Consider the following 72,089-nt stretch of genomic DNA (forward strand, 5'->3'; position numbering starts at 1 on the left):
ATTGTAAATTCAGAAAAACTATAAGGAAAAAATTGAAAAGAATGAATATTTTGTTCATATTTGACTTTGAATGATGATATGGACAAGTGGCATGGTAATTGGCAATTATCATGATTTTTAAAGGGTAAAATGATCTTTTAGCATAAAATGAATTTTTAATTCATTTTAATTAGTTTTAAGATACGTGTATCATGATATTTTGATGGAAAAAAAAATCAAGAAATGTACTCTTCTTCCTCCTCCAAACCGTGGCCTCCATAGCTAAGGTAAGAAAAAATTTATTTTTCATTTTTATGCCATTTTGTTAGGTTTTTGGACTAAGGTGTGAAATAGAGAATTAATCTACATCAAATTCTCTATCATTTGGTATAAATATTTCATGGTTTTCTTGATTGGATTATTAGTTTGGTTTATTAGGGTGGATGAAGAACAAGTTGAATTTTAACGATTTAAGGATTGATTTTTGATTTAGTAGACGTTGAATTGTTTCCAAGCATGTGTGATGAATATAATTAATTGAAAATACATGTACAAGGATTTGGGTAAGGCTAGGGTTTGAAGGAAAGAATGATTTTCTATGGAATATGATATGGAAATATTTGAGATTGCATGGGAATGATGTTTAGAACATGAATTCATGTCTGAATCAAGTTGAAAATCAAGCTAGATACACTTTATTTTATTTGACCATGAAGAAAAAGAATTAGGGAACAATATTGAAAACAATTTCCCTAAGCTTAGAAATAGTATTAGAATGATTCTACATGCTTTGAAATGTGATTTGGGACCAATTTGGATGTTTGTGAAAGTGTAGGGACATATTTGCATATTTTTAGAAATTTAGGGATTAAAGTATAATTGTTCAATAATTGACGTACTATGTTGGAATTTAATGTTAGAATGTTGAATTTGAAATTAGAAGGTGAAATTGGACCGTTTTGAGAAGTTGGTAAAGTTTGAGGACCAAATCACAAATATGGGAAATTGGGAATTTAAGTGAAAATTGTGTAATTGTTGAGATATTATGTTAGAATTAAATGATGGAGTTTTTAATTAAGTTAATTAAAGAAAAATGGAAAGGGACCATTTCGAATAAATTGGAAAAGGTAGGGTAAATTCTAAAAGAATTCATTTCATTGGTCAATAATGTGAAATTGAGATGAATATGGGGATTAGTGGACGAATGTGGATAGTAAGAGGATTGAAGTTGTATTTTTAAAGTGTTAAAGTTAGTATAAAAATGTGAAATGAAGTTTATATCGAATATGCATTAATTGCATAATCAATAATTGTTATGTTAATATACGCCTATTATGTTAGTGTAGATACTAACACATGCTTTGAATTTTATATGTTGATAAATTATACTCATGTAGAATGTACTCGAGATCGTGAGATGAGTAAGCTTAATGCTAAGGAAAAGTACAAAAATAAAGGCTTAAGTTGAAAATAGAGGTTCACTAGGGAGGCATTACCAAGTGAGTGCATCTTATTTATTTACTTATTTTGATCGATAAAGACTTACGATAAGTCAACCTTGTATTATTTTTAAAGAATAATTTTATGTTAATTATGAGATATTTCCATAATGCTTAAATAAAGGCTTTATAAATGGTTTAGGGTATGAAATATCCAAGTTATGATTTTTACAATTATAAATTAAAAATGATTTTGACTTGAAAATGTTTAATTGTTAAATGATTATGAAATGATCTGAAAGCTCATTACATGTTGCATAGAGAGTCATAGGTATACTTGGCATGCCATTAAGTTGAGTAATTATGACGATGATCTGGTACATTTATGTACATTAAAGGAAGCACTGTTGGTGCAAATGATATGATTACATTTGGAGTGAATATTCTCATGATGATGATGGCACCGTTGGTGCTTAGTGCGCACATTATGTCCGACTCACGTACCTTGCATTCTCTTACACATACATTGGGTTATGAAAATAAATGTGAAAGTTCTGAAAAGTATTCAAAAGAAAAATGAAATGTGAAAGTTTTGAAATGTGTTCAGAATGGAAAAAGAATGCAATGATTATTGTGTAATATCCCAAAAACCAAGTTAGTGACAAAAATGAAAGTTTTTGAAATTTGGTGATCAATTTGGGAAAAAGTGAAAAGTTTAGGGACTTAATTGGAGAATCTTGATGTTGAATTTGATAGTAAATTTTGGAAATATAAAGGGCATAATGGTCATTTGATAAGAAAATAATTAAAAATGTATGAGGAGAGTTTATAAACACGTGGAAATGGGATGATAAGTAATAAGGAGTCTGGAATTTTGTATCTTCTTCTTTCTTCCTCCTCTTCACCGTGAAGCTCTTGCATAATGTGAGTATGCTTTTTATGGATTAATTCTTTTATTTTAAGGTCGATTTTGATTCTTGGAGTGTTAAGAAAGCTTAAGGAAAGGTTATAGTGGTATAAAACTAAGAGATGAACAAGTTATGAGGGATTAAGTAAAATGAGTTTTTGAGTGAATTATTGAAAAATAAGGAGTAAATGGATTTTCAAGATGAATTTGACTTGTCATGAACTGAAATAAGAAATTCAAAATGTTAGAACTGAATTTGGAATATGTTGATTAATTGGCATGATTAGTGAATTCAAGTGTGTATGTGGGATATTGGATATTATAATGAATAGGTGCAGTTAAGCCTAAAGGGTTAAAAGGAGATTATAGTAGAAGATTTAAGTAAGTTTGGTAAATTTTTGGATAAAATAAATAAATTTTGGCCAAGGGGTATTGTTCATTTAGTACCGATACTTCAAAGAAAAAAATGAGTGATATTTGGGCTATGGGTATCGATACTGGTTGAATAAGTATCGATACCATAAGGCAAAAGTTGATAAATTGTTCAAGGAGTATCGATACCAAAGGAGTAGTATTGATACCATTGAGCAAGTATCGGTACCATTTTGAAGATGAATTCCATAATCAAAATTGGGTATCGATACTAAAGTATAGTATCGATACCATAGGGTAGAAGTATTGGTATTGTACCTTAGGGTACCGATACTACTTATATGGAAATTGTTAATTTAATACTTTGTATAGCTTAAGTTATATTGATTGGTTATAAGAAATTGAACTCCGATATTTATATAAGTTGTATATTCGTGTTGATATCGATCAAAGACAAGCTCAAGAAGATTTGAATCTATAAGAATGTACAAGAGTCATAAGTGTTCGAATTGGCTAGTGAGGTCCAAGTGAGTGTATACTAGTTGGTATATGATGTTTAATAGAAATAATGCTTGCGACGAGTCTATTTCCTATATTAGAATGCATTAACTCATGAATATAAACATGTGTTTTATATGAGTATATGTGTTATATGTTATTCTATATGTTATATGATCTGTGTGAATACATGTTATGTGACTATGATATAAACTATGTGAATATATGAAAAGTAAAATAAGCTAAATAATGTTGACCTATGTGACTATGTGCGGAATGGTATAAGCTATGCGATTATAAAGTATGTGAATACATGCTTACGAGATAAGCCATGTGACTATGAGCTATGTGATAATAATATGTGTGATTACATGAAAGTATAATATAAGCTATGTGAAAATGATCTATGAGATTATATGCCTATGCAATATGAATGTGTGACCAACATAATGATAATGCCCATGTTATGTGAAATGAGAGCTAGGGGCATAGTTGGCATGCCAAGAGTCGAGGGTTCTATATGGTCATTCGGGAAATATATGTAATCCTTTGGAACATATATGTGGTACTTCGGTACACCTATTTGGTCCTTCGGGACATCTATGTGGTCCTTCGGGACATCTATGTGGTCCTTCGGGACATCTATGTGGTCCTTCGGGACATCTATGTGGTCCTTCGGGACAAATTCTATGTGCCCCTAGTGGGAATTTACACGAGATGTGGTGACAGCATATGTGCACAACCTCAATGTACTCACATATCTTTAGTTCTCATAAGTATACATGGGACATTAAGAGATAATAATAATACATTGTATGTGATGTATATGCTTTGTGATGTGAAATGTATTACAGGAATTATATGATGTTGTGTGTATTGGTTAGTTAAATGAGTCATATGATGGTTAAGAACGTTAGGTGCAAGAGTATATGACTAAAAGATATGAATGATAATAATATTAATAATGAAATGAGGTTAATGATGGAAATGACGAGTTATGTGTATGTTTACATTTGATTATATGAAATGTTCATGCATTGTTAAGTATTTAGAATTTCTATTATAAGTTTAAATGCCTCACTAAGTCATAGACTTAGTGTGTGAGTGTTTCACACGTAGGTTCCGTGAAGCAAGAAGAGGAACATGGATATGCATGTCAGGTCAGCTTCTCATTTCCAAAGATCAGATCAGAAAAGTATTTGAATAATATGTATTTTGTTATATGGAATGTATTTGGCATGTAAATAAAATATTTGAATTGTATAGCTCTGATCAGTTTTGTAACTATTTGGTTGAAATTGTTTCAATTATGCAGTTTTGTTTAATAAAAATTGGAAATTTTCATTATTTTGTAAAAGTAAATGTTTTGAAAAGTTATTGTGACACCTCAGATTCGTATCCGGGTCTGATACGAGTTGGGGGTGTTACATATTGTGACATATATTGAATACCATGATTTTTATAAAATTGTGAGATGATGATTTTTACATGATATGCCTTTTATGTAATAAAGTGTTTATATATGTGATATGAGTCAAAAGAAAACTATTGTTTACCGAGTATTCATATTTGACACTATATGCTTATACATGTGCTAAGGAATGATTTTTCAGGTTCAATTTCATTAAAGGAAAAATGTTTGAATTTTCAATTTTATATATTTTTATATGATGGTAGTAGCACTCTCGCTATTTATGATATTTTCATAATTTAAAATGTCTTACCTTAGTTTATACGCCTCATTAAGTGGAACTTAGCGTGTGATTGTTTCACGCGTAGGTAAAAGGAAATGGATCAGAATAAGGAGTGTGGTTGGACATCACTTTTGAAGATCGTATAAGCTCTCCAATATCAATATGTTATTTTCTAATGATTTGACTTTTCTAGTCAGCATGTATATTGTATGAGTATTATGCTACTATGATATGATAGTATAAATCGGACCGTAAACTATTAATTATACAGACTAAAAATGGACACTACTAAGTATAATAAAGGGTAGATGCATGAATAGTAGTCTACCAAGTTATGTTTTAAATGTTATCAATATGGATTTTATAGTATGCAAATTTTAGACAGTTTTAAACGTTATATGAAACAGTATCAAATGACTACATTACTGCCTAAAAATCAGGTTTGAGATGAATGATAAAATATTTCTTTTTAATTTTTACTTGATTAAATATTTTAGTGATTAAAATAAATTTGATGTTTTTGAAAAAAAAACATAATTTTACGAGTTATTTTAGTAGGAAATGTTATAAAAGGTCAGTGTGACATCTTTAACTCGTATTTGAGTAGGTATACGGGTTAAGTGTGTTACATTTTTAACAAAAGATAATGTGACATCTTTAACAGGGAATTGTTGGTCGCTATTAAAAGAAATAGAGACGCTCATTGACAATGGAGTCTTGACACAAGAAATGATCAAGAAATGGGGGGCAAATAAAGATGAAAATCCTGGGCCAAGTACACACCCAACATTCGAGGAATGATAGAGCAAGCTAAACAAAACAAGTGGAAGTTGTTATATACCACTGTAGTACATTTCTATTTTCAGCATCTTGTTTTAACATATTTTTTATTCCTTTCTCCGCCTTTTGTGCAATAAATACATTTGTGTTGCTTGTAAGGTTATGAACATTAAATCAATTTTGCAATCTTGCAGTTCTTTGAATATCAATTGGATAAAAAAAAACTCTTCATGATTAGAGTTATAATCTTTGACAAAATATCAAGATTGAAAACCAGAAAAACAAGGACCCTTGACCTTACTTCAGAAGAAATATACCCAAACACTATCCTATTACAAATATGAGATAAACCTTCTCCTATTGAAAGGAATTACAAAAAGGCTTGGTATTTATATATAGGAGCGTACAATATGGGGCATCGTTGGTTTATTACATTACAAAACCGACTAAAGTATTTTTCTATTGATGAAGTTCGATGATGAACGTAATATTCACAAAAGTAAATCTAGTTTAAGTCAGTTGCTGGGGAATTGAACTCTAACGAAGAGATTTTTTCTGATTTCCACCAAAACACCTAGACTATAACAGGTTCTCCTTAACAAGCTGATGCCTTATATATATACAATAAAGTTTGAGTTATCCCCCTAAAGCAATTGGTTAATTGCCTCGGCTTTATGGATAATATTAAGCTAGTCTGTTATACTATTATATGCAATAAAACTGTCCCTCTAGAGCAATTGGTTAATCGCCTCAGCTTTATGGATAAGTTTCAACTAGCCTGATAAAGGTGGTTATATTATTATATACAATAAAGCTGAATTCAACAAGCCAAAATGGCAAAAAGTTACTACATAAGGATGGACAAAGGTGGTTAAGGAACACCTGTTATAGTTAACCTCACACGAGCACTCAGAAATTTCACTTTTTAGACTGATATTTTCTCACTGCTTTTGCTAGAGTTTACAAAGCTTACACAAATGGAAAATTTTAGAGAATTGAAATAGAATTATTCTAGTAATTGGTTATACAAGTTGCTTCATTTTGTACGCATCTGGTTAAAATACCAAGTCCTTAAAGTGAGGCATGTGGAAAATTTCACAAAGAGCGAGAGAGGAGTGACATCTTAAATAGATGTAACCATAGAAAATAGGAAAACCATCCTGAAACCAAACCAAATTTTGATACTTGTCAAAGAGCTATACTTCTCAAACATTAAAGAGCTATTAATGTATTTGATATTCTTTGAACTCATGCTTATGATTTGATTCTATTGTGAAACTTTTATGGGCAATACTTTACAAAATTCTTTCATTCTTTGATAAAGAAATGAGAAAAACTTTTTCAAATAGGACAATCTCAAATGAGGAAGGTCCTTGAAGCAAATTGTTGCCTATTCTACCACTATTGTAGAAAAAGAATAAGCAAGGCCAGAATGATTAAGCACTTCACATTTCTTGAAAGCAAGTGGTTTGAGAATCCAAAAAGTTTAGAGAATTGAACTTGTAACGATCTCCTGTGACATTATTAGCCACTCATCAAGAAAGATTACCCTATTTAAAAGGGATACTTATCTCATGCTGATGGAAATAAGCATCACTAGACAAATTACTTCCCCCATCCACCAATCCATGTCCCCTAGAAGATCCTCCAATCACAGAGCTATAAGTCCCATTAGGTGTATTATAGGAATGAACAAGTCCACCACCTGCACTCTGGTTAGACTGTGATACTGGCTCAAGTCTTGATACATCATTGCTGACTCTTCCATACCGATCATTTTCTTTATGGGGATTATATCCATTATGTCCTTCAGAAGATTGTTGAACTTGAATTTGAGAACTTTTAGGCACATAATAAGATATTGGAACAGATTCTACACTTATAGATCTTTCATATTGGGTAACATTGGTTACAGGATTCCAAAAGTAGAGATAACCAGTTTTATCATCAACTAAACATTTCCACGTTTCGGGAATAATGGGATATAGCAGTACGTATCTTGGAGAAATAGACAAGGTAGTCGCTGTAGCAGCTATTGCAAGAAAAGGCACCAACAAAAATCTTCTAGTTCATCCCGATGATGTTTATTTCTTCCAGTATGGTTGTTACACAGGGATGCCACCGATAACAAAGTCGAATCCGCCAAATATACTCATCAATTGTTCCAACCGATCATCATTCAGTTCTTGCACATATGCTTTCAAAAGTATGCCGAGCCGGTAGACGGCAACCTCTGCACCACCGATCCCAGAGAAAAGAGACAGAAAATTGATACCCCTGGGGAACATGTCTCTTAAAATCGAAAGATGATAAGCCATTGTGTCGGCCTGGAATGGATTACCAAGCGATTTATACCACTTTGTCCAACTAAATCCCTCCAGATCCAAAAAATGGGCACCTCATTCAAAAGAGGCACATATCTCAGACATTTCCGTCAGAATGATTGATTACTTCTTACGTTTATGACAATATGAAGAAGAATCCTTCAAGTTACTTAACAACATTGTTGTTTAGTGACACCAGAATGAGAGTATTCAAGATAAACAGATTTGGGGCACGAATAAAGCCACAAGTACCCATAACAGTGCATTGGCAAAATTGGACCTCGTAGGGATCATGAGAATCAAACAAACATTAAGAATAAACCTTACAGTTTAAAGTGTTCGGGTATTTTGAAAGCCCAATTCAGAAAGATCCATGTGGGACATCTCGAAGGCCCATTTCAACCAGAAATAAAATGTTGGGGCATTTTGAAGGCTCGCAACAATATGAATATTTTAGCACTCTTGGAGGCTCATCTCAGCAAGAAATAATGTTGAACGCATTTTTAACATATATATCAGTAAATGTTGGGGCATTTTAAAAGTCACTTTAGACATATCCATGTAGGGTATTTTTAAGACCCACGTCAATATGAATATTTGGGCATTTTGAAAGCTCGTATTAGCAAGAAGAAAATATTAGGGCATTTTGAAGGCCAATTTCAGACATAAATGATTCATGTGAGGCATTTTGAAAGCTTATTTTGAGGCCTCACATCATCAATAAACAATTTTGAATGCATTTGGAACGTTCATATAAACAAATACTAGGGTATGCTGAAAGCCCATATCATCATGTGCCAAGATAATTGATTTGAGCAAATATTTCCAATAAGATAAGAAGATATGAAGAATGAAAATGGTAAAACAGTGATAGTGGAGCTGACTATACATAGTTTCTTTGTTCATCATACAGTTGCATTATTCTGGTGATTCGATGCTGGCAAGCCAAAGCATCCCACTTGTATTCACACTAAGTTTTGTTCTTAAGTGTCCTTGTGATGTCCTACAAAAGCTCTGAACATTATGCAAAGAGTTCGATGATTGAGAAATCTGGGCAAAAGCCATAAGAAAGAATGGATATGTTGTCAAATGTTTTACGAAAATCTGGGCAGAAGCCACATGAAATGATGAATGTGTTGCCAAATGTTTTACAAACCAGTAATTATGGTGCTGAACCAATGTTGCGATCATATGGTGTTTCCAGTTATTGATCCGAGATAAAGTTTGTCTTCTTCATCCCCAAGGTTAGAAGTGAGATATGATGAAGATTTCTTTCCGTGATAAGGGAAGCTGAAACTTTAACAATAAGAAACTAGTGGAACCAACTAAGGTTGAACAACAGGTTGTTGTTAAGCATTTCGACATGATATGGTCTGAATGACTTTGTTCAAGATCCAATTAGATGTGGAGACATGAAAGGAATTAGGATAAATCCTCATTGTGATGTGTTTCAAGAGTCAAATCAGAATATACACTGTTTCTTAATTAATCCCCGCTGAGTTGGGCATATCTACATCTACATTCTTCAAAAATGATATATTCATTCTTCAAAGATAATAGATTCACGCTTCAAATATGATAGATTCTCTCTTCAAAGATGAAAGATTTATTGGATTTCTACACAAGTCCAAACAAAGAAAGCTAGTGTTATCCACAATAAAATGGGACAACAAGGTTGTAATTCTGATTACGGCAAGAAGCACATAAATGAAAATTTCTTTTGAGACTTTAATGAAACAAAGAAGGCACAAAGATGCAAGTGGATCAGATGTTCATCAGAAATGCCAGCTTGAAATGACATTTTGGCTAAGTAAAGGAAGACCAAGTTCACAACTTTGAAATCAAATAAAGATGAACTTAACATTCATGCATCATATTTAGACATTTGCAAAAATAGGGGCATTTTTATTCATTTTATCAATATTAAATATTTGACAGAAATTTCAAAGATTAGCAAAGATTCTAATCCATCACTCGATGGATCAGCATTTCTAGAGGAGTTCATAATGAGAAGAACTCATCTGAAGAGGAAGAAGAAGTTCATAATGAGAAGAACTTATTCAACCTTTTGCTTGACTCTATCACAGAAGGAGATAGATCAGCATTAACATTTCCAGAGGAGTTCATAATGAGAAGAACTCATCTGAAGATGAAGAATAAGTTCATAATGAGAAGAACTTGTTCAACCTTTTGCTCGACTCTATCACAGAAGGAGATAGATCAGCACCAATATTTCCAGAAAAAGTTCATAATGAGAAGAACTCATCTGAAGAGGAAGAAGAAGTTCATAATGAGAAGAACTTGTTCGACCTTAGCTTGATTCATCATCTATGGAGTTGAATGAAAGAATAACCTCACTTAAGGATCAATATTTTCAGAGGAAGTTCATAATGAGAAGAACCCATCTGAAAAGGAAGAAAAAGTTCATAATGAGAATAACTTGTTCAACCTTACCTTAATTCATCATATATGAAGTTGAATCAATGACACCTCTTTCGAGGATCAGCATTTCCAGAAGGAGTTCATAATGAGAAGAACTCATCTGACGAGGAAGAAGAAGTTCATAATGAGAAGAACTTGTTCAACTTTTTGCTAGATTACATCACAGAATGAGATGAATTGTCATCCCTAGTGGAAAAGTTCACAATGAGAAGAACTTGTTCAACATTGTCATTCTAATCAAGAAAAGTCAAATTGACAAAAAACTTATTGTCTTTTTCATCTTTGCTCTATTCTTGTTAACACAAGAATGAGCAAAGAGGGGCGGCTATAGACATTAGTTTTTTTGCCCATTTTTGTTTTTTTATTTATTTATTATTATTATTATTATTATTAAATAAATTCTATTATTGTAGGCCCAAAATACAACAATCCCTGAGCCCAAATTACAAAAGAGGCCTAATAGTGACCCAAAAACCCAATCTGGTCCAGACCCAAACCTCGAGCCTGAATGTGTAACCCTAAACCCTAGAGCCACGCAACTGCCACCTCTGCTCCCACTGCTCCACGTCGCTCCAGCCACTGCCATGCCATAACTGAAGGCTCCAAAAATCCCAACGCTAGCCGTCTACGTCTCAGCCATTCGGTGAGTCACCACATAGTCCGGTGACTCACCGAAAATCAACCTATTATCTGGTCCGAAGGAGGCTCGAAGATGGCTATAAAGGCCACCCAAATCTGCGAAATAAAGGAGGGAGGAGAGCAACCACCGGCAGGAATACAACAACCAAATTATCAAATATCAAAACACAAAAATAGAGAGAGACTTACCGAAGAAGCGGCGCTGTCGGAGTTCACACGTGCCTCCACGCGCCACTATCGCGGTCGAAATACCGAAGTTATTTCTTTAGATCTACAAAAATATGAGGCTTTTTAGAGAAAAATGGGGGTCGGATTTGGTCTTAGATTGTTTCGTTTGAGGGTATATTGTATTTTCCGGCCACCGGCGGCGGTGTTGGCGGCGACGTAAGACGATTGGTCGTCGACCGGTTTAGAGAGAGAATGTTTATATACCTCTCCCAAACGGCGTCGTTTTAGGAAAGGGTATATGTTTAATTTGTACACAAGGGCAAACCCTTTCCGTAATACCCATAGTTTTGTAACTTTACGTTTTAGTCACTCAAATCAATTTATAATCATTTTAATTCGGTCTCTTAATTTTATTTTGTTTATAATTTAGTCACTGCCACACATTTATATATTTTAGGTAAAATAACCGAAGTCACTGTAATTTTAATAATTAATATTTTAATCCCGAATAATTAATTAGGTTAAATTACACTGTTAATATTCTTATTTTATGATATTTCAATTTATGACTATTAATTTATATATTTTACATTTTAATCTTACTATTTTAATTTTATTTGTTTTAGTCACTATTTAATTACAATTTTATTATTATCCTTATGTTCTAATATTTTTATATAATATTTAATTATTATTTTATTTAATATGAATATATTTAATTAAATAATAATATTTATTTATTTTCTAATATTAAGAAAGGGTATGTATTAAAATAATTAGATGTTCTTTTATGATATTTTTAAATAAATAAAATATTATAATTTAGTTTTATTTAAATTATGTTATAGGAAAAATTATCATATTATTATTATTATTTATTTAATTATTAATATTAAAGAAATGGGATGTCTTAAAATAATTAGAAGTCATTTTTTGATATTTTTAAATAAATAAAATATTATATTGAATTTTATTTTATTTAATCATATTTTTAATATTTATTTATTTTTTAATATTAAAGAAAAGAATTGTCTTAAAGTAACTAGATGTCATTTTATGATAATTTTAAATAAATAAATACCTTATTTATAAAAATCATTTTATATATGTTTTTCCTTAAGATTATCCGATCGAATCTGGAATAAGGGGATCATAAATTAAATTTATATTCGAATTCTTAAATTTCCATTAATAGAGACATTTTATAATCGACGGGTACCGATTTTGGGCGTTGTGGGGGTGTTAATCCTTCCTCAAACGTATCCGACCACAAATCCCTTTGTATTATTAAAAAGAACGAATTTTTGGTTAAACGCATACCGGTTTATATTTTAACTGATGTTTTCTTAAAAACACTTTTAAAAGATGATTTTTCGGTATTCGACCTACCTAACCCAAAAGGCCGATGGCGACTCCAAAACATTTCATAAAAAAAACCATTTATTTATTTACATACTTTTCCGCCAAGTAAAATTTCGTGCCCGAGCGAAAACCGGTTACGACATATATTCAGAAAAATTATCCCTCTTTTTCTCTTTCATGAGGTTTATATATCAAATCTCATTATAAGATACGAGTGTCAGACATAAGATCATAATTGTTATTTATAGGCATGTAAATTAGGTCAATAAATTCATTCTTCTGACAATAGATTTGGCCGCAGAGGTGTATTTAGTTCGATTGTTAGTAAAAAATGAATCAAACTGTACTATATGATGTTTTAAAAAATGAAATTGAAACTGAATGATATAAAATTTATAATTTCTATTCAGTTCAGTTCGATTCAATTTGTGAATTGTAACTGTTCACTATTTTTCAAATTCAACATAAAAAAGATAAATTTCGAGTTTAACCGGTGCAAACTGAACTCACAAAAAATAATATTATTAGTTTTAGGAGTATATTTATTTAAATTTATCTTGTAGTAAATTCAAAATTAATTTAATTTAGATCATTTTTTAATTTGGTTTGATTTTCAACAAATGAATTTCATAGAAAAACTGAAATCAAACCAAAATCATGAAATTGTATATCTAAACCAAATTGAAATTAAATCATAAAATGAAAAATGAAAACCCAATAGAATCATAATTCGATTTAGATCAAATTTCTGAATGTTACTTAATGCTCAACCTAATTAATATTCTGAATCAGATTGTTAGTTGAGGTGGAGTATGAATTTAAAACCATGGTAACTATTGAAAGAAAAAACATGAGAGTTGTTGAAAGAGAAGGAAGGGAAAAGACAAAATATATCATCAGTTAACGACGTTGGTTTGGGAAACAGATTTCAGGAAGACATTGAATATTTTGGAAATACATACACCATATTGATAGATTTGATAAACATACACCATATTCATGACCCAATTTACGTAGAAGTTGGCTACTCAAAGAAGAGGGCTTTTGGCAAAGTTGAACACAACTTTTGACTGGATGTAATAGTTTTAGTTGGCTAACTGGTTAGAAGGTAAAGTCGAAAAGTGTAGTTTGTCTGATATTGGATAATGTGGCTTTTAGTTTGTAAATACAGCATAATGATCTTCCTAATTTTCGTAGGATGAAAATCTGTCTTTATTTTTCTTTTATTGTTTGAATCCGAATTCACCGGGAAAAAATATCAGTCCGTATTGATTACAAAAAAGGATGAACAAGAAATCATGCAGCTTCTTAAGACTGGTTAATGCATCAAAATCAGGTTAACACTGCCGCTGATCCGGTTGTTTTCCTCATAAGATTCCCTACAACTGAGCTGAAGATAAAGCCATGAACTTCTCAAATTCCATTATCTGTAGAAAATAGCATGTGGAAAACACTGAGACATTATACCTTAGTATAAAAGTGAATCATAATCACTCAGCTGCAGCCTCGGAACGGGTTTTTTCATACAAGCAATCAATCAGGGTAGACTGACATTTGAGGCTCTCTTTCCAGAACAGCAATCACACCCTAAATAGAAATAGCACGGGCCACACTCGTATAGGTTGATATACCTTGGTTCCGGCCAGATTTCCTACTCGACCCTGATGAAAGAGAGCAGAGTGAAAAACAAAGCAAATAGAGCAAGCAAGACAGAAACCATCCTCCCCTTGGGGAGGAATCTAGATAACAACTCGGTAACATAACAAATCAGCAGAAAGTAATACTCACGTGATGATACAGTTGGAAAACATGGGGCAGGAATGATTTATTTTCAGAAGAAAAAAAACACACTGAACTTTTATCTTAAGCCAAGAATATCATAATCATAATATAGAGACACCAGAATTATATCTAGATATCAGCACCATTTTATACGAGTACATTTGCATTACACAGTTCATAACTGATATTAACATATAATAAGTTTGTTCAGGTCAAAAACCAAATTCCAGGTTACTCAGCATATCTTAGCATATGATGCTTATTGCTGTATGGTTTGCTGCACACATGGTTTTTATAGTTCAAGACTCGAATCAATGTATATCACATTACTTACTAACTACCAATCAATGTGATTGAACATAATGGCACCTGATTACAACTTGTTGGGTCGTACACAAGCATTCATTCATGGCAGTGCCATCTAATGCAATGGTATGCATGATACATTTATAACCATATTAACTCTAAACCAAAATATCTAGCCCTGAATCAAGCTTACCAGACAGGAGGACTGAGTGGGCCCCTCTTCTCCGATTCTTGGTTGTCCCTTGTATGCTTTCCAAATGCAGACAAAGACTTTCTGTTCACATCTTTACCTGTTGCTGAAACAGTTCCCCCCTCACATTTTTGGCCGGCTTGCTCAGCCATAAGTTGCCATTTTGACAGCATGTCATCCCCTCCAACTGCAGCCCGTGCGGCAACATTTGCAGCAGTGGCCCTCATCTTGTCATCCTCCTCCATATTTACCTGGACATTACCTACTTATTTGGATGATGAAAGAACAAAAAGTGCTTGGGAAAATTACCCCTCAATAATACCTTTAACACTTTTACTCGACCATCATCTTTCTCCTTGTTCCCGTCAACTATAGTCTCAGCATCAGGCTGCATCCACGAATATTTGACAAATACAATGTTAAGCGTAAACATACTATACCTCAATCTTATGTCTTTTGGTGCATTCATTCACATTATTAATCTCTCAGTACATTTTTAATGCCTTACAGATAATCATATCTCTAAATAGAAACAGCACCCACATCATTAAGTTTCCGCAGCTTCTCTGCCTCAGCTTGCTTTTTCTCCCATTCTTCCCTAGCATTCTGGTTCATCATCATAATTTGTTGCTGAACATCTGAGGTGAAAATTGTCCGGTGTCTAGGCTTCTCAACATCAACCTGCTACAAGAGATTAATCCTGAATTAGAAAGATATAAAAGAAAATATGTGTTAATTCAGAGGAATTGAGGCTGACCTGCTTTGATAGTCTGATTAAATTGCATAGCAGCCCATGCATTCTTTCCTCCACAAACTAGAGATTCAGATACAAAAGGACATACATTTATGGATTATAAAGAAAAAGGGGTAAGAAGCTAGCCTCTTACCAGGGACAAGCATTGTTCAACATCCTTGCTTACATTTTCAAACCACTTTTGGCCACTTCATGAGGACAAGCATAAAAAACATGAAATAGCAAGAAATATACAGCTTATAATGAAAAACAGACTGTAAAAGAGGAACATTTTAGAACAGGGAGGTGTAAATGAAAATTACCTAATTTCAGACAGTTTCTTCTGCAAAGGGATTTTCTGCAAAATAACAATTTCTTCTTCCTCTTAAACAATCCTTCTTGATGCCTCTGAAACTCGACTCTCATCCTTGGGGCCAGAAAATAGTTGCTCCTCCTCTTCCTATTTGATAGCAGAAATCCAAAAGGATGTGACTTATATTTTGGGGCCTATGTTTCTTTACATAACTACTTATGAATTAATTTTACAAAGATATGACCATAAAGTATTGTACCCTGAGATTCACTCCGCTGACAGCAGTTACATCATTCAGTTGTTCAATGCTCTGATCTCAAAAGCCTCCAGATACTTTTGCCTTCTTACTGTTGGAAATAAAAATTTAAGCAATAGAAAAGGAATCAACTGATTGTTAATTGACCTTGATAATCATTGCAGGCTATAAGGCAGCAACATATTTAACCTTGAAAGTGGTGGTGATGAACCAATAGCTTTAACCAACTTTTTCTGGCCAGCAAAGTGCTTTTTTTTAGGTGCTCTTGCATTGACCCCAGCCATGGCAGGCACAGGTCGATTCTGAGAACCCAACTGAATATCGAAAGAACGTGGAAATTTGACAAAAGAAGCAAGGTGTCGAAACAATTTTTTCTTAAAGTGTGAAAAAAGGTGAGATTTTAAAAAACCACATTAATTCTTAATTATCTCTTTTTAATTGATTTTTAATTTAAAAACAAATGCGATTTAAAAGACCTCTTGTTTCGAAAATTTTGAATTTCCTTTACGATCGAAAAATACGGTTCGAAGAGTCGCCACCAATCTTTGATTAGGGTGTGATTGGGCACCCAAAAATGCTTTGTCATTTTAAATAAAAATTAATTTTAATTAAAACAACAAATTGAGGTCTGCGTTACCAAAATTCAAGTTCGGGAGTCGGTTACGTGTGGGGAAGGATTAGCACCCCCACAACGCCCTAAATCGGTACCTAGTCGATTAATTAACGTTTTTGCAATGAACTTTACAAATTCGAACTTAATTTGAGTTTTGATCCCATAAAATAAAAATGTAAATTTAAAACATTCAAAAACACTCAAACAAATTAAATTAAAATTATCGAGTCATTTTAGAAAGATAAAGAATGTTCGATTATTTACAAATATCGAGACCAGATCTTAAAAGATATAACAACCTTTTCTCGATAAATTTAAATAAACGAACATTTCCTTTTCTCTCGTTCCCATATTTTAGGTGACAAATTAATTTTTTAAGTTTCACTTTCGGGATATACTTTTATTTTAAAATCATTAAAAGCGGACCTCAAATCAGTTATGACTGTCCATTTAAATAATTTTAAATTAAAAGTATATTACCCTTAATCCAATTATGAATATGGTCGAGTTATGCAAATGAGGCTATCATGCAAATTATGCCAAAATGATGTCATGTAAAGATCAATTAAATAAAAGGATATATTACATCTAAATCCATGCTTATGAACCATATAATAACATATGCACACATATCGCCATCATTCAAAATTAGGATAAACATACACCTTAAATGAATCCTAACTAATCATACATACATACACATAATAAACTTAAACATGGACTAAAACGAAACATGCGAAAATTAAGAGTGAAATGTCTAAAAACAGATTTTAAGTACATTTCTAATTAAGGATGAAATCGAATATACGAAAAATATGAGAACTAAAATGAAAAATAAAAGATTATAATCAAGGACTAAAATATACTAAACTAAATATATTGGACCTCGCGCTAATAACTCCTAAAAAACGGTGACTTACGAATAATTAACCCTAACATTTCTAATATAAATTCTAATTATAAACTAAACCTAATCCTAAACTCACAACCCAGCCGTTCCTCTCCTCTTCTCTATCTCTCCCTTCTTCTTCCCCACGCTCACACATTGCCCAAACCAGAAAAGGAAATCTACCGCTGCTCCATCTCTCGGCCACCACGTCTTGGTGGCTCGACTCCGTTCGATACCCAGACCAAACCTCTAGCCAACAACAGTGTCACTCATTTCCTTGAAACGCCATACACGACTGGCTACAATACCCAAAATCAGACACCCCGATCGTCACTTTCGATTATTGTATAACTCATAAACAAACTTAAATCGACCCCAAACTCTCTTATTATCACCATTTTAAAGCCTCTCGGACACTCAAGCTTCTAAGGCCAACAAGTTCAACACCAAACAACGACGCATTGCGAGGTAAACTATCTAGATCCTTTCTCTTATTACTATGGTTTTGTTTCGAAAAAATTTACAAAGCCTAATCTTATCCTTCTTTTGATATTAGAACACGGACCAAAGAAGAAGAAAAAATGGAGTCAGTATGCCCCTACTTGCATTCAAACAGTCCAGGTAAATCCTATTTCCTTATTATTTATTTCGAATGAAAACCTAAATCTATGATTCCTATGGAACTTTTTAGACATATAAAATGTAATTTATTTACTGATTTATTTGAAAGAAAAAAAAATTGAAAATTGGCAAAGAAAATGCTAATGTACATAATGATAAAGAAAATGAACCTTGAAGGAATTTGCTTTGAATTGCTTTAGTTCGTTGAAACCAGTGAATTTTGTTTCCTTTGATCTCCAAATTGAAGAAGAAAAAAAAATGGAATACAATATATTGTTTTTTGTTTTGCTCTCTACTTTCTGTAAAAGAAAACAATGAAGGTTCTCTTTTTCCGTCACAATGGTTTCTATTTTCTCTCGTTTTTTTAATCCTCTCTTTTCTGTGATCTCCCCCCCTTTAGTTTAATCCCATTAAAACTGATGATGGGTGGTTATCTCCTAAAAACAAAAAACTGCTAAAAACCGACCCTCAAACTGCTATCTTCTTATGCATATATCTGTTGTCCATTGGGCTTGAATGGGGCCTGTAATTGGTTTGCTTCGGGCCTGCTCCGACCTAGACTCGGATAAAAACGAGCATCTACAGCTGCCCCTCTTTGCTCATTGTCGTATAACGAGAATAGAGCAAAGATCAAAAGATGATCGAGTTTTTCCGGTCATGAGAACTTCAAAAGATTAAACCACTCACTGTTACTTCGGGATAAATGAGACTTGAAAAATCTTCGAATGACGGGTCTGCTCCCTCTTGTTCAGGGAGTAGAATTTGAATAATCTTCTGCTTACGGTTTCGCTCCCTCTTGCTTCAGGGAGTAGAACTTGAACAATCTTCTGCCTACGGGTTCGCTCCCTCTTGCTTTAGGGAGTAAAACTCGAACAATCTTTTGTCTACGGGTTCGCTCCCTCTTGCTTCAGGGAGTAGAACTCGAACAATCTTCTGGTGTGATTCTGCTTCACTATTCTTCCATGAAGGCTCAACTTCGAGGGTTAAACCTGAAAATCAAACGTTGTCACTCATTAATGTATGCTTGAAGATTTGAAAAAAAATTATACTCGAAAAAATTAGAATTTAAGAGAATCTTTGAGAATCCATTTCTCTTGCGGGAGCTTGTCTCGCAACAGCTAGATATGAGAATCTTCTTGGACTAGGCTGCCATCTGAACATCTCTCTTTCTAAGACCTTGAATTGGTTAATGACTCCTCGTGCACATTTTCTTTTAATCAATTAATCAACTTCTTTGTACTCGAGAACCTTCAATTTCCTCTCACATCTGATGATCTGATAGCTTGCTCCAACGCTCTTCCGAGAAGGCTTAAAATGGCCTGAATGACTTATCACCTTGGTGTGAAAACATCCTACCCGAAGGACTTATGGATGACCCGAAGGATTTAATCATCATGCTCGAAAGACTTACAAATGACCCGAAGGATTTTCATCATCATGCTCGAAAGACTTACTGATGAATTTGCTTCACTACTCTTCGGTGAAGGCTCACAAATTACCCGAAGGATTTAATCATCATGCTCGAAAGACTTACTGATGGATTTGCTTCACTACTCTTTGGAGAAGGCTTACAAATTACCCGAAGAACTTAATCATCATGCTCGAAAGACTTACTGATGGCCCGAAGGACTTCATCATCATGCTCGAAAGACTTACTGATGACACTTACTTATGGGTTCGCTTCACTACTCTTCCGTGAAGGCTTACAAATTACCCTAAGGATTTAAGCATCATGCTCGAAAGACTTACTGATGGCCCGAATGACTTAAAAATTGTGAAATTTTGAAAATCGCATTATTTGTTTTCAAAAATTTCATCTTCTCAAAACATCGTTTTTCATTTTCAAATTCTTTTGAAAACATCTTACCCGAAGGTTTTACGGATGGCCCGAAGGACTTATCATCTTGCTCTAAAGGCTTACAGATGACCCGAAGGATTTAAGCATCATGCTCGAAAGACTTACTGATGGCCCGAAGGACTTATAAATTGTGAAATTTTGAAAATCGCATTCTTCGTTTTCAAAAATTCCATCTTCTTAAAACATTATTTTTTATTTTCAAATTCTTTTGAAAACATCTTACCCGAAGGTCTTATGGATGGTTTGCTTCACTGCTCTTCGGTGAAGGCTTAAGATTGACTTGCTCCAATCTCATGTGTGCAAGTCTTTCCAATTGATCGATTCACTTCTTTATACACAAAAATCTTTGTTTTTATTCTATATCTGATGGTCATCACTTCAGAGTAATGCTTCTTCTGTGGATTAGACCTCTCAATTCTTCAGGGTATGCCTCTCTAAATGTAACTCTTTGCGTTTGAGGTTAGAAATTTTCCCTTCAAACTTGTCGGGATTTTGACATCATGAATCTTCTCTTTTCACGGGAAGATCTGTCAAAATCATGTATTTATGCATGAAACACTAATGCAATTAAATGTATCAGTGTAATGCATTTTCTTTTATGCAAATGATGTTTTCATGAATGCATAAATGTTGAATCAATTTTCACTTGGCTCCAGAGTGGTGAGCTTGATCTTCTTCTATTTGATCATTCTTTCAAGGGTCTACTTCATATGCTCGTGTAGCAACTCACGGTTTCCAACTTGCATCTTTGACAAGCCCTCTGATCTTCTTCTTGTCGTCTTTGTTTTCTTTCTTTATTTTGGAGAAAGTGTTTTCTCTCTCAACATCTTGCTATAGTAAGAAATACGACTGTGTTGCCCCATTCCATCCTTGGCTCAATTATACTTTCAGAGTTGTTCTTCCAGGACTCTGCCATTGATCAATGCTCAGTTGATTTGCTTTACAAGGTAAGCTCTGCTCAAATTCACGGTCTGCCCCTAACACTTCAAGTTGTGAGGCTCATTCTCAATATCTGCTTGATCTGAATCTTGTCATCCCAACATGATATAGGTTTCTGGTCATGCCCTAAAGTGGGTACTCTTGGATCTCTTTGTTCCCAACATATCATAACTTGAATGTTCTCATTCTCGTGTCACTACATAGTAGTGTTGTCAAGTAGTTTGAAGGCGTCTCTTCACATTGTCATAAACACTTAAGTGCCTAATTTTTCTAACAAAATGTCTTGCATTTTATACAAGTTGTAATATGTGCCCCTTCTGAATAATGAGATCATCTTCTTCTTGATGGGTAATTGACAACGTCACAAGGAAATTTTATAAGTTTCATTCTTCATTCATTCTGTTCTCTTGGACCATCTACTTCAAGATCGTGGAATACTTCATGTTCTGGCATTGCTTATTCCTTTTCTCCAATAGAGGCATAATGAGTCTCACAAGTTTCAAGGACCTTTCACACTTGAAACTGTCATGTTTGAAAATGTTTTTCCCTTTTCTCTTATTATAGGGATCAAAGAATGAAAGAATTTTATAAAATATTACCCCTTAATTCAGGCTCACAATCAAATCAAATCATAAACATGAGTTCAAAAAATATCAAAAGAATCAATAACTATTTAATTTTTCAGAGTTATAACTCTTTGACAAGTGTCAAAATTGATGGGTTGGCTTCAGTTGGCTTCCTATTTTTTAAGGTTTCAGCCAACAAACTTATATTTCTTTCTCGGTCTTCGTGAACATCACAACATGCCCCTTCTTCTGGCTTGGTATTTTAATCGAATACGGACAAAATGACGCAACTTGCATAATCAATTACTAGACTTTATAGAACACTTCTATTTCAGTTCTCTGAAATCTTCCATTTGTTCAAGCCTCGTAGACTCCTCTAACAAAGGCAATGCAGAAATATCGGTCTAAAAATGAAATTCCTGAGTGCTCGTGTGAATTTGACTATAACAGGTTTTCCTTAACTCCCTTAGTCCATCTTTACCGAAACTCCTTATTCATAAAATTGATTTAATTTACCATTATCTGGCTAGCTGAAATCAGCTTTATTGTAATTTGCCTCTATCGGGCTAGCTGAAGGGTTCATCTCATCACAAAGTCTTTGACTTGACAATCACAGTGGAGCATACACCAAATTGCCAGGTACCCGATCAAGGTCATGGTTTGAATATAATCTATTCATAAAGCTAGGGCTTTCGAGTTTCCTCTATAACCAATTGCTTTAGCGAAATAGCTCAGCTTTATTGTATATATATAATATCATCACCTTTATTAGGCTATAGCTAAATTATGTCCATAAAGCCAGGGCGTTTAACCAATTGCTCTAGAGGGACAGCTCAAGCTTTATTGTATACATATAATATTATAATTTGGGTATACGGGTCCAATTTCTTAAGCTTGTCAAGAAGAACCTGTCATAGTCTAGGTGTTGTTGAAAGTCAGAAAATCTCATCGTTAGAGTTCAATTTCCAAATAACTGACCTAAACTAGATTCACCTACTCGACCATTCCATCTGTAAGGATCATAATCATCATTGAACGTCATCAACAGAAGTGTAATCTAGTCGGTTTTGTAACATCATACACAAAAGATGCCCCATGTTGTCCGCTCCTATACATACCTGAATACCAAACCTAACGTTCATCTCCTTATGATAGAAGAAGGCTATATCGGTCCCTGCAATAAAAAGGTATGGTGTTCGATTGTATCTTCTGGGGATAAGGTCAAGGTCCTTGTTTTATCAGGTTTCAACCTTGTCATCTTGTCAAAGATTTATAACTCTAATCATTTAAAGAGTTTTTAATTCAGTTGATATTCAAAGAATTTCAAGTTGCAAATTCGATTTAATGCTTACCATCCTTAAAGTAACATGAATTTATTTAAATATCATTATACAAAAAAAACTGAGAAATGATGAAAAACAAGTTCAAACATGATTTTGCAAATGGAATAAAGCTTCATGATAGAATGAAATGATCTCTTCCTATCTAGGATGCCCCATTACCCATCTAATGTCGTGGCACTTAACTCAAACGGATGTTACATATTGCTCTTTGATGCCCCACTCGAGCTCGTCATCCACTGTTCCACCAATTCCTCTGTTAATGTCTCATTTGCCACAAGCATCTCTATCTCCTTTAACAGCGGCCTACAGTTTCCCGTAGAATGTCCCAATGCCCCCAAGTGGTAATCACAGACACTATCTTGATCATAGCTATGAGCAGAAGGGTCTGGTTGCACTTTCACTGGCCTTGGTGTGAGGTATTGACCTTCAATCAAATGGCGATACAGATCTGAGATAGGAGTTTGGAACACTTTCAAAGCATTTTTCGATCTTGGGACTTTCTTTGGACGTCTCGAGTAACCCGCTACCCCTTTTCTTTTATGACTTTGAGAGCTCTGGACGTAACATTCATTCACCTCATCAGCTTGTTCCTTTTGATCGATTAGGTTTTTAGAAGTGTCTTTCAAGTTTCCTTTGCTGATTGCATCTTCAATTAACTCTCCAGCCATCATAAGATCCTTGAAGTTATTCGTTGACTTTCCCAACATTAACTCAAAGAAAGGAGCTGGAAGAGAATCGTGAAACATATATGATATTTCTTCTTCTAAAAAAGGAGGTTGAACTTGTGCTGCCACTCCTCTCCATCTTAGGGCATATTCTTTAAAGCTCTCAGTAGCTTTCATTCTTATCCTTTGAAGGTCATGACGTTTTGGGGCTAAGCCTTTAACATATTGATATTGTCCCAGAAAAGCATCAGCTAGGTTGACCCATGTCTTGATCTGTTCTTTGTTCAAACGGTTATACCATACTATAGCTGGCCCAACAAGACTATCATGGAAGTAATGAATCAACATATTGTCATTATTTAGGTACCCTTGCATCTTTCTACAAAACATCTTCAGATGAATTATGGGACAACTAGTGCCATCATATTTCTCAAAATTAGGCACCCTAAATTCATGTGGGATGACCAAATCAGGGACCAAACTAAGTTCTCTAGCTTCTAACTCCTTGTGAGGGGCATTAACAATCTTTATATCTTCAATGGCTTCATTCAACCACCTGAATTTTTCTTCAAATTGTTCAAAATTGATGAGGCTCGTCCCTAGGTCTGAGTTAGACGCTCCAGGGCAAATTATCACTCTTGATGTACCAGTCTGATGAGATTGATTTCCTTTATCCTCTATTTTCTCTTTACTAGCAGCCTGTGGTGGTACCAGTACCTGGATCATTTGATTCGATACGCCTTGCAAAGAACCCGATGCTTGATTCCCCGTATCTTGTTGTGACCCGACTAACTGCTCTTGCAACTGATCTTGTGATCCCTTATGAGATTGTTCCATTGTTCCTATTTGCTTATTCATGACGATGAGGAAGTAGTATGAATGGATGATCTTGTTATAACTGTCACATAACCTTCTATAAATTATTTCTGTGTTTTTATAATTAATGCATGTAAAAATGCTTAAATAAATACATGTAATGCAAATGCAAATGCCAAATGCAAATACAAAAGGTGTCATTCTAGAGTGACCATCTTAAAACAACTTTCATTGAACACAAAGGTCTCGATACATCAAACAAACTTTACATATAATGGACAGCTTTCACTCCGAACTTTTCTATCTCCTTCAAAATCCAATTTAATTTCCACTCATGCTCGGGGGTCGAGTTGTCAATCTGCTTTAATTCTCTTGCAAAGCCAGCTAAATCAACCCATTTGTGAGCCACATCGCTTGCTTGTGTCATAGTTTCTTTCATGACATTGTCTCTTTTCTCTATCTTGAGTGCCGATTCTCGGAGCTGTAAACACTGCTGTTGAATCTTCCTTGTAAGAAAGTCATTGTGGTTATGAAGCTCTTGTATAAGATCACTGCAATCATCCACAATCTTCATCAACTTCTCATTCTTGGCTCTAACGGCTTCAAGCTCAGCGTCATTCTCCCGCTTGTGGCGTTGATATGAAATTTCCATATTGGCAATGGACTTATTCAACATCTGATTCTCGGTCTGATATCTTCCCAAATTATCAACAACTATATTGCGTCTTTTTTCTGCAATTTGTAAATCATGAGAAAACTTCTCAACTTGACCTTCGTACATCTTGCAATTCTTTCCCAACTGTTCAACATAATTTTTAAGTTTAGTGACCTCTATTATCCACTCATCTGGGACATTTCCTATACCAACAAATTTAAAAGTTTGACTGATCCTTCGAAAATCATCTCGCATGGCTTCCATCTCTCTGCTCAATTTATTATTTTCACTTCTTAAATGACGAATCAGAGCTTCGTATTTTGGCAAACAATTTTCTTCATGAATGTCCTCACTGATACTCTTACCTTTGGTCACTTTTGGTTCAAACTCAACAGGATAATTTGTTTTCAAACTGGGTTGTCTTTTCAATTCAAACTCCAATACTCCATGATCTAGAAGAAGTTGGACTCGACGTTTGAAGGTGGAACAATTCTCAATAAAATGTCCTTGAATCCCAGCATGATATTCACAATGAACGTGGACGTCATACCAACTTGGATATGGAGGTTGCAAAGGTTTCACATAATGTGGTGCCACTTCTCGGGCTTCTAACAGTTCATCATACAATTCCTTATATGATATTGGGATGGAATCACAACGAGATCCACCTCTCAACTTGGGTTGAATTGGAGTTTCCAGTTTTATTTCCCCTGATGTTGGGAATAGACTATCAAACACCAACGAGTTTGGACTGTATGTCTTCTTTTCATCCTTCTGAACTTCTATAGTTGCCACTATTTCCTTGGCATTTCCAAACAACTTGTTGATACGAATAATGATTGTGCGTGGTTTCTCATTTTGGCTAGAATCAGCAGGTTCTAAAGTAGTCCCTTGCGTATCTGACACCTCGAGATTGAGTTCTTTCTTTTCTTTGGTAGAAGTCTCTCTTCCTTTGGACAAAACATCTATTCTATCCATCATCTTGGACATCTTCTCTTTTATCTCTCTTATGTCCTTGTGCTCTTCGTCAGACATATGATCTTTATGTGCGCAACTCTCCACTATTTTCGAAGCTTTCTCAAGATGCCATTTCTTAACTGTGTTATAGTTTGTTTGATCACGAAACCCCTTATTCATCATGAAAACCTTTTACTATGATGACCACTCACAAATCAACACCTTTTGAAAGTGTCATGATCATGCAATGCAGACAAAGAGAAAAAAAAAACAAATATAGAAACAAGTTAGTACAAATGAGATAACAAAATGACAAAAAGCAATAATAACAAAATAAATAAATTAATGCTAATAAGAATGCAAATGCAAATGCACATGCACAAGGTGTTAATCCTAAAAGTGACCACTATAGAACAACCTTCATTTAGACAACAAGAATTCAGTACACCATGTAGTCAAAATATAAATGTTATTCTTCATTTCTTCATTTCCTTGAGTCGTACTCTTCATGGAATCTAATATTGCACCCAAAGTTATCGGCGTACTTTATCACCTTTGATGACATCAGATGTCTTTAAATTGAATCTTGAGGTCTCCATTTTTACTTTCAATACGAAGTGATCTTCATGTCTTTGTGAAGGGTATTCTCGTCCTTGGTATAATTGTATCTATCTCTTGAATCAACATCTTGGCCTTTGCCCCATTAAAGGAAGTCTTCAATCAGTTTGACTTCTTCATTCAGCAGATATCATTCTTCATGATCAGTCGAACATCTTTGTATCTCCCGGTTTTGACTACATGGTTGAGAATTTTTTGTCTCAATATGTCTAGCCTTCTCATTAGTCAATCACTTGTGAATTAACACCTTGTAATGACATGAAGATGTAAATGCAATAAAATCCAAATAAAATAGACATAGAACAAAAATGGGTTAGTGCACATAATATAAACAACAAAATAAGTACCATAAACATCAAATAAAACCTACCCTCACATGCTGGCTACCCAATCATACTTTAGTTGATCCTACCCAACATGATATATACCCCATACTTTGTCATTCACAAAAAATCCTAACCGCATGATATCTAATTCGCATGCTTGTTCGAGAAAAATAAACCTAACCGCATGATTTCTAATTCGCATACATTTATTCAAAAAGCAAAATTGAATGACTCAAAAAGCTTTTCCTTGTGTACCCTCCTCACGGGACTCTTAAGGTTCGGGTTAGGCTCGACCTAAATTCAGGCTCTATGTTTACTATATGCTGGGTTCGGTTCTAAAGTAATAGGTTCTCGAATTGTCCTTGTCGGTGCCCCCTTGGGCTACCGAACCCTCAATCATGGCCCATCACAGGCTTTAGGGGATCGAGTTCAATTTCGAGGGAACACACCTCCTTATGTCCATGCGGAGGTGATTACCATCACGAGGACCATAAGGCGTGAGCTCCAGGAGCGATCCACTATCCCATGCGGAGGTGAAAACCACACGAGGGCATAATCTCTCACTCCTACTTAAACAGGACGGAGCGGGGTTTTAGCTCATGTTATGATAATGCAACTGTGCAATGTGTGAGGAAAAGCGAAAAAATAAACAATAAAAACACTCAAAATCAATTCCCAAAATACACAATTAATCTGAAACCATTAACAAACAGAACAGTACAACTATTTATTGGTTAATCATATTATAAACAAAAAATATTAAAACCAAATAAGGGATCAAAAACCAAATTAAAACAAATTTATAACTTTCAATTGTAAAGACAGATAATTAATCGACTATTGGCCTGACTCTCTAAAAAAATGTCCCCAGTGGAGTCGCCAAGCTGTCGAAACAATTTTTTCTTAAAGTGTGAAAAAAGGTGAGATTTTAAAAAACCACATTAATTCTTAATTATCTCTTTTTAATTGATTTTTAATTTAAAAACAAATGCGATTTAAAAGACCTCTTGTTTCGAAAATTTTGAATTTCCTTTACGATCGAAAAATACGGTTCGAAGAGTCGCCACCAATCTTTGATTAGGGTGTGATTGGGCACCCAAAAATGCTTTGTCATTTTAAATAAAAATTAATTTTAATTAAAACAACAAATTGAGGTCTGCGTTACCAAAATTCAAGTTCGGGAGTCGGTTACGTGTGGGGAAGGATTAGCACCCCCACAACGCCCTAAATCGGTACCTAGTCGATTAATTAACGTTTTTGCAATGAACTTTACAAATTCGAACTTAATTTGAGTTTTGATCCCATAAAATAAAAATGTAAATTTAAAACATTCAAAAACACTCAAACAAATTAAATTAAAATTATCGAGTCATTTTAGAAAGATAAAGAATGTTCGATTATTTACAAATATCGAGACCAGATCTTAAAAGATATAACAACCTTTTCTCGATAAATTTAAATAAACGAACATTTCCTTTTCTCTCGTTCCCATATTTTAGGTGACAAATTAATTTTTTAAGTTTCACTTTCGGGATATACTTTTATTTTAAAATCATTAAAAGCGGACCTCAAATCAGTTATGACTGTCCATTTAAAATAATTTTAAATTAAAAGTATATTACCCTTAATCCAATTATGAATATGGTCGAGTTATGCAAATGAGGCTATCATGCAAATTATGCCAAAATGATGTCATGTAAAGATCAATTAAATAAAAGGATATATTACATCTAAATCCATGCTTATGAACCATATAATAACATATGCACACATATCGCCATCATTCAAAATTAGGATAAACATACACCTTAAATGAATCCTAACTAATCATACATACATACACATAATAAACTTAAACATGGACTAAAACGAAACATGCGAAAATTAAGAGTGAAATGTCTAAAAACAGATTTTAAGTACATTTCTAATTAAGGATGAAATCGAATATACGAAAAATATGAGAACTAAAATGAAAAATAAAAGATTATAATCAAGGACTAAAATATACTAAACTAAATATATTGGACCTCGCGCTAATAACTCCTAAAAAACGGTGACTTACGAATAATTAACCCTAACATTTCTAATATAAATTCTAATTATAAACTAAACCTAATCCTAAACTCACAACCCAGCCGTTCCTCTCCTCTTCTCTATCTCTCCCTTCTTCTTCCCCACGCTCACACATTGCCCAAACCAGAAAAGGAAATCTACCGCTGCTCCATCTCTCGGCCACCACGTCTTGGTGGCTCGACTCCGTTCGATACCCAGACCAAACCTCTAGCCAACAACAGTGTCACTCATTTCCTTGAAACGCCATACACGACTGGCTACAATACCCAAAATCAGACACCCCGATCGTCACTTTCGATTATTGTATAACTCATAAACAAACTTAAATCGACCCCAAACTCTCTTATTATCACCATTTTAAAGCCTCTCGGACACTCAAGCTTCTAAGGCCAACAAGTTCAACACCAAACAACGACGCATTGCGAGGTAAACTATCTAGATCCTTTCTCTTATTACTATGGTTTTGTTTCGAAAAATTTACAAAGCCTAATCTTATCCTTCTTTTGATATTAGAACACGGACCAAAGAAGAAGAAAAAATGGAGTCAGTATGCCCCTACTTGCATTCAAACAGTCCAGGTAAATCCTATTTCCTTATTATTTATTTCGAATGAAAACCTAAATCTATGATTCCTATGGAACTTTTTAGACATATAAAATGTAATTTATTTACTGATTTATTTGAAAGAAAAAAAAATTGAAAATTGGCAAAGAAAATGCTAATGTACATAATGATAAAGAAAATGAACCTTGAAGGAATTTGCTTTGAATTGCTTTAGTTCGTTGAAACCAGTGAATTTTGTTTCCTTTGATCTCCAAATTGAAGAAGAAAAAAAATGGAATACAATATATTGTTTTTTGTTTTGCTCTCTACTTTCTGTAAAAGAAAACAATGAAGGTTCTCTTTTTCCGTCACAATGGTTTCTATTTTCTCTCGTTTTTTTAATCCTCTCTTTTCTGTGATCTCCCCCCCTTTAGTTTAATCCCATTAAAACTGATGATGGGTGGTTATCTCCTAAAAACAAAAACTGCTAAAAACCGACCCTCAAACTGCTATCTTCTTATGCATATATCTGTTGTCCATTGGGCTTGAATGGGGCCTGTAATTGGTTTGCTTCGGGCCTGCTCCGACCTAGACTCGGATAAAAACGAGCATCTACACAAGGAGTCAGTCATAAGCATGCACTTCACTAGGAAAAACATTATATGAAGAAGAAAAAAATTAAATATGTGAACACAAGAGAAAGTAAATAAAATATAAGAATAATATCACACACATATATATAACTGCATGTTTCAACCACCCGGTTATGTAGGACTGATTTCGGGATGTTTTCCTAACAACTAAGGAATCTAATCAAACAAGTTAGCAAGAATGCCTCGAGATTCATTAACATATATCAAGGTAACTTGCCCTGGAAATAACAAAAGGATAAAATAAATGGGAAAAAATCCAGCAAGTCTATCAACAAACAAGTCAATCCTGACATCACATTGGTTATCCCCAGCAATTCAAGCGCATGCGAACTTCATAATTAAACAAAGTATCATTCTTAGATGGAAGATATTTAATGAATAAATTTTCATGTAAACATTTAGACAAGTGGTTCTTCTAATAGGAATCAGCAAAAGCATCCACAACCATAGTTCAATATATTACAAGAAGAAAACACAGACTAAGATGAAATTACTGGGACATTAGAATCCATTTGTGTCGGGATGGAAGGAGAAACCAAGTTAGGAAGAACCACAATAGTAGGAGTTGAGAAGCCAATTCTAGAAGACAGCTTTTCTAGAAACTCATCCTTGGGAGTAGCTGTAACCGCATTTCCCTCTTCAATAATCGAGGTAGATGATCCCGGAGCTGCAGAAAAATACGGTCCATGCTGCTCCCCCGCACCTTGATCAACAGATTCCTGCTTCACGTATGTCACAGATGACAAAGGGCCCGGATTCAGCTTCTTACTTGATGAGGGTTGCCAAGAAACAGAACTGCTAGAAAAGTGAGACATGGACCCACCCTGCAATCTATTTGGGTCATTAATAGAGTTTTGCCTCTCAAGCTTAGGCCCACTCATCATGTTCATTGCCTGGGTTGGTCATCCTACAGGATTTGATCCCAGGCCTTGATTATGTGCGATTTGTCTAATTTGTGAATCATGAGGTTGCGGCTTTAAACAAGAGCCTGAATTACTAACATTTGACCCAGTGTATGTGTGATAATTACTACTCCCATACATAGCAAAAGAAGTTTGTGTGAAATTCAAATGTTGTTGCTGCTGCTGCATGTTAATTCCTTGTACTGGAATTGAAGCACGATCTCTTTCTTGATTCACAGAGGTTGAACTGGAGGAAGGATTTTGGCTTCCTAACACACCAAAGCCGGAATCGGATTGACGATCCGTCTCTTGAGATTTTTGAACCTTGTTTTCAATGGATATATAACTTGAATTAGTCTGCATGAGGACCGCAGGAGGGGGACGATGAGATGAATTGGCAGGGGAGTTGGGGTTTTTTTTTTTTTTTTTTTTGGGTAGGAATGTAAAATCAGGTAATCATTCACGTTTCAGTCAGTTTCTGTCAGGTTAGATAAAATCGGATACATATCATATCAGGTTATTTTGATGGTTAGACTCACATCAGGTCGGATTCAGGTAAAATTAGTTCGGGTTATTTTCATATTGATTTGACATCAGATTCAGTTCGGGTTAATTTCAGTTCAAATCGATGTCAATTCAGGTCAAAATGATTCAAGTCCAGAACAATTAAACACCAAGTTAATTCAAGTTCGGATTGACTTCAGTCAAATCTCGTTCAGATCAAGTCTCATTATTGGCAGATAAAAATCAGGTCAGATCTTTTCCGGATATGGATAGACTTTAGGTCAGGTCATTTTTTATTTTTGGATTAATTATTTTCGCCTTTCGTGAACGTTGAATTGCAATTTGTAATTGTATATGATTTAGAATAAATTACTAAAAATAATTTTAAGGATAAAATTGAACCAATATGAAATTACAAGTAAATATTTAAATAAATTAAACAACATGCATTGATGATGTAACACCCTCAAACCGATGCGGGTGACCCAATCCGGTCCAATGTGTCACATTAAGGCCACTGAAGCGACCTACAATAAAATCCAGGAAAAAATAAATTTTTTGTTAAAATGTGTAAAATCATAAAACAATTTATAAATAAAATACAAGTTCAGAAAACTATTCATATATTACAAACGGAATTAAAATCATACAAGTTCCAGACTCATTACATAAAAAAACAAATATGACCCACATGCCCCCTAATTACACATTGTATCGTACTCTACAAGCAAAACCGAAGGAACTCCCAATACTGAAGTTGATAGCTGCACTGGATCGATTCTTTTAACCTGAAATTGTGAGTAAATAGTGAGCTTTGGAAAGCTCAATAATACAAAACTACCAGATAAATGCAATAGGTCATCGAGTATAAGGTAAAGCATAAATTCCTTAGCGGGATAGTCATCATCATATTCTAGCGGTGAATTTAGATTCCATTAGCTAAGTCTTCTATTATAAACAAAAATTTACGGTCTGAATGAAGTATTAATAGAGAGACATATTCAGAGGATTGAATTGGGGAGTCTAGTGTGTTCTAACAAAAAAGAGAAATGTGTACATATTTCTTTAAAAACATTAGTAGTTTAAAACATATTTTAAAACCACATTAATACGCTCCAACCAAACACCGATATGCAGTTCCCCGAAACTGCATCCATAAGGACTTACCGTAGGCCCATTGGGCGTATGAGTCAACCTAAAGGAATATCTTGGGGGTCTGAGAGCCTACCCAAGGGAGTATCTTAAAGCCTAAGAGCCTACCCAAGGAAGTACCTTGGGGCCTTAGAGCCTACCTAAGAAAATGCCTTGAGCCCTCAAAGACTACCCAAGGTCACCTTAGGTCCGCAAGGAATTACTAGCTTGATCAGGGCTGAACCTCCATACTCTAGAATCTTGCCCAGATAGTATCCCAATAATCGGTTCATACAGTAAATAGTAGATTCTATGATCCATAAATCAAGAATAATTATATTTTTCCAGTGAAAATAGGTAACCATAGAGCACATATCATGTAGTCATAGTTCATAAACAATAAATCAATACATTAGTAAATCAGAATATCGAACAGTCAAAAGATTCAGTAAATCAGTAACTTCGGTAAATCACATTTCAGGACAAATAAAATAATCATATATCATATAGGGAACATTGTTGAACAATGTTTTATAATATTTTGATATAACAATTTAAGGCAAAATGTTTTTGGACTTGATTGAATTTTTCAAAGTTTTCAAAAATAATTCAAAGTCCATTAAACTAGAATTTGAGCACAAAGCATTTTTCTGAGTAAGTAGTATCGATAATGTTCTTACAGTACCAGTACTGTTCATGTGGTATCGATACCAAAGGTAAGAGAAGCATCGATACTTTATAGGTAGTATCGATACTACCAGTGTTTTCCAAATGACTCAAATTTCATAATGCAAAATAGGCACCGATACTCAAAGGAGTATCGATACTAATTTACACAGTAGTATCGATACCATGAGCATAGTATCGATATTGGTCAAGCCCAACAGCTAGTAACAGCTAGTTGATTTAAAAATTATAAAGGAAGTATCGATACCCATTAAAGAATTACTGATACTCCTTATCCTGGGCAGTTTTATTTTGCAGAAAAATAATCCCCAACGGATAGAAACGGCTACAAAATCATTCCAACATATAAATACAAGTTGAAGACACTTGAAGAAGGTTGGAACACCTATCCAAACAATCAAACACAAGAGAAAAGCTTTTTCACTCTTTATTTTCTTTCTTTTATAAATATTAGTGTTTAGTGAACTTAATCTTGTAAACACCTTACCTTTAAGAGGTTTTCTTGTTTACATTTCTTTTCCTTTTGTAAAGAGGATTGGTTCTAGTTTAGTCAATTGAAAAACTAGGGAGTTGTAAAGGTTATCTCTTGATCCTTGAAAAAAAACAAATTAGTGAATTTGTTAGAAAATCCTAAGTGAGAATCTTAGGTAGTAGAAGTAGACTTAGTTGAGAAGTCGAACCACTATAAATATTTGTGCAAATTTTCCTATCCTTACACTTCTTACACCCTAATCTCAAAAAGCCAATTCACCCCCTCTTGGCACATTTTCGGTTGTTCAATTGACCTTTTTTTAATCCCAATAATTGATATCAGAGCTTGACTTATTAGAATATTTAACAACCTTGAGACGATCCTTGAAGAAGTTCTACCAATTTTTGAAGCAATCGAGAAGATAACTTCTACCTCCGGCTCATTCTACATGGAAGACTCCTAATCGATCAACAAGCCTCCATACTTCAATGGAGCCAACTACCATCATTAGAAGAAATTAATGAAGCTATCAATCCAATGATCTTGATGCATGGGAGATGATTGAGAATGGCTACTCTTCTCCAAAGAAGAAGAAAGAGTGAAGTGCCCAAGAATGGAAGAAAGCTTAACAAAATGCTAAGGTCATGCACGTGTTGTTTTGTGCATTTTGTGCCAATGTTTATAAAGGAGTTTCTTCTTGTTCAAATGCCAAGAAGCTTTCGAATAAGCTGGAGGAACTTCATGGAAACAAGAAAGAAGAACCAACAAAAGTAGTGTGCTTAATGGCTCTTGAAGAGCCTAAGGTATCTTCTAACTCAAATGAATTAAATTCATATTCTTTTGATGAGTTACAAGATTTTTATAATGAGTTCTATTTTGAATTTGAGACCATGAATTTCAAATATAAGAAATTAATTTCAAAATTTAAAATTGAAAATGATTTTATTTTAAAAGCAAAAGTTGATTTTGAAAAACAAAATGAAACTTTGAAAAATGATTTACAACTTTCAAAAATCAAAATCAATGATTTAGAAAAAGAAAATTTTGATTTAAAAGTTAAACTTGAAAAGCTTAACAAAAGAAAAATAATTAATTTCTATAAACAACTCATTATGTTTAAAAATAGAAAAATGCTCACATTGCCATTTTCATGGTCATTTGGAATATAATTGTCCTTTAAAGAAAGTAAAATGTTTTAAAATTAAAACAAGGGGCATTAAAACTAATGTTTAAGAATAAAAAACAATTTGGATACCAAAATCCAATTGAATGTCTCTTGTAGGTGTGTGGGAGCAATGGTGACAAAGAGAAAAAATTGAGATGCTCTAGCCACACTTGAAAAGGAATGAGTAACCTATAAGTTTATTTTGATTATCCTGTATAATTAGTTTCTCATTTAGTTAAGCAAGCATGAGTTTTGATTTTAAATGATTTTATGTTTTTTTATCTCATGTTTGTTAAAAATATGTTATGATGAATATTTTAAAGTTTCAATGATTTTTCATAAGTTTTTGGTTCATCATAATGATTTTTGGTCAATTTTGTTTCTCATGTTGTTTTAAACAATTTTTTTCTTATTTTTGACCTTAATTTTAAATTTTTATGCAAGTGATTTGTTGCAAACAATATCTCTCTAACAATTAATATCAATATTTCAAATGCATAACATTTTTGGATAACTTTATGCACATGCACTTAAATACAATAATTGATATTGCATAAAGTTTATTAGACTTATATATATTGAATTTCATGTGCTACTAACATGTTTGTTCACCTTTGTTGAAATTCAATTTTTTTTGTGTCAAGCTTTTTAAAGTCATTTTTTATTTGGAATGCATTTATTAAGGGGGAGCTTTTGATTTTTCAAATGATTTTATGCTAAAAGTTACCACTTACTCTGCATTGTTATTTTTGCACTTTAAAGTTAAATTACTTTTTATATAACAAAAAGGGAGAGAAGTATGAATTTGAAAAATTCAATTTCTCAATTAAAAAAGGGAGCCTTAATATTTTCCAAATATTTCTATTTTTCATTAAATGTTTTAATAAGGGGGAGTTTTGCCAAAACAACTTTTCAAATGTTTTGTTATATTAAAAATGGGGAGATTGTTGAACTATGTTTTTATAATATTTTTGATATAACAATTTAAGGCAAAATGTTTTTGGACTTGATTGAATTTGTTCAAAGTTTTCAAAAATAATTCAAAGTACATTAAACTAGAATTTGAGCATAAAACATTTTTTTGGGTAAGTAGTACCGATATTGTTCTTACAGTATCGATACTATATGAACAGTATCGATATTGTTCATATAGTACCGATACCAAAGGTAAGAGAAGTATTGATACTCTATAGGTAGGATCGATACTACCTATAGAGTATCAATACTACCAGTGCTTTCCAAATGGCTCAAATTCTATAATGCAAAATAGGTACCGATACTCAACGGAGTATCGATACTACTTTACACAGTAGTATCGATACCATGAGCATAATATCGATACTAGTCAAGCCCAACGTCTATTAACGGCTAGTTGATTTAAAAATTATAAAGGAAGTACCGATACCGATTAAAAGAGTGTCGATACTCCTTGTCCTTGGCAGTTTTATTTTGCAAAAAAAATCCCCAATGGCTAGAAACAACCACAAACTCATTCCAACATATAAGTACAAGTTGAGGACACTTGAAGAATGTTGGAACACCTATGCAAGCAATCAAACACAACATAAAAGCTTTTTCACTCTTTATTTTCTTTCTCTTGTAAATATTAGTGTTTAGTGAGCTTAATCTTGTAAACACCTTACCTTTAAGATGTTTTCTTGTTTACATTTATTTTCTTTTTGTAAAGGGGATTGGTTCTAGTTTAGCCAATTGAAAAACTAAAGAGTTGTAAAGGTTATCTATTGATCCTTGAAAAGGAAAGAAAAAATTAGAGAATTTGTTAAAAAATCCTAAGTGATGAGCTTAGGTAGTGGAAATAGACTTAGTTGAGAAGTCGAAGCACTATAAATCTTTGTGTAAATTTTCCTATCCTTACACTCCTAACTCCATAATCTTAAAAAGTCAATTCACCCCATCTTGGCACATTTTCGGTTGTTCAATTGAGCTTCTTTCAATCCCAACAAACACACTACAGGATCCAATTATTTTCTAGAGATACTTAGAAATTACCAAGCGGGGAAAACACAAACTTCTACAAACTGGTTGAATTTTATAAATAAGATCCCTATAAAAAAGGGTTTGATAGCTAACAAATTCATTAGTCATTCAAGAAGTGATTTATCAAGATCATATAGTATTCAGATATATCAACAAGGTATTCTGAAATTATTGCATCAAAATTCATTTAGGATTCAGACATTCCTAAAGTGACTCCATCAATCAAGCTTATAAGGGCATTTTAGTTATTTAATTTTTGAGAAATTTGATAAATCAATTTAAAAAGGGTATCCAACAATTTATAGAATTTTCTAATTTCAAGCATCTTAACAGGATTCCAATTCCAATCGCATTGTACAATTCCCAGCAAATGTGACACTTATATATTATGTAAGTAGAGAAACTTAACAAATATTCATTTATTAAAACTGGTTGCACTGCACAATCGAACTGATCACCTTCAGAACCATGTTTGGATGGATCATGAGGAGATGAATATGTATTTAAGCAGTACATTTACTTCTCGTATTGTAACAATATTAAGGATTATCGACCTACTTAGGTCGAATTCTAAAAACCTTATGGGTGTTATATCATTTAAAGCTTCATTGGTATCTTCAGAAGTTATCCAAAAGCATTTTCTTAATCCAAAAGCTTAAGGGTATTCACACATTCTAGGGCTTGGGGGTATTTTAGGATATTTCACACTTCTAGGGTATTTTGGTCATTTATAGTTTAAGTGTATTTCAATTATTTCCTTCCGTCCAGTCTTTCCATTTAATTCAAATTTTTCATTTATTTCAATCCTTTCAAATAATTCAGACATAAAAAGTTCTTCCATGGTGTTAGTCTTTAAGTACTTGCTCAAAAATCAAAAATCCTAGGTTTTGAGCCTTCACGGAGGTTATGAACTGATTATCAATGATTATCCGAACAAATCATGAAATTAACAGGTGAATCAATAATTTTATCAGGTTGAAAACCAATTCTCATGTCAAATATACTAACAAGAGCAATTTGATGTCAGTTTTACATCTCACGGGCAATTTCGTAGTTTCTAATCCAGGTATTTTTGGTATTACAACTTTTAACGAGAATAATCAGAATTTAAGGTTTATACAATTAATCACTGCACTTGTTAATCACTGAACTTGGAATTATTTATTACCATACTTCTAATTTCTGATAGAGTCATTTGAGTCTTATTAATTGACATATTTTTTTAATGTATTCGGTTCGAGTTTAAAGATTATTAACTACATACATGTGACCAAATATATTTATCCATGAATTAACCAATACCAACATGTTCCATAAAGCATGTAAAAGGAAGTAATGTATTACCTCAATTTTTGAGCCATATCGGTTAACTAATTAAACTCGATTTGATCACCCCCGAACTTTAATCCAACGTCCAATAATATCTCGGATACATATCAACAGAAAATACATCAGAAATAGAGCTTAATTATAAAAAAATTAATCGAATTAGAAGGTTAATCAGTGAAAAATAACTTACGGGTTTGAATTTGGTGAAACGGACCTAAAAACGAACTTAGGACATCAAAAAACATCATGACAGATGTTCTCGAAAAAAGTCAATAGTTATTCAACGGCAATTAACGGTCGATCAACACCTGGTCAACGATCAAGGCATTTTTAATGACTCAACTCGACTCGGTGGCTCGACTCGGCTCGGTCTAGACCGGTCCAACCAGTTTAGACCGGTTTAGTTGGTCAGTACATTCCTCAGGCTGACATACGACGCCCGCGTGATGGAAGCGGCACGTGCGGCGGAGACAGTAGTCATTTTAGGCTACCGATCATTCCTCGTTCATCAACACTCTTGAATTAATACAATATCAACCCAAAAAATCAACAAAACTCGCCAAAATACCAAAAAATTAACACTTAATTTACCCACACCGGTGATAAAGAAAACAATGTCCAAGTTACGACCCATGGGTTGGGTTTCGAGCGTACATGGACAGTGGGATCGGTGGTACCGGTAGTGAGGCGAACGAGTGGCTAAATCGATGGGAATCACGGAAAAACTGAACGACGTGGGATTGGAGATAGCGAAGCTTCTTCGGCTTTTTCACGATGATTGACGGTCGATTCCGGTGAGGAACAAGAGGGGTTTTGGTCGTCGATCAATGGTGAGCACAATTATGGCAGTGATGGGCTGAACGGTGGTCGAATGATGAAGAATTTAACGGTGGAAAGGTTAGCGGGCTAGGGAATTAGGGGATTTGGGTTTTGGGTATAAAACCTGAGTTTTAAGCCTTAAAAATAATTTTAATAATAAAATATCATAATAGTACCTTAGCCTAAACGGCTAAGGCATGTCTACCATACACGGGGGACAGGAGTTTGAATTCCGACAGCCACCTAACTCATTTTAATTTTTCTCTGTCGACAGAAAAATACTTGCATCAATTCTTCAATCTCTCAGGTAACTTTTATAGGAATATGATTTCTCTACTGAACTTTAACCAGCTGAATAGGCATTCTAGATAAAACTCTTCCTTATCAAAATTCCAAATTTTGAACAAAATTCTCCTCGCAAAACCAATCATACCTAAATACCAATCCTTAATCAAAATAATACTTGCTTAACTTCAGTGCAACGAGCAGACATAACTATTTTCTTTCAGACGTAACGGAATCGTCTCGAGATTTACACTTTTACCAAGTGTACAAATATTTTCCTTTAATCTCATATAGGTCGAATCATTGAGGTACAAAGCTCACCACTTATTGGGTTTTAAACTCGTAAAATTGGCTATGAGTTTATCATCACAAAACGTTTGGGGGATAACAACTCAAATTCAGGCCGAGAGTCGGGTCAAAATTCTCGAACAAATAATCTTCCATGTTACCCGTGATGTAACTTACAAAATTGGGACGAATACTGACTTTATTCTTTTTTTGCACAAATTGAGTCACAACAGATAAGATACTTTGGTATACTTATTATAGAATGATTACTCAACATCAGAGTTCCGGCTCAAAAGAGTACGGTCATAAACTAAGGGCATATACAGATCAGACATCCTATGACAGTCAATTTACCCAGAAGACTCGACTCAACCTAAGCTATGATACCACTAAATGTAACACCCTCATACCGATGCGGGTGACTCGATCCAATCTGAGGTGTCACATTAGGACCATCGGAGTGACCCACTGTAAAAGTCCAATAATTTTTTTGTTAAAACGTGTAAAAATTATAAAACAAATTATAAATAAAATACAAGTTTAGAAAACCATTCATATATTACAAACATAATTAAAATCATACAGGTTCCAGACTCAATATATAAAAAAATCAAATGTGACCTATATGCCCCAATTACACATTATACTATAGTCTACAAGCAAAATCAAAGGAACTCTCAATACTTAAGTTGATAGTTGCACTAGATCGAATCTTTTGACCTGAAATGGTGAGTAAAGAGTGAGCTTTAGGAAGCTCAGTAATACAGAACTACCAGATGAATGCAATAGGTCATCAGTTATAATGTATAACATAAATTCCTTAGCGGGACAGTCGTCATCAGATTCTAGCGGTGAATTCAGATTCTATTAGCTAAGTCTTCAGTTACAAACAGAAATTTAAGGTCTAAATAAAGTATTCAGAGAGAGAAAAATTTAGAGGGTTGAATTGGGGAGTATAATGTTTTTCAACAAAACAAAGAAATGTCTACATATTCTTTAAAAACATTAATAGTTTAAAACATATTTTAAAACCACGGTAATACTCTCCAAACGAACATCGATATGATATTCCCCGGAACTACATCCATAAGGACTTACCCTACACCCATTGGGCGTAGGAGCCAACATAAAGGAATATCTTGGAGCCTGAGAGCCTACCCAAGGGAGTACCTTAAGGCCTAAGAGCCTACCCAAGAAAGTACGTTGGGGCCTTAGAGCCTACCCAAGGAAATGCCCTGGGGCCTCAAAGCTTACCCAAGGTCACCTTTTGTCCATAAATAACTATCATCTTGATCAGGGTTGAACCTCCATACTTCAGAATCCTACCAGGATAATATCCCAATAATCAATTCATACAGTAAACAGTAGATTCCATGATCCATAAATCAGGAACGATTATATTTTCTGATGGAAATAGGTAACAATAGAGCACATATCAGGTAGATATAGTTCATAAACAATAAATCAATACATCAATAAATCAGAATATCAAATAGTCAAAATATTCAGTAAATCAGTAACTTCGGTAAATCACATTTCAGGATAAACAAAATAATCATGTAGCACATAGAAAACACACTAGAGGATCCAATTATTTTCCAAAGGTACTTAGCAATTATCAAGCGAGGGAAACACGAACTTCTGTAAACTGGTTGAATTTCAGAAATGAAATCCCTATAAAAAAGGGTTTGATAGCTAACTGATTCATCAGTTATTTAAGAAGTGATTTATCAAGATCATATTGCATTTAGATATTTCAGCAAGGTATTCCAGAATTATTGCATCAAAATTCATTTAGGATTCAGACATTCCTAAAGTGATCCCATCAATTAGGCTTATAAAGATATTTTAGTCATTTAATTCTTGAGAAATTTGATAAATCAATTTAATAAGGGTATACAGTGATTTACAAAAAATTTCGGATTTCAAGCATTTTAACAGGTTTCTAATTCCAATCGTGCTGCATAATTCCTAGTAAAGATGACACTTATCTATTATGCAGGTAGATAAACTTCACGAATATTCATTGCTTAAAACTAGTTGCACTGTAGAATCAAATTGATCACCTTCAGAACCATGTTTGGATTGATCATGAGGAGACAAATAGGTATTTAAGCAGTAATTTACTTCCCGTATTGTAATAATATTAGGGATGATCGACCTACTTAAGTTGTACTCTAAAAACCTCAAGGGCGTTACAACATTTAAAGCTTCACTGGTATCTTCAGAAGTTATCCAAAAGCATTTACTTAATCCAAGTCATGAGGGTATTTAGATCATTCTTGTATTCAAGGTGGATTTATTCATTTCAAAGCTTAAGGGTATTCATTCATTCCAGGGCTTGGGGGTATTTTAGGTTATTTCACACTTGAGGGGTATTTTGGTCATTTTATAGTTAAAGGGTATTTCAGTCCATACATGTGGCCAAATATATTTATCCATACATTAACCAATATCAACATGTTCCATAAAGCGTGCAAAAGGTAGTTATGTATTACCTCAATTTTCAAGCCATATTTGTTAACCAATTAAACTCCATTTGATCGCCCTCGAACTTTAATCCAACGTCCAGTAATATCTCATATACATATCAACAAAAATTACATCAGAAACGGAGCTTAATTATTAAAAATGGATCGAATCGAGAGGTTAATCAGTGAAAAATAACTTACCATATTTGAATTTGGCGAAATAGACCTAAAAATGATCTCAGGTTGTCGAAAAACATCAGGATAGGTGTTCCTGAAAAAAGTCAACGACCGGTCAACGCCTGATTAACAGTCAAGGCATGGTGAATGGCTCAACTCGACGGCTCGATCTAAATGGCTTAACTCGGCTCAGTCCAGATCGATTCAAACCGGTTCAGCCTATTAGAACATTCCCCAAGCTGACAGACGACGCCCACGCGTAAGAAGCGGTGCGTATGACTCGTGTAGCGATGATAGAAATCATTTTAGGTGGCCGATGCATCCCCATTTATCAACAATCTTAAATTAATGCAATATTTACACAAAAACACAACAAAACTTGCCAAAATCACTGAAAATTTAACACCAAACTAACCCACACCGACGATGAAGAAAATGGTGGTTAAGTTACGACCCACAAGTTGAGTTTCGAACGCACGGGGACAGTGGGTTTGGTGGTGCCGGCAGTAAGGAGAACGAGTGGCTAAATTGACGAGAATCGTGAAAAAATCAAACGACGGGGGGTTGGAGACAACGAAGCTTCTTCAGCTTTTTCTCGATGATTGACGGCCAATTTCGGTGAGGAACAAGAGAGGTTTTGGTCGCCGATCGACGGCTAGCACAATAATGATCGTGCCAGGGTGAACGGTGGATGGACGGTGAAGAATTTGGTAGTGGAAGGGTCCGTAAAATAGGGATTTGGGGTTTGGGTATAATACCCGAGTTTTAAGCTTTAAAAATAATTATAATAATAAAATACAATAATAAAATTCAAGCCCTAAATGGCTAATGCATGGGCTACCATACTCGGGGGATATGGGTTTAAATCCTCACAGCCACTAACCTATTTTTATTTTTTTCTCTGTCGATATAAAAAGGGAAAATTCAGGGTTAAGTTACTAAACTTGCCATAATTTCTAAACTGAACTGCAAGTTTTAAAAACTTGCAATTTGGTCCTTAAATTAATTAAATTGATTTATAATATTTATTTTTATTTCTAAAGGGGGCTGTGACAGATGAGGGACAAAATCAAAATAATTTTAAAATGTGAGGTTGAAATTAATATAAAAAATATATTAAATTATACTCATTTAAAAAGTTATGGGCCAATTACAACAATATAAATAAGTAATAAGTATGGGCCAATTTCATATGCAAATATAATTTTAAGTCCTTGAACCCATTTTTATTTTTTCTCCGTCAACGAAAAAAGGGAAAATTCAGGGTTAAGTCCATGAACTCACCACAGTTTCTAAATCGAACTACAAATTTTAAAAACTTGCAATTTGGTCTCTAATTTAATTAAATTGATTTATAATTTTTATTTTTATTTCTAAATGGGGTTGTGACAGATAAGGGACAAAATTGAAATAATTTTTAAATGTGAGGTTGAAATTAATATAAAAAAGTACTAAATTATACCCATTTAAAAAGTTATGGGTCAATTACAAAAATATAAATAAGTAATAAGTATGGGCCAATTTCATATGAAAATATAATTTTAAGGACTAAATTGAATAAATATGAAATTTTAAATAAATTAAACAACACAAAGAGATCAAATCGAAATAATTGTAAAATATGAAGAAAATATGTAAAATGGACTAAATTGCATTCATTTCAAAAATTAAAAAAATTGAAACAATTATAATATATTAATATATATAAACTATATAATAATATAATATATATAAATTATATAGTTTCTTTTTATATACTATATATAAATTAAATATTATATATATATAAATTATATAGTTTATATATAGTTTATATACTACTATGTATAAACTCTATAATTTGAAAATAACAAGTTCTCAAGTTAACTTGATGGTTGGGTGTTTAGTATTGGTTTCATAGATGTCTTCGGTTTGAAGCTCATGTAAAGCATATTTTCATCAAATAACTCTAATAAAACGACATCGTTTTGAGTTTTTTTTAGTATCAAAATAGTTTCACCAAAACGACATCGTTTTGATGATGGAGTCATATCATCACTGTCATGGCATAGAGATGCCATGTCATCGCGTCGCTTATGAATTAATGGTAGAGTGGCTAAATTGAAGATAAACATAATGTTAGGGTTAAAATTGGTAAAATTAAAACGTTAGTGGCATTTTCGAGTTTGCGCTTAAAGGTGAGTGGTATTTGAAATAATTTACCCTTATAATTATTTATTTTTAATCCCTCATCCATTTGTGTTGTTTAATTAATTTAAATTTATAATTTTTTGTCTGTTTAATTTAGTCCTCAAAATTATATTTTTATTAAAAGTGACTCATAATTATTTATATTTTTTTGTAATTTAGTCCAAATTATATATAATTACAAATTGCAATTTGTCGTTCATGAATAATGAAAAATAATTAACTCAAAAATGACCTAACCTGAACTCAATCCATACCCGGTAAGATCTAACCTAACTTTTGTTTGTCAATGACGTGACCCGATCTGAACGAGATCCGACTGAAGTCTATACAAACCTGAATTAACATGGAATTTAACTGATTCGGACCTGAACCGTTTTGACCTGAACTAACATCGATCCGAACTGAAATTAACTCGATCCGAACCTGAACTAAAACTGATGTCAAATCAACATGAAAATGAGCCGAAGGGATTTGACTCATACCCAACCTGATCCGATTCGAACCATAAAATTGACCTAACACGAAATATATCCAATTTGATATGACTTGTTAGGATCCGAATGAAACCTCAACGATTACTTGATTTTAATCCCTATTAATAGACTGTCCATTTTTACTGTAGTAAGGCACTTGACATTGCATTCATAATGAAAATCTCATGGCCATTTTTTTCCTAACCAAGAATATTCAGATAAAAGTAGGAGTTACTTCCGACAGCCTCTTAGATATCAACGTGACCATAATAATAGGTGGTTCATCAAATAAAACTTCACCAACAAGATTTCCTCTAGCCATATGCCCATACCTAGAAGTGTATCAGTTGTGGAATCCGTTTCCCTTCTTATAAGAGTAAGTGGAATCTCTCAATCTTGTTCAATAAGAGATATAATATGGTCTAAAAGGGTAATTTCTTGAGTAGTTGAGTTGGACGATGATAATGTTGGAAATATAGACTGCAAAATCACACTGTTAGCACTGACAGGAAAAATCAAAAATATAATTTTCAAATTACCAATCGAAACTGTGTCGTGGTGGAAACCATTGCCTTAGAAATAGATTCGCCTCGATGTGTGTAATCACTGCAATAGGCATATCGTCCCCCGATGTTACCACAGTCGCTCTGAGAATTTGTACAGCTGAAACTGGAGTGGACTATCGATGGTACATCTTTTTTGATAGTAGTAGAGAAAGAAAGCTTGAAAAGTTTCTACATTGAGAGGGTACGTGAAAGTTGAGAGTGAGTTGAGATGCTTAGGAAGTCTCTCTATTTATACGCTGAAGTAAGGGAAAAACATACAAGCATAAATCAGAAATAAATCTGATTTAGTTTCTGAATTTAAAGTCTTTCTAAAACTGCTGTCATAAACAAATGAACATGGCCCCAAAGCAGTCCAGATTCGTGATTTAATTTTCAGCCATTTGTAACTCATGTAATTACACTTGGTAACTCTTGTAATTACTCTGTAACTAACACAACAAAAACTGTGAAAAAGCTAAAATATTGTCCAAATACATCCAACGTTTCACATATTTAAATTCCAAAATCTAACTGTTCTAATTTTAATTTGCATAAATCAAAAGAAAGCTAATTAATCAGTTGTTATCTTCTGAAAATTTGAATCAAACATAACTCTTGTACGACCTATAAATATCAGAGAGAATTTTTTTCAAAATCTTTTATGCTCAAGAAAATCCTTACAAATTTTTTCCAAAAAGATAATATCCGCACGGACTTGTCGAAGAGACGTATTACCACGAGTCACGAGCCTCGACCTCAACCACAACCACGGGAAAATAGAACAATTTACAAGGCTAAAGTAAAACCAAATATCCATCTTCCTCATAACTCCCCCTGCAGCAGAAAATAGTTGTGACAACGAACAGCAGCAAATTTCATAGCCTTTGCTTCCAACTCCGAACTTATCTATATTTCTTACCATTGCAAACATGTGAATATTCATTCTATTTGAGAGTGACAAGTGTCGTTTTACTTGTTAAATAAATTTCTTTTCTTAAAAAAATAAATAATAATATAGTAGTATAGAGAAGAAAAGGATCAATTTGCAGGACTTAGAAATTCTTATATTGAGTTGCTTTGATTTCGATCCAGGTAGCTGTAACAAAAGTAAATAAGGGAAGTTTGGTTGAATATTAATTAAGTAAAAATAAATGAAAATAACAGCAAATTAAATTAAAAAGTTGAAAACAAATATAATAGAAAATAGCCTTGAGCTTTGCTTTAACTCAATTCACTTTGATCATTGAAATGAATTTTACTCTAGGATACATGCCGGATATAGTCTACAAGGCTCAACCCTTGTAATTTGATTTTTTTCCTTGGTAACCGATCTTCCCAAGTCAACCTCTGAAATCCGGTACTTGAATAAACTAACTACGACTATCGATGCTAGAACAAATCAAATTAAGTTTTGGAAAAGCCCGACTCAGATTATATTGTCTCGCTGAGGATCAAATTTGATTTCAGTTTCCCTTAGTGGATCGCCGCTAAGTGTGTTCACAGGAAGTCGAATATGCCATAAGCCGATCCTTCCCCCCAACTATAAAACATAATAACATCTAGATCAACGTTGACTTTTTGATATGAAAGTGTTTTGATTTTAAAGGATAGGATGATTGTCAATCCTAGTTTGCAGAAAACTAAAAATGTGACCCGAAGGATGTTTAGTGCTTTTTAATTCTCACATTTGGAATTGAGTCATCACTACCTCTCGGCTAAATGGAAAATTAGCTAAGCATGATATAAATTATACTTAGCATGTTTTATAAAAAATTATAAAACTTAAGTAAAGTAAAAACAGGAATGAAATAGAATGAAACTTCTATAAAATAGAAATAAAATAACCAATATAAATTTAATATATCCAAGTCAGACACCTAAGGAGGGTATTTATAGGTTTTAAAATCCCTAAAATAGCAAAGAAATTCAAATGCAAAATAATCCTAAAGATAATTCCAAGTGTTTTGAATTCAAACTTAAAACTAACTACGACTATCGTCGCTAGAGCAAATCAAATTAAGTTTTGGAAAAGACCGGCATGGATTATGTTGTCTCGTTGAGGATCGAATCCGATTTTAGTTTCCCTTAACGGATTGTCGCTAAGTGTGTTCACAAGAAGTTGAATATGCCACATGTTATCTTTCCTCCTAATTGTAAATCAGAACAACATCTAGACCAACGTCAACTTTTTGATATGAAAGCGTTTTGATTTTAAAGGATAGGTCGATTGTCAATCCTAATTTTCAGAAAACTGAATATGTAACCCAAAGGATGTTAAGTGCTTTTCAATTCTCACAGTTAGAATTGAGTCATCGCTACCTCTTGGCTAAATAGAAAATTAACTAAGCATGATAGAAATCATACTTAGCATGTCTTATAAAAAGCGATAAACCTTAAGTAAAGTAAAAACGGAAATGAAATAAAAAGAAAACTTTTATAAAATTAAAATAAAATAACAAAGATAAATTCACGATATCCATGACATGCCCCTAAAGAGGGTATTTACAGGTTTCCAAATCCCTAAAATAACAAAGAAATTCAAATGCAAAATAATCTTAAAGATAATTCCAAGTGTTTTGAATTCAAACTTAAAACTAGATTTCCTAAAAGATCTTCTCGGATTGTGTTGACTATGATGCTTCAAGAATTTTTCCAATGCTGACTGGACCTTTTAGAAATTGTCACATCAGACCGTGTCGTGCCCATGTGTCCAGCCACGATTCCAAAAAAATAAAAACTGCATAATCATACCTTTTAATGTTATTTTTTTGGAAAATAGAGCTTTGCACGAAAACTAGCAAAACAGAACCAAATCAACAATAGTAAATAGATAATACTAGAAAATTAACAAATAAATAATGTCAATCTAGAACACTAAGGGAGGTTATCTACTGATGCATTGAGGTGAGCTCTAAAACTATGTTACTTAAGTTTAGTGTCGGATATATATTCGATATTTTCATATTTGAAGATCGTATCTTATTCCCTTGTTTGAAATATATTCAGCATGTCTAAAACACATTTTTTACTATATTGAAATACATCTCCAAAGGTTAAAAAAATAGTCAATATTATCTCTAACATCTTAAAATCTCCCTCGATGTATTCGATTGTTTCTGGCTAATATTTACAGATCCAACTGCATAACTTGCATGCACGATCTCGACCCTTATAGGCCACTGCAGTTGCAGTAACAAGACCAGCCCCATCGATCTTACAATAAATACTACAATTATTGAAAACACTTTTCTAATAAACAACCAAAAAAAAATGAAATAAAGAGAAAAGAAAAGAAAAAAGATATATATGTGTATATATTTCTTCCCTTTACATCCCAAAAAAATTTACATAAAATCAGTAAGAATCAAAAGCAACGCTACTCCTTTTGGTGACGGCGTAGGTTTTACTTCTGGTAAACAACGAATCTTGTTTCTTCTTATTATTATTATCAACACGATGAACTTCGTTCTTTTCTTCGAATTCAAAAGGTTGATCTTCATCGATTTTTCCCATCCCAACACTGGAACTCTTGGGCAACCCTTTCGCGGCTCTCATCTGCTTCAATTGTTCTTGCAAGAACATCTCCACTTCGTTCTTATGACCCAAGCTCCTAATCGACGCAGCTCTAATGAGATCCTTAAGATCTTCGTCATCACGCCTAGATGCCGCCGAGCTCGCACTGAAGCTCCTCGGAAAACCCGGGTATTGTCCCGCGTAATCGCCGCCGCCTTGGCTGAAGCTGACGCTTGCGGCGCAACTCGTCAAGCTCTTAACGTAAAGATCCTTCGCTTTGCCCAGGGCTCTGAAGGGAATCGTGATGAACCTCATGAACTCGTTCTGTGTATTGACTTTGAGGCTCATTCTTGATAACGGAGATTTCAGTGATTGGAAAAAAAATATGGGTTTTGATGAGAAAGGTTGAAAAACAAAGAATTATTATGGAGGATAGAGAGTTAGGTATGGAGAGGTAGAGCTGAATAAAGATAATTGGTGTTGTTGGAAGGGTTTTATAAGGTAGTTGAGGATTAATGGCAGAAATCCGATGCTTTGTTGGATTTTGACTATTTCACAAGCACGCAGATTACACAAAAACCATCAGATAAGTCCCAGTATACGTGGAGTGTGTCGTTAGAATTCCAAGTTTTTTTTTCTTAAAAAAAATATTTCGATATTTATCAATGGATCAATTAATTTAAATTAAGTATTATAAAGACGTACTATGAGATGATTCTTATAACTCAGTCTATTTTATTCATTTTAAGACATTGTTTAAGGGTTTAATGTCTCATTAACTTATTTTAAATCTATATAAAATTCAATAGGATGATAATTTAGGTCCAATTACAAATTTCATCCATTTACTGTACAAAAGTTGAGAAGTTACTTCTACCTCTTTAATTTATCATATTTTGACCTTTGTATTAAAAAAACTTAATCTAATCTATTGATACTATTAATTCTTGTTGTAATTTGTTGACCTAAAATTTGTATATGCTTGAGTAATTACAACACCTTTCTTGTTAACATAGATACAAGCTTTTATAGGAAAAATATTATAGCTATGGCCAACATCAGCCTTTTCGATTCATTTTTAGTTATGTGTTTAGTACATTTAAATTTACGTTCTTATATATGTTACAAAAATAACAATATTCGTTAAGGTGGGATTCAATCAGTTTAAAATTTTGAGATTAATTGATATAATTCAACTGTTAACGAAATTCAACTCGAAAATTCAGTGATAAAAATAAAATATTTATAATTTAATGACCAAAATGAAATAGTGTCTAAAGTTCAATAGTTAGTGGTGTAGTTTATCCATGGATTATTGTTTATGTTTGTTGGGTAAACGTAACTATACTTAAAATGAGATTAAAAATGGTTCTTATTGTTTGGATTTTGTAAACTTTAGGTAACTTTGTCTAAATTTCACATGATATGTTTTGTAAATTACTCAATCTAATAAATTCTTAATTATTTTTTATTCGTAAATATTAAAGTAATTAAATAAAAGAGAATTTATTGTATATTTGTTTGAACTCACTACCTTTAAAATATGTGTTTCTTGATAATGACGATATTTATAGTAAACCCTAACAAGGGACATTAATTTAGAAAATTAAACTTAAAACACCCAACTTTATAAATATGAACAACATTTACGCCGCCGCTTCATTTTCAACGCCTGTTAAGCTCGGTTCCCTCTTTTAGTATAATGATATTTTAGGTCCTTCTTAGTTTAGATATTAGTTAAATAAGATTTTTGTCATTTTTAATTTTTGGGTCTAAATACTCAATTGATTCTTATTATTTTGATATAAAACAATTTTACCCTCTCAGCATTGTATCGTAGCTCTGTTCCTATTTAGACATAATTGTATAATTACATCAATAATAATTATATCATAGTGAAAATATTAAGATTCTAATTATTTAGGTATACTTGATAAATATAATATAATTGGATCTTAGTTTATATTATATTTGGTTTTATAAATATAAAATTGAATTATTCAATAGTAAAATTACTAATAGTAGTATTTATTTACAACACTTTTTTCAATCCTAATAAATTTATTATTATTAGTGATTTTATGTTGAATATTCACTTAAGATGTGAACAAAATAATGATAAACAATAATAATAATAATTTTAAACATAATATTACTATTACTAATAATAATAACATTTTAATGTGTGAATTAATAAGAATATCCATAAGAAGTGAAGATCTTAATTACATCAATTCACGTTTTCTCTTCAAAAATGGAGAGTGCGATTGGAATCATTTAATTATACTCAATTCAATACTAGATTTCATGATAATTGTAAAAAAACATGTTATAATTATACTCCAAATTTAATTATAAAATGACTTTTTAAATGAATTTTTATAAAATTATCCGTGTGTTTTATTAATATATTTGAAAATTGAGTTATTTAAAATTTAATTATAAAAATCCCGTTGAGTGGTCTCGTTGATTTAAAGGGAGTGTCGTTTTCCCTTGGTATCTTGAATTCGAGCAGTTACATTTGTAGGGAGCGTAGGATGTGTATTATGTTACTTTGTAAATACATAAACTATTAAAAAAATCAATTATAAAGATAATTATGACACCGTAGAAGAGTTCATATTGGAACTCAAATGGATATAAGTTTTGGGTTTTTTTAAATGAAATTGTCAAAAATATTCTGTTAACTCTGATCTCATCGAATAAATAAAAGAAAAGAAGTTTGAAAATTGTGTTTTATATGAAATAATCCCTATAAATAATGAATTAAACTACTGAAAATAGTGGTGGCATGTATGTACGACCAGACTATTTTCGTGGAAAATCAAACAGCCAATGTCATGTACAATTATTTTTCAATAGCAAAGGAAAGTCCAACCATACTTATCATATAAATAAGACAATTTCAAAACATTGTTCGACTAATACTTGTAATGAGAGAAGACTACAATTTCTTTAAGGTAAGAGAATAGAGTTGTCAAAATATTAACATTATCCTCAAAAGTTGAATTCTATTTGATTTTAAAAAAATCAACTTCTTTTGCTTTTATATTTTCTACTAATTTAATTTTACAATATGCTATTTTAATTTAAAATAAGTGTAGAATATACATATATATAGTAAAAATATATCTCATATTTGAACACTACCATTCTCTTATATTTATATTTAAATATGTATTCGACACAAATACTAAGGACCACAATGAATAAACAAATTCCTTTCGAAAAGAAAAAGGAAACATACACGATGTGTGTTAAAGAGATGTGTTAGAAAGAGCATGAGATAGGTCGGGCAATACCAACACACGTATTAGTATTATTTTAATCATTCAATAATTTTATATTAAAAAATAATATTTAAACACTTAAAAAAATCAATATTCGGTTAGAAATTTGTATGATCAAATTTCATATTGATCAGTATTGATTTTTTTCAGATGCTTAGAATTTTCTTTCTAAAATGATGGGTTTCATTAAAAACTCCCTCAAGCTTGTTAAGGAGAAAAAGTACTTGGAAAACTTTGTTAAATCCAAACTCAAACAGTACAATAAAGCGTAGCTCTTTGCATGAGTCTAGTGAAACTAACACGATCATACCATATGCAAAAACCATTGAATAGAGCCGCAGTTCAATACAAAATGCAAATATCAGTAACAAGGCCGCATCCATAAAACTACACTCACCAATGAGCCGACCAAAGCTATTGGATTCTCACTACAACCTGGTTTCCAATAAAATCTTGAATCGACAGAATCGAAGGTCATTTACTCTTTGTCCAGAATCCACTTTAAGAACAGTATTCACTTTGTTCGAATCCAAAACCTCAAAAAAAACAAAGATTATTTTACCATCGAGGTAGCTTAGTTCGTGTTCATTGTTGTCATTTTGAAACACAGAAAGGTAATAAATCTTGCCATTGGAGACGATGAATAAAAGAGCAGATAATATAAGCAAAAACTAGAAGAAGATCGAAAGATGAAAAGGGTTGCCTCTTCGTTATTGTGATTGAAGTAGACAAGGGTTCCTCCAATGATGGTTTCTTCTCAAACCCCACATTATATTAATAGTAGCCTAAGGCCAAACCATGAAACCAACGTACTTTTAATCTTACAACAATGATTATATTAATTAAATTTATCATAAAGGTGTTGTTTTTTTAAAATGATAGTTTTTAATAGAATTACCATATCATTAATTTTAAAATTCTTTAAAATTTAGAATATAATGGAATTAAAGACGTGGGGGGACAAGGCATCTCACACCATCAATGTAGTCTGTCCTTACAATAAATTAATATTTTATTTTAATTAACATAATTATTTTTTAGATGTGACATCGATTAGATTGCAAAATTCAATGTGACATTTTTCAAATTTTCATACTTTAAATTTAAATTTCAACTTCACATAACTATTCTTACTTTTTTTTTAAATGAAGAAAACACTGAAACAGAAGACGAAAATAGAGTAAAAGCCTTGAGCTTAGTCTTTCTCCCACATATCCCTAAAACCCCAATCTTCCTTTGTGTTTCTGGTATTGTTCAGTCCCAAACTGACAAGTATGTCTTGTCTTCTCCGTTTAATCAACACCCTTCAACTTTAAAACCCATAATTCAGACCATTGAACTCAACAACACTGTTCTAATGGCGAATCAATCATCCAAGCCAGCAGCTAGGCAACTCGGTGAACTCCTCAAACAAAAAGAAGAACCTTTCGTCTTAGAGATTTTACCTTTCGGAAAGAGGGTATTTGAAGAAGAAGAAGTTATCACCGGGATCACCCAAGTTTGGCTTCCATGGAAGTTCAGTCAAGTTTTTGAAGATGAACAACAAGGGAATTCCGAATTTCCCTAAAGAACTTAAACTTGTGATGTGAACAAGCTCTTTGCAATCAAAGGGTTGAAGACCAAGAATTCCGATGATCAAAATGGAAAGGTTAGTACCACTGCAGAGCCGGATAGATTTTCCACCGCTAGCAGCACAACCGTGTATAATTCATGCACAGACAGTGACAGATGAACTATCGATGATTAACAAGGTAAAAAAACTGATTTATAGTTTTATCTTTTATGTTTGTACATAAAGCAAGAGATTCCAAATTTTGCTACTTATAAAGCTAACAGGCTGCTGCAGATTCCAAGTTTCAATGGATTCCAAGGCAGAAAAACTTGTTCTTGGGTGGGCTGATAATGGAGGACTCGATTCTGTTACTTCTTCAAGCCGCACTAGACAAACCAAGTTGTGTAAGAGAATTACAGGAGGCTGGAAAGTCTAATTCTTTGCCATTTTCGACATCGAATAGGGTTTTGCAGAAAGCAAAGAAGCTCAAAGAAGACGAAAGGAAAGTGTGTTTAGGGTGTTCAAGCCAGGAATGGAACGATTATGAACGCCAGAAAGAAGTAGGCTTGTACTTGGAAACGCCATTGAAGATGAAATTGTAGCTGAAGTTGTAATGACACGATGTTCATGTTTCATGGCCAAGATGTAATTTTCTTGTTTCAAACATACATGTCGATTGTTCCTGTCTTAAGTTCAGATTAATTTCCGTGATAGTAAAGTAGCTAAAAATGATCCATAATCGTGCTCGTCAGGCAAGAAATTTAATGGTCTCTTTGGCTTTAACTGGGCAAGGAGTACACCAATTTAAGAAGAAAGTTGAAATAAAATATAGGGTAGGTGTTCAGGTTTATTTAATAAATACTTAAAAGAATTATATTATATAAAATAAAGATACGATTATAAAAAAAATAAACACATAGACCTTTAAAAATATAATAAAAAAAAGTTAAAAAGAAATGACAAGTTACATGGAAATATTTAAGTATTTACTTAAACAATCCTCAAGAGGCCCAATAGGGCAGTAGCAGCTTCATTGCTCTTAACGAGACCCAATTTCTTAGCCCATAAATTGGTTAAAAAAAACAATTTCCCAACCTCGTTTTTTAACCCTGTTTTCTTCGAAATTAAATTTAACGCTTTTCACCCGTTTCAGTACTCGATACAGCTTATGCTGTTTTTAGGGTTTTTATGATTCTCGTGTAAATTGGGGGGTTTCCAGGTTAATAGCTTTCAATTAGGGTTTCTTTGGTTTCACTCCAATTGGGAATTTCAGGTCTCTGCTGTATTTGAGGGTTCTAGGGTTTCCACTCTCTTTATTTTTCAGTGGTTCAGTTTTATTTCTTGTGGTTTGGGGTTAGGGCTTCTACTGTTCTCTCTGCAAGAAGTTCTTTCCCCTTTGCGAGAAGTAATGTAATTCGTATTTTGTTGTAATTGGGAATTTTTTTTATTTGTTATTTGTTTCAGTAGCTAGGGATTTGGGGACTAGGGTTTTAGCCGAGCATGGAATCTGATAAAGGCAAGCTATTCGTGGGAGGGATATCTCGGGAGACACTGAAGCTACCAATGTAATTCGTATTTTGTTGTAATTGGGAATTTTTTTTATTTGTTATTTGTTTCAGTAGCTAGGGATTTGGGGACTAGGGTTTTAGCCGAGCATGGAATCTGATAAAGGCAAGCTATTCGTGGGAGGGATATCTCGGGAGACAACTGAAGCTACCCTCAATGATCATTTCAGCAAATACGGCACCGTATTGAGCTCAGTTGTAGCTAAAGACAGGAACACCAAAATCCCTCGAACGTCAGTTCAAAGCTCTTTTGCCTCGGTCATTTTGTACTCTATTTTGTTACTCTTAGAAATTGATGACTTATAATTAGAATGAAGTTTAAGGTTTTAAATTTTTATTTTATTTTTGGGAAATGATAGATTGCTGGTATTTTTGGTTGTTTAATATATGATTTATGAATGGGTTTTTCTAGGTAGAAGTGAAAAAAGCCATACCCCGAAGTGAACAGCAGCAGCAGCAACTACACCACTATCCGAATCAACAACAGAATAGTGGGTTCAGTACTAATGGCAGTGATGCTGCTGACAGTAACAACAGCTTTAGGACTAAGAAACTTTTCGTAGGGGGTTTATCTGCTAATCTAACTGAGGAAGAGTTTAAGAATTATTTTGAAAGATTTGGTAGAATACAGTTGTTGTGATGCATGACAGCATGACTAACCGACCTAGGGGATTTGGGTTTGTTACTTTTGACTCGGAGGAGTCGGTGGAGAATGTTATGCAGAAGAATTTCCACGAGTTGAATAATAGGCTTGTGGAAGTCAAGCGTGCAGTGCCGAAAGAGGGAAGTAATGGTCGTTACAGTAATCAAAACATGAAGCCCGGTGCTGTGAGGGGGTCTCCTTATAATGGCTTTCAGGCTGTTGAGTTCACTTCGAATGGTTCTGGATACGGAATAGTTCCTGGCTATGCTCCTCTTCATGCGCATAATCCGGTTGGGGATTATTTATATGGAACAGGTGTTTATGGCTCTGGGTACCCTATGGTAGGGTATGGTAGGATCGACTATGGTGTCGCTACACCAACTCCTCGTGGCCCTTTATATGCTGCCCCTGTAATGCTTGGACCTAGAGTTTACTCGCTGCCTTACGGCAGTCCATCCATCTACCCAGCTTATATGAACGCCGGGGTTGGTCTCATGGGTACAGCTGCAGGTGGGTTCAATGGGATTATTGGAAATGTAATTGATGGGAAATGGAATCAGGTTCCGGGTGGCAATGGCGATCTGCCTGCGAACGACATTCAACCGCAGATTGAAGCAGTAAACAACGGTACTGATAGTTCTGGTTTAAAAGAGAATAGTGGTGGTGCTTCTGCTGAACAGGATCAGAAAAGTGTTGATGGGGAACTTAAGACTTCACACGTAGATGTTTCTAGATGATTAATTGACTCCATTTAGGCTTCGAAGGGTTAGTAAATTCTTTAACTGACCAGCTTAGGGAAATTTAACCAGCAATGTTCAGTGTCCCTTTTAGGCATGATCTGTGTCATAAACATGCTGCATGTATCTTATTTTAGTGTTATCATTTGTGGGTAATGAATTCAGCATTATGTAACATAATTGCATCTGGTTTCCACTTCCATTGTCCATTTCACGTCACTGTCTGGTAATGTTAATAATGAAACATGGCTTTTATATGATTCTAGAGCCTTCTATTGGTATTGCTCAAGTTGTTTATGCAGAGAAATTCCTGGAGAAATCACATTCTATGGTAAGGACTTCTAGATTTTGCTGAAAAGGTCCATTATGCTGAAAAGGTCCATTATTCTGAGAAGTTGCAGTGTCATCTTTGATTATATTTGAATGCGTGATTTGGTTACGAGTATACTGCAATATTTTAATTTGATACAATTTTATGCATTTAGTTGTTCCTTGGTTTTAAATGCCATCACTCACACAGGAGGGATTTGGTCGGTTCGATCTTTATGTTAAAACTATCTTAGTGGAAAAAAGAGGATACACTATATTTTTTTGTCACTTGATTTTGTATGTGTTTCTGTTTTGGCCTTCCAAGTTTAAAAAATTTCAATTTCATCACCAAAATTTTTTAGTTTCACTTTTTTTTGTCTCTAGTGTTGTTTATTGACGGTTAACTATATCGTTTAGCTTAAACAATCAGTTAATTGTTATAATGGTTAGAAGATTTCTTTTAATCGTAATATGACCATCAAGAAATAGTTAATCGCTAACGGTTAATTGTTATTAGCGGTTTAGTTATAGGTTAATCTACAATTAACCCTATTATAATTATTTTTCAAAAATAAAAAGAGAACATAAATGTTTTAATATTTCGTAATTCATACTATAAAAAGTAACACTCAACACATACTTATATTGATGCAAATGAATAAAAAAAAAAAATATATCACTTAAACTATGAGCCCAATGGAATCCTATTTGAGTAAGTTAATTGTTGAATACATATTGATATGGTGAAAAAGAATGGTGTTCTATTGAGTTTAATTTAATTAAATGAACCCTAATTCCCTTAAACATACGGGCCCGTGCATACTGGATCTCTGACTAATTGGGCCTGACCCTTGACTTGAAACTGAAATGGACCTATTAATAACAGAGAAAAAATAAAATGAATTCATAATAAAATAAAATAAAAATGATATAATTTATATATATATATATATATACCAATACATATAACTATATATATTTATATTTATTTTCAAAGTTATATGTACTATTTTCGAAACCACAATATATTTTCAAAAATATAATATATTATTTTCAAAATAATATATAATATATACTTTCAAAATTATATATATATATATATATATGCTTTCAAAACTATACATATTTTCAAATTTATAATATATGTAATATTGTGTGCAAGTTATAGTATAAAAGGTTATCATTGGACGAAAATGGGTGTCTACAGGTATTAAAGTTTAAAAATCTTTAATTTAACGACTCAACTTTTAAATTACTTCTATTTTAATCACTTTGATTTGTTTTATTATTATTTTTGAAATGACATTTTTATTATTTTATTAATATATAATTAAAAAAATTTGAAAGTTAAAGCGATTAAATTAGGAGTAATTTGAAAGTTAAATAATTAAATTAAAAAATAAACTTTAGTGATCAAAATATGAGTGAGAAGATAGTTGAATGATGAATAATGCAATTTCTCTATAAAAAATGTGTTACAGGCAAATCACCTGTTAAGTTTTTAACAACAAGATAATAAAACGAAACAAAAGTTAAATATTAGGTATGATTTGAAAAAATTGAAAGTTTACATATTAAAGTGGATCAAAACTGATAGTTTAGATACTAAATGTGTAATTTACCTTTTTCTCAAAGACAACGACATGTAAGGGTAAATGTTCACAGTAACATACGTTGAGGAAGCACCCCACTCATCAACCTATTCTGACCCGATTCCCATATCCACTATTGGCACCTAAATTCAGACAAGAAGCAAGATAATCCTCCACCACAGCTTATGTTCCTTCCCATGTTGTCCCCACCAACCATGCCCGACATCCTTGAGTTTGAGAATATAAGTGGACCAAAACAGAATAAAAACTTAAATTTAATAATAATGACCTAAAAATAATAATTAGATTATTAAAATAAAATTATGAGAATAATTAAATGATTAAATATATAATTTATCATTTTTTATTGAATATAGCGGTTTTGGGTAAAATAAAATAACCATTTAAAATTCAAAAGACAACGTTAAAAAAATACTTTTAGACATTCTAGTACAACGTGAATAGTATGTAGGTAATGATTCAAAAGAAATTAAAGGGAAATTTCCTCCGTGAAGACACCATTTTGTAGGCCATGTAAAGAGGCAGTCAACAAAATATTATTTAGAGAAAATAACCTCAGTGACCAAAAATTTCATATAATATACGATTTTAATCAATTTTTTCCGGATTTACCAAAATGACCAACAAAATCGCAATGCGATCGCTAATTCGCAACGCGATCTCCATTATCACAAATCAGTTTCCAGATTCGCAACGCGATTATGACTATCGCAATGCGATTTTCCAATTTCGCGTTGCGATTTTCCCAATTCGCAATACGAATAAGTAAATCGAAATGCGAATTTGGAAAATCGCAATGCGATACTGACTATCGCAATGCAATTTTCCTAATTCGCATTGCGATTTACGTATTCGCGTTGTGATTTTCATAATTCGCAATGCGAATACGTAAATCACAACGCGATTAAGTAAATCGCAATGCGAATTAGGAAAATCGCAATGCGAATACGTAAATCGCAATGCGAATCTTACTATCGCAATGCGATTTACATAGCGCCATTCGTATTAACGCGTATTTTTTTTCAAATTCCAAACACGATTTTTTTCTTAATATATCGTAAACTGAACCGTCCACAGTAATCGCAACTCATAACCTCAAACCTAAAATCACAACACTCAGTCCCATCTCCATCTCTCACTCTCTACGGCGAAATCCGTCCCCATCTCCGAAGATTTCCGTCCCCATCGCCGGCGAAATCCCTCACAACCATTCACAGTCAGAAATCCCTCACAATCATTCAGAAATGGAAAATCAACCTCCGAATGTTAGTTTTTTATTTATTTATTTTGAAATTTTTGCATTATTTTAGGTTTTTCATATTGAGATTGATGATAAGTTTACTGGTAATTTCAATAATAGATTAACCATTTCACTTAGATTTCTTATTAAATTCATTCGATTGCTGCCAATACTGCTAAACTGTTTAGCCTGTGAAGTTAGTATTTGTCTTTGTTTTGTCTTTTGGTTGAAGTAATGCAGAAGAAGAATAGTTTCGAGAATGAAAATCGCAATGCGGAAATAACTATCGCAACGAGAGAATCGCAACGCGAAATGAAAATCGCATTGCGATTTTCATTTCGCGTTGCGATTCTCTCGTTGCGATTTTCATTTCGCGTTGCGATTCTCTCGTTGCGATAGTCATTTCCGCGTTGCGATTCTCATTATCTCGTTGCGATTTTCATTTCAACTAAAAGACAAAACAGTGTTGCAAATTTTAGTTTCAATAATAAACTACTATTTATGTTTATTGTTTTTGGTATATCTTCACAGTGTAGTTTTTGGTATATCTAACTTGGTATGTTTATTGTTTTTGTAGAAATTTTTTTCGGCTTCATTGACATTAAGGAATAAAGTTAGCCAAGCCACTACAATTGCTTCGAAACTTTCACCTGCACAAAGAAAATTGTTTGAGGAAACCTGCTTCGGGCCATGGCTGAGAGTACAGTATCCGGGTGGAGATGCTAATTTAACCCATTTGTGGCTTCAGACCATGACTAGCGATCTACCCGACAGTATACAACGTGGTGAGGAATAGATATGGTTTCATTTTCCACCGGCGTATACTTGTTTTGGGTGGAAGGAGTTCTGCCTAATCACTGGTCTACGATTCGGACACGATTATGTAGGCCGGTACACTCGTCATATCACCCGCCCATCATGGTTATCCAGGGTTTTTCCTGACGAGTCAATAGAGAAGCCAAACTTACACGTCGACGACATGAAGAAATTGTTTAATAAGAAAGATGGTTTTACTCGGATGAATGACGTCGATGTTATCCGAGTATGCCTTCTACTACTTTTGTATGTCGGCTTTTTAGGCAGAGAGGCCAGACAACCTATTCCTCAGGAGCTAATATTATTGGTAGAGGACCTAAATGCATGGAATCTATTTTCGTGGGGTTCGTATATATGGAAAGCTACCTGGACTAAGTTGTCGTCTGCCTTTGATGACCGCAAAAGTTTGCGGGGCGATGGGTCGAAATACACTTTGTCAGGCTTTGTTTGGGCCTTTAAGGTAAGAATTTCTATATAATGTTTTCAAAATTATAATTAATTATTTAACAATTACTAATGTTTGTTATTATATTGTTTGTAGATTTGGATATTCGAGGCCTTTCCCGCCATGAAGACATATGCAATAAAAACTTCAAATGATATTCCCAGGGCTATTTCCTAGAAGAGGAAACGTCTGTTGGATTGGGAAGACTTAATACCATATGCGACAATAAATAATGTAAGTTAACACAAATACTATCATATATAAACAAGTTATTAATAGTAGGCGTTTAACTTTGTTTGAGTTTTTATATTTTTAGGAGGCCAACATTCTATTAATGAGACTGACACCCACGGAGGCTGAGCTTGCCACTGATTGGTGGCAAGCTAGTCAGCATTTTCTTGATGGCACGAATGATGAGCAGCCTCCACTTCCTCCACTTCGAGAGCCATCACCTCACCCAGAGCCATCACCTGATCGACCCGACTATACACCTCTACAACGAGAGCCATCACCTATCCCGTCACATCATCGAGCCTCTTCTCCACCATCACCTCATGATAGGCGACCGGCAAAGATGCCACGAATTCTATCTCCCTGTTCTCCACCTCCACGGGATGAGTCAAGGGAGTTACGTGATGAGGTCAATGCCTTGCGGTACTCTACGCAAGAATGATGGTGCATGGCGTGTTGAGGTGTCTACTTTACGTGGTGAGGTTGCCGCTCTACGTGAGATGGTAGTATCGTTGTAGAATGAGGTTCATACTCTACGCAACGAGGTAAGTTTAAGATTTTCCATATTTAACTTGATGATAAATTTACTCGTAATTTCACTTAAATTAACCATTTCACTTAGATTGCTTAGTAAATTTATTCGGTTGCTGCCAATACTGCTAAACTGTTTATTAACACTGTGAAGTTAGTATTTGTCTTTTTGTTTTGTGTTTTGGTTGAAGTAAATTTATTCGGTTGCTGCCAATTCTGCTAAACTGTGTATTCTTTAACACTGTGAAGTTAGTATTTGTCTTTGTTTTGTCTTTTGGTTGAAAGTTTGAAATATATTTGTCTTTGTTTTCACTGTTTAAATATCATGTCTGTTTATTTACTGATATTTGTATTTAATTATTTAGCGGACCGATAAGGTGGATGCTTTACGTCAGGTTTTTCTTGCACGACAGAGTTCACGCATCAGACGGCGTGCACGTGCTATTAAGTCTCCGTATACCCCAATAGTGCGAAGACACCGCAAGAAGAAGCCCGACTCGCCTGTCATCCCTCAAGAGTCCACTCCTATCATTGAAGAGTCCCCTATCATTCCTCGAGAGTCCCCTCCCACCGTTCAAGAGGCCACTGTCATCGTTGAAGAGGTCCCTCCCACCATTCAAAGCCCGATTCACATGGCGTCATATGTAGGATTCTTGAGAAACCCTCTGACGTGCCGGACATGATGGATTCAAGTTGGCTCTCGTATGAGTTACCGGCCAGTACCATACCGGTATCTGAAGTGGAGAGAAAACAAATACCGGACACAATTCTGGATAACACCCTTTAGGCTAAGAACGCAGTTGATTTTTATCTACATGAGCGGAGCCAGGGGTGTTTCACTGACATATGCAAGCTCAACGATGATATCTATTTGTTGCTTGATCGGTCTTGGTGGGGCGTATTATTAGGGGTCGAAGACAATGGCTATTTCGATGGAGGGGTAAGTCTTATATTTTTCTTATATTTTAATTTAATTATTTTTTTTAAATTTATGTAAGTTACTATTATATGTCATTTTTTTTATAAAACAACATATCGATGCGTGGGTGTCACGTCTTCTAATAATTAGGAAACTTAAGGAAAATAAAAGAAATACACGATATACAATTATGCCGACGTCTTTTAACGCCGTTCACTTGAAGAATCAACGAGATGAATCATTTGCGTTGGGCAATGGTGGGAGGTCGATAAGGTTAGTGTTTATTTTAGATTGAGTTTAAAGGTATTCATAAATAAGTGCGCAAATGAATGAATTATTACTTATGATTGCAGGTGTTTATCCCTGTTTTGGAACGTAGACATTGACTTCTCGTCGAGCTTCAGATCTCATCCCTTAAGGCAATAGTATATGATAGCATGATAAATTACATATCATTGGCTGATTTAAGAGATATTATTAAGGGATGGAGCTCTCATTTAGCTAAATTCTTGGATGCGATAAATTATTGGACTCGTTCTGGAAACAAGAAGCCAAAGAAGCTCAATATTACAGTTAGCAGAGACGAGACCGCACCACAACAAACGAAAGGACCCAGAGGGGATTGTGGTCCTCTCGTATGCTTGGCGTTGGACAGTTTGATCACAGGAAGTATAAAGTATCTACCTCCCACCGATAGAGATAGAGCTGCAGTAGGCTTGTGGTTTCGGCATTATATGGCTAGATCGATATATACGAGACGCTGCCTACCTGCATTCGCGTTATAAAAATGTCCATAAACAATTGGTATGTTTATAGGCTTGTGGTTTGAAAATGTTTGGTTAAGTACCTAGAATTCAATAATTTGCTGTTTGTAGGTTTTAGATGTGTAGAAAGTGTTGTTTGAGCAAATGTTTGGTTTATGCAGGTTAATCTCAGAAGTGAGCTGCGTGAAAATGATGTATGGCTGCAAAAGTTGATTCAATAGTAGATGAGGAAATAAGAATTATTTCTTATTTTTTGATTGTTTAATTGATTTGTAAAAGGTGATTTGTAAAAGTTGATTTGTTTAATTGATGTTAACATAATTCTTATTTGTGCTTGTTTAAATGATTGAAATGTAATGGTTGATTTTGTTGATTTCAATCTGCATTATGTTGAAGGCAAAAAGTACTATCGCAATGCGAAATGAAAATCGCAACGAGAGAATCGCAACGCGAAATGAAAATCGCAACGAAAGAATCGCAACGCGAAACTAAAATCGCAACGTGAAACTAAATTCGCGTTGCGATTTTCATTTCGCATTGCGATTCCCTCGTTGCGATTTTCATTTCGCGTTGCGATTTTCATTTCGCATTGCGATTCTCTCGTTGCGATTTTCATTTCGCATTGCGATAGTAATTTCCGCGTTGCGATAGACATTAAGATGATTGCCTATTAAGTGATAACAACTGAACAAATCATAGCAATTTTCAAACTCAAGTTACTAATACATGCCTAACTGAAAATGTTAAAAGTTCACACATAAAATCTACATAATACAACGTTTGCATTTAAAAATCACCTAAGTTAACAGTCCCAAAAGGTGAAGCCAATTGTGATTGGGATTTTAAAGATGATTGCGATTTTGATCGCCTTTTTCTTAACACCATATGAGCTTTGGATTTTGATGATGATCCATATTTTGGTAGAGGAAAAGATGATTGTGATGGCACTGGTGATCCACATGTCAACCTTGTATGACCACTTTCCTTGCACCGACTACATGTCGATCTCTTCTTCTCTTCACCCTTAGACGGTATACGATCGTGACTTTTTGGTCGGCCAGGTAGCCTTCTGTCCATGGCTGGTGGCAAAACTGTTTGTAAGTCATCTGGTATGTCCCACTCAGAAGGATGTGGAATAGGGTAGACAATCTCGGCATAAGTCTGTCGATATACTTCTGTAGTGTAGCAATCCATAGCGTATGTGCTTGAATCATCTTGGTTTAGATGAAGAGCAACTTTTATAACATGGCCACACGGATAACCAGATGTTTGCCATTTCATACAACTACACGTCCTTGCATTTAGATCGACAAGCCCATTTAAGTTATTATCCAGTACTTCAAACAAAGTGTTTGAACATGGTTCAACTCTCCATGACGTTGACTTCACAACACGTTTCGTTATCTTTTTTTCAGTCCATGGTGTAACACGATGTTCCAATGTTCCTGTAAATTTAAATAAATAATACTTAGTAAAATATATGATAAGTTACGAATTCAAAGAAATAATACCTGCATGGTTTCTTTTATTGTAGTACCACTGTTGAATAGAGGCTCGAAAAAACTCCATTAACATAGTAATGGGTAATTTCCGGGAATGACGACTTAGAGCATTGATTGATTCTGCACTATTAGACGTCATGAAACTATATCTTACTCCAAGTTGATATACTCTTGACCATCTTTCAAACCCGACATCTTCTAGTGTTTGAGCAATCTGAGGCAAAACACGTCTTAAACAGTTTATATGCTTATTGAAATCCACTTCCCGATAAGCTTTTACAGCCTTCCAGTATGTCCATTTGTGCTTTTTTATACCAGCAGACCTTGATTTTAGATTTCTATACAAATGAACACCACAAATTCCATGAAAAGCATCTGGGAAACACCTTCTAACAGCGTTGTCAATTGAGTTTGCCCTATCGGATATGATTGTCAGATTGCTAATAGGACCTATGCAATCCCTAAGATGCCCCATAAACCATGTCCATGAATCAGAGGTTTCAGATTTGCCAACTCCCGTAAGCTATTGGCAATATCCCATTGTTAGCATCCATGGCTACTGCTAATAAGTTTACTCCAAGGTATCGACCTTTCAAATGTGCTCCGTCAACTATAATAACTGGGCGCATGCAAGTAATAAACGAACGAATCTACAAAATAATATACACAAGAAATATAATCATTTAAATGTGAAATGCATGTAACTAACAAAAATGAGTCAACAGAATTATATTGATTTACTAACCGCAGCACCAATGGCGATAAACAGCAACTCAAAGTGTCCATCTCTATCTGTTTTGATATGAGTTACCGACCCAGGATTTTTCAGCTTTAAATTTTTGACAATAAGCCGGTAGTTGGGCAAACGATGCTTCTGGCGACCCCCTCAACAATTCCAAGGCATAACATTTGGCTCTCCAAGCTTGAGAATATGATATACTAATCTTGAACCGAGCATTCATGTCAGTCATAATTTCATGTCCCCGATATACCCTGCCATTCAAAAACATTAACTCAGCCAAAAAACCACCCAACACCTTTTTGTTTGCCTGTCTATGGTGAGGAAAAACTTGGGTTCTTGAACATGTATGTTTATCAATAAAAGTCCTAACTTGAAACATTTCGCAATCTTTTATCCTCTTTGCAATCATACGCCACGTACAGTTTTTGTCAATCATACACCTTGTTTCGAAAGGATCTTTGCTTGATTTGTTAACTTTTATTTGATAGCCATCTTCCACACATTTCGTATACAAAACTATCTTCAAGTCTTCCTTTGTATCAAAACAATCATCTTTCTTGATACGAATAACTTTTTTGTAACAATCAACTGCTTTCTTTACCAACTCTTCTTCCGGTATCTGAAGTAATTCTGGCATATTCCAGTTATACTCCCGTGGCATTTTCTTTTCTTCGGGGACTTTTTCTTCTTCTTTTTCTTCTTCAGGATTACATGAATTACAGAATGGATGTTCAACATGTTCATTCACAGTCGTAACTTCCTCCTCATTATCATCAACAACATCTTCCTCGGCAACGGTTGTTTCATCATCAAAATTCGGGTATTGACCAATATCAAAATCATTACACGCAGGGTCTGTTTCTTCTTCTGAAACATCATCGAAATCTGAGTATTGACCAATATTAAAGTCCGGGTATTGACCAAGATCAAATTTCGAATACTGACTAGTACTCACAATTTTTTCTGTTGGCTCATCATCGTCTAATTGGTCAATACGAAAACCGGAATTTGGTGCTGAAAGTTGATTGGGATTTGGATTAGAGAAAGGTTGTGGGTTTTGAGAAAAACTTAGTTGATTACTACCCGCTACTGACCCAACAATACTACTTCTAGGTTCAACAACATACAATGTAACATCATCACTTGAAACACTAATGTAAGCAATGAATCGTTCAACATCTTCATTGTCGGTTAACAAATAAACTTTACCATTTCTCTGATAAGATAGCCTAAATCCACTTAGGGGCTCTAAATTCAATTTCTTTGAAACACATAACATTAGAGTTTCATAAGTTAACTTTTTTAATGACAGTTTTAGTTGAAGATTCATGGGTAAAGGCATATATTGTAAAACACCATGAACATTCTCCCATGACCCTCCAAAACACAAATCTATCCAAACATGATCAACATTAGATGATTTCATGGTTGTAAATTAATTTACTAAACAAACGAGCTGCGAAACTAAGACCTGTTGCCGGATGAGGAAGGATGTAGGAACGGATATAGGAACGGATGTCGCTGGAGAGAGTGATAGATGAAGATGAAATGAGTTGCGATTTAGGGATTTAGGTTATGAGTTGTTGCTGCTGCGTAGATATATACACAAAAAATTTATGTTGCGAAACTAAAACCTATTGCGAACTTTGAAAATCGCATTGCGATTCTGTATTATCGTATTGCGAAAGTAAGTATCGCGTTGCGATTTTCCTAATTCGCAATGCGAATAAGTAAATCGCAATGCGAATTTGGAAAATCGCAATGCGATACTGACTATCGCAACGAGATTATACAAAATCGCAACGAGATTCTGACTTTCGCAACGAGATTCTGAAAATCGCAATCATCTTCAAAATCCCAATTACAACCTGCTTCATCTTTTGGGACTGTTAACTTAGGTGATTTTTAAATGCAAACGTTGTATTATGTGTATTTTATGTGTGCACTTTTAACATTTTCAGTTAGGCATGTATTAGTAATTTGAGTTTGAACATTGCTATGATCTGTTCAGTTGTTATTACTTATTAGACATTCATTTGACTATCGCAACAGGGAAATCGCAATGCGAAAATGGCTATCGCAACGCGAAAATGGCTATCGCAATTCGAAATGAAAAATTGCAACGCGAAAATGGCTATCGCAACTAGAAAATCGCAATGCGAAATGAAAATCGCATTGCGATTTTCTCGTTGCGATTTTCATTTTGCATTGCGATTTTCTCGTTGCAATAGTCAGTTTCGTGTTGCGATAGTCTGTTTTGCCTTCAACATAATGCAGGTTGAAAATCAACTATTACATTTCAATCAATTAAACAAGCACAAATAAGAATTATGTACACACCAATTATACAAATCAACATTTACAAATCATTTTTTACAAATCAATTAAACAATCAAAAAATAATAATAATTCTTATTTCCTTATCAATTATTGAATCAATGAATCAACTTTTGCACCCGTACATCCATTTCACGCAGCTCACTTAAGGATTAACCTGCAAAAACCAAACATTTGCTCAAACAAGACTTCATACACATCTAAAACCTACAAACAGCAAATTATTGAATTATAGGTACTTAACCAAACATTTTCAAACCAAAAGGAGTATATATGTTAACAAAACTTGCATTTGACTTACCAATTAACAATGGATACTTTCATAACGCGGATGCAGGTAGGCAGCGTCTAGAATATATCGCTCTAGCCATATAATGCCGAAACCATAAGCCTACTGCAGCTCTATCTCTATCGGTGGGAGGAAGAAACTTTGTGCTTCCCGTCGTCAAACGCACCAAGCACATGCATACGAGAGGACCACAATCCCCTCTGGCTCCCGGCGATTGTTGTGGCACGGTCTCGTCTTTGACAACTGTGACATTGAACTTCTTTGGCTTCTTGTTTCCAGAATGAGTCCAATAATTAATCCCATCCAAGAATTTAGCCAAATGAGAGCTCCATCCCTTGATAATATCTCTCAAATCAGACAGTGATATGTAATTTATCATGCTGTCATATACTATTATCTTCAGGGATGGGAGCTGAAGTTGGACGAGAAGCCAATGACGACGTTCCAAAACAGGGATAAACACCTGAAATCATAAGTAATAATTCATTTATTTGCGCACTTATTTATGAACACCTTTAAAAAATTTAAAAAATAAACACTAACCTTATCGACCTCCCACCATGCAGGATAAAGTTTATCTTGTCCATTGCCCAACGAAAATGATTCATCTCGTTGATTCTTCAAGTGAACTGCGTGAAAAGCCGCCGGCATTATTGTATATCGCGAATTTTTTTTATTTTTCCTAAGCTTCCTTATTATTAGAAGACGTGACACCCACGCATCGATATGCTGTTTTACAAAAAAAAGACATATATTAGTGAATTACATTAATTTTTAAAAAAATTAATCAAAATCATATATAAGTCAAATATAAGACTTACCTCCCCATCGAAATAGCCACTGTCTTCAACCCCTAATAACACACCCCACCAAGACCGATTAAGCAACAAATACATCTCATCATTGAGTTTGCTTATGTCAGTGTAACACCCTTAGCTCTGCTCATGTAGATAAAAATCAATTGCGGTCTTAGCCCAAAGGGTATTATCCAGAATTGTTTCCGGTAGTTGTCTCCTCTCCACTTCAGATACCGGAAGGGTACTAGCCGGTAACTCATACGAGAGCCAACTCTCATCCATCATGTCCGGCAACGGTGGGGGTTTCTCAATAATTCGATATATTACCCCATGTGAATCGGGCTCTGGAATGGTGGGAGGGACCTCTTCAACGATGACAGTGTCCTCTTGAACGGTGGGGGGGGGACTCTTGAGGGATGATAGAGGCCTCTTGAACGATTGGAGGGGACTCTTTAGGAATGACAGGTGAGTCGGGCTTCTTCTTGCGGAGTCTTCGCACCATTGGGGTGAATGGAGACGTAATAGCACGTGCACGCCGTCTGATGCGTGAACTCCGTCGTGTAAGGAAAACCCGACGTAAAGAATCCACCTTATCGGGCCGCTAAAAAAATTAATACATAAATCAGTAAATAAACAGACATGATATTAAACAAAGACAAATATGTTTCAAACTTGCATTGTATTCACCCAAGTCATTATTCTATCATAGTTCACAAAATGCATCAGATAACATTCCAGAAGTAAGCACTTATATAAACATTTAAAATGACAACATATATAAACATTCAAGAAGAAGAATAGTTTACTTTCGCAACGAGAAAATGACTATCGCAACGCGGAAATGACTATCGCAACGCGGAAATGGCTATCGCAATGCGAAATGAAAATCGCAACTACAAAATCGCAATGCGAAATGAAAATCGCAACGACAAAATCGCAACGCGAAACACAAATCGCATTGCGATTTTCATTTCGCGTTGCGATTTTGTCGTTGCGATTTTCATTTCGCATTGCGATTTTGTCGTTGCGATTTTCATTTCGCATTGCGATTTTGTCGTTGCGATTTTCATTTCGCATTGCGATAGCCATTTCCGCGTTACGATAGTCATTTTCATGTTGCGAAAGTAAACTATTCTTCTTCTGCAAATTGAAACTTGAATGGATTGCATTACTTCAACCAAAAGACAAAAACAAAACCAAAAACAAATACTAACAAAAACAGTTTAGCAGTATTGGCAGCAACCGAATGAATTTATTAAGCAATCTAAGTGAAATGGTTAATCTAAGTGAAATTACGAGTAAATTTATCATCAAGTTAAATATGAAAAATCTTAAACTTACCTCGTTGCGTAGAGTATGAACCTCATTTTGCAACGATGCTACCATCTCACATAGAGCGGCTACCTCACCGCGTAAAGTAGACACCTCAACACGCCATGCACCATCGTCTTTGCGTAAAGTACCGACCTCCTCACGCAAGGCATTGACCTCATCACGTAACTCTCCTAACTCATCCCATGGAGGTGGAGGTGGAGAACAGGGAGATAAACGTCGTGGCATCTTTGTCGGTCGCCTATCTTGCGGTGATGGTGGAGAAGAGGCTCGATGATGTGATAGAATAGGTGATGGCTGTCGTTGTGGAGGTGTATAGTCGGGTCGATCAGGTGATGGCTCTGGGTGAGGTGATAGCTCTGGGTGAGGTGATGGCTCCCGAAGTGGAGGCTACTCATCATCCGTGCCATCAAAAAAACGCTTACTAGCTTGCCACCAATCAGTGGCAAGCTTAGCTTCCGTGGGTGTCAGCCTCTGTAATGGAGTGTTGGCCTCCTAACAATATAAAAGCTCAAACAAAGTTAAACGTGTACTAGTAATAACTTGTTTATAAACATATGGTAGTATTTATGTTAACTTACATTATTTATTGTTGTATACCGTAGTAAATCTTCCCATTGCAAGGTCCGTTTCCTCTTCCAGGAAATAGCCCTGGGAATATCATTTGAAGTTTTTATTGCATATGTCTTCATGGCGGGAAAGGCCTCAAATATCCAAATCTACAAATAATATAATAACAAACATTAGTAATTGTTAAATAATTACTTATAATTTTGGAAACATTATATAAAAATTCTTACCTTAAAGGCCCAAATAAAGCCTGTCAAAGTGTATTTGGAACCATCGCCATGCAAACTTTTTCGATCATCCAAGGCAGACGATAACTTATTCCATGTAGCTTTCCATAAATACGAGCCCCATGGAAACAGGTTCCACCCATTTAGGTCTTCTACCAATTTGATTAGATCATTCGGAATAGGTTGTCTGGCCTCTCTGCCAAAAAAGCCGGCATGCAAAAGTATTAGAAGGCATACTCGGACAACATCGACGTTATCCATCCTAGTAAAACCATCTTTCTTATTCAATAATATTGTCAGGTCTTCCACGTGTAGATTCGACCTCTCCAGCTCAGGAAAAACCCAGGATAACCATGATGGGCGGGTAATG

The 72,089-nt window shown here is 34.1% G+C and overlaps 1 protein-coding gene and 2 pseudogenes across 1 annotated transcript; 1 reads left to right on the forward strand and 2 right to left on the reverse strand.

The window, feature by feature from the left end:
• Positions 1-15,576: 15,576 nt before the first annotated feature.
• LOC120145933 lies at positions 15,577-31,616 on the reverse strand (annotated as a pseudogene).
• A 17,493-nt stretch (positions 31,617-49,109) lies between these two features.
• Positions 49,110-49,616, reverse strand: LOC120145934. The gene has a single exon (XM_039159634.1). The coding sequence runs from the start codon at positions 49,614-49,616 to the stop codon at positions 49,110-49,112; it is 507 nt and encodes a 168-aa protein (XP_039015565.1).
• A 6,062-nt stretch (positions 49,617-55,678) lies between these two features.
• LOC120145935 lies at positions 55,679-57,328 on the forward strand (annotated as a pseudogene).
• Positions 57,329-72,089: the final 14,761 nt, after the last annotated feature.

The sequence above is a fragment of the Hibiscus syriacus genome, unplaced genomic scaffold, assembly GCF_006381635.1.
Source record: "Hibiscus syriacus cultivar Baekdansim isolate YM2019G1 unplaced genomic scaffold, ASM638163v2 tig00110895_pilon, whole genome shotgun sequence".
NCBI classification, from domain to species: Eukaryota; Viridiplantae; Streptophyta; class Magnoliopsida; order Malvales; family Malvaceae; genus Hibiscus; species Hibiscus syriacus.

Coding starts and splice junctions, on each gene's coding strand:
- LOC120145934 (XM_039159634.1), bottom strand. CDS start 49,616: ATGAGCCTCAAAGTCAATACACAGAACGAGTTCATGAGGTTCATCACG.